At 36.5% G+C, this 63,312-nt stretch overlaps 1 protein-coding gene across 5 annotated transcripts; it reads right to left on the reverse strand.

Annotated features, from left to right (window-relative positions):
• Positions 1-25,775: 25,775 nt before the first annotated feature.
• ETV1 (ETS variant transcription factor 1) lies at positions 25,776-59,620 on the reverse strand. 5 transcript variants are annotated; one of them, XM_053466410.1, is made up of 13 exons: positions 59,485-59,620; positions 58,850-59,000; positions 58,345-58,432; positions 57,285-57,332; positions 51,172-51,225; positions 41,445-41,574; positions 39,820-40,008; positions 38,253-38,500; positions 30,396-30,464; positions 30,232-30,300; positions 28,650-28,819; positions 28,226-28,327; positions 25,776-27,915 (listed from the first exon to the last, which is right to left on the reverse strand). In XM_053466410.1, the coding sequence occupies exons 2-13, from the start codon at positions 58,892-58,894 to the stop codon at positions 27,694-27,696; spliced, it is 1,434 nt and encodes a 477-aa protein (XP_053322385.1). In that variant the 5' UTR covers positions 58,895-59,000; positions 59,485-59,620; the 3' UTR covers positions 25,776-27,693. The 5 variants fall into 5 exon arrangements, with proteins under 5 accessions (XP_053322385.1, XP_053322384.1, XP_053322386.1 ...); XM_053466409.1 differs by having other exon boundaries at positions 58,850-58,982; positions 59,485-59,614; XM_053466411.1 differs by lacking the exon at positions 59,485-59,620 and adding an exon at positions 59,179-59,248 and having other exon boundaries at positions 58,850-58,982.
• Between the last annotated feature and the right edge of the window lie 3,692 nt (positions 59,621-63,312).

Consider the following 63,312-nt stretch of genomic DNA (forward strand, 5'->3'; position numbering starts at 1 on the left):
TACACGTACAATTACACATACATACATGCATACATACACACTAACAGCCACTCTAACACCATAAATTTACATTTACACACAGACTACTCTAACATCAAAAAACCCATGCATACATGCCCAAATAACATGTGTACTAACTTTTAAGGGGCTATTGTGTCCATCTGGGGGAAGATTTAAAATGTTATTTAAAGTAGATTAAATAGAAAAACAAAAAGCACTACATAACCTTTTACCATTGTTAGGACATAGCTGTCATCCAGTGATGTGATGTAATGAAAATAAAATGATGAAACAAATCATATCCACGCACAATTGCAGTAAAGTGAAAAATGGCAGACCATCCAACTCATTGAAGGTGGTTTTGCTGGAGTATGAAGCACCTTTAATTATTGTACAACTGACTATATGGCTTTAATCCTTCTTTTATAATGGAAACATCAGAATAAGAAAAATCAGAAAGGCTAATACCATAAATACCTAGATAAATAAACATGCACGGTATAAAAATAGGTTGAGCTTAATTACCAATATATGTGTAAACACAGATACCATTTCTTAGCCTGATAACTTGGAAACAAGCAAACGAGTTTAATATGGAATGATCAGTGATTCAATCTGACCAGTCCTATATTTAGGTCATTCTGATGGCCATTGTTGGCTTCTTGGTGCCGAATATGCAGTGGCGGAACTACCGGGGTCGCAGGGGTCGCGACTGCGACCAGGCCCTGGAGTTCTGCCAATCAGGGGTGCCGAGCAGTTTGCTGAAAACGACCGCTTGGCAACTCTTGGGCCCCCTTGACTGAAATCCAGGATGCCTCTGCTCCCCGCCGCTGCTGCCGCCGTCGCCTCAGCGCTGCCCTTAACAGATTCTCGCACCGGGGCCCTGAGGTTTCTAGTTACGCCCCTGCTAATATGGTCTTTTTCTATACATTATCAACTACACCGCAGATCTATGACCTCACCATTTAGCATCTCCAGCTTATCCATCAAAGCTCAAGTTCATCAATAAAACAATTCTACTAATATAGATTATGCAGAATGTCTGGGGCTTTTTAGCAGTTAACGTGTTTTGTTTAAGATTATTGACTAAAGTCTTCTAAAATTAGAATCAAAGTATACATTTCAGATGTAAGTTTACATTGCATTGATTATAGTGATAGCACCGCAAACTTCTTTATATACATTTCTTATGCCAAATATTCAAAGCTACAGTAGTTTGGCATTGCTTTTGCTCAAACGTTTGAATCTCATTTTAACAAGTCTTATTCTCACTGTGATATATAACTTGGCTCATTGTTGTATCTGTGCTGCTACATGTTTGTTGTTATAACACCTACCCTTCTTGGAAGAAATATGTTGTATTGGTGTTTTTAGTGTTTTTCAACATTTGTGCTTTAAACGGGTAGTCAAAAATTAAAAGGGAACTCTCACCCTTCTGTCCCATATTTTTGAAAGCATTAAGTAAAAATAAATAGTCATTTATTACTTATCTTAATGTTACCCCATGATACTCATTAAGCTTCTCCTCTCAATATGGACACCTTTGGAGATTGGAACATTGTACAAATTATGTCACACATAATGTAGTATGCGATGTAGCTGTGTAAATATGGATGCAGAAAAAGGCATCCAATGTCTCATGCCTAAGAAATGTATTGCAGATAATGCTACAAAATGCATCTTTATTTTCTTTAATGCTTAGTTTTATATGTGGGGTGCTGTGTAGACTAGTTTTTTTTCTGTGCTCGTTTTCCAGCAATGAATTTTGTACTGTCCCGTTCGAAGTTTGTGTTACTTTTGATTCGAAAACGACATTCAGGAGGCGTTCCCAAAGAGGGAGTTGTCTGACTCCCCTTAACCTACAGCAGAGCCATCTCAAAGTTTAGAAAACGATCCAGGCTCAATTTTGCACCGCAGAGCCACCAGCAGTACTGCCCCTACTTACAAACTTTGCCACCAGGGAAAGGGAAAAAACCGTGGGAGATTAACTTTAAGAAACCTTCAATAATTAGAAACTGCAAATATAATTTCATATCAAGACATTCATTTCAATATCAACATTCACATGAATGGTACTCACTGCTCACAAACAGAAATTCATTTTAAGACATGTCCAGAATGATCTGATCAACATTTAGGGCCTGACTTCAGCTTGAGCCCAGGAGGACTGTCTGGAGGAAACCATACATACCAATTGTCCCTCTTTTGGAACAGATAGAAACCAAGTTTCTCTCGTTCTTTCTTCTCCCTCTTTCCTAGGTACCCCAAATGTTTGGTGGGTTAAAAAGTCACATACAAAGTATGGGTAAGGGCCCTCCTACAGCCATGCGCCTCGAACAACAACCCCTAAAACCAAGGTGTCTAAAGTGTGAAATGTTAGGGGGGATTGGAAACTGAACACAACATGTCGCAGGAATAGTGTGCTGGCATGGGAAGAGCTAGGATAGAGCAAAGCCCGAGGTTTTGCTCATTGAGCAAGCATGAGGCGAGATAGACTCGCTTGCCAGACACCATATGTTCTTGCACTTATCCATATGGACCCCAATAGCGAAGCAGAAGAGGTGTGTTACCCGGCTCAACTTAAGCGGACCTTAACTGGTTACAGCCAAACCCATACCCATGTCAGCTTGTTTAGCTATAATGCATCATATAATATCAGATCAAGAAGGAATCTATGAAAAACAATATTTACTAAATATGCTAAATTAATTTATTTAGACTTTTAAAAGTTGTGCTTTTCTTTGTCAAACAGTTCAACTGGTTTGAAGATATTTAGTTTCAAAGCATACATCAGTGTAGCTGAGATGGTGGGCACCATCACAAAGATTTCTTCTGCGTATAGATCTGAAAGTTTTCTTAAAATGATAGATTCTTTTGAAACATGTTAATATCCAACACTTCCATTTTCACCAAATATAAATGCTATGTTTTTATCACTAATAATATTTTTGTACTTTTGTTCTTTTAGAGCAGTAGCTCGACCTTTTGCAATTTTCTGTAAAATCTCTGTAAAGAAACGTCAGGTGACCCACTGCTGAAAAGATCGTTTGATGTTGTATAAATGTTTCTTTAATATATTACTCAAAAGTACACGTTTTCTTGAAAGTAATTTCATCATTGCCATTAAAGTAAAATAATTTCTAAATTCCAAAGAAATTTACTTTATTTTCATGTAGGCAAGTAAAAAAAAAAAACATTTTGTCAGCAGTTTAAGAGTGGAAATAATTTGAATTTCTCACATTGCAGAGCGTTTACATATGGTTGAAATATGATTAGCTTCATTAGACCATGCAGGTTAACTATCCATATGTTAATTAGCGTATTTGTGTTAATTGCTAATTTTAATTTCTCGCAACAAAAGTGTAAATTGTGGCATCATCTGACCTTCAGTGCACACATGATAATGCTACTAAGTTGTGCAATTGCTTAAATTAATTGCACCCCAGGGCTATCATATTATGCATGAACAGTTATCCAAATGAATAGTAATGTTTCAGACAGTATGAAAGAATAGGGATTCAAATGTGTTTCTTGTGAATGCTGGTAGTTACATGACAACTGACATGATACCCAATTACAAGATCACTAATTAAGGTTATCAAGCAAGTCAGAGTACTTTGCCTGTCAAACGATTACTAATTCTGGTTCAAAGAGTTCTTTCAACGTCTGGGGAAACATTCCCCAAGTGACCCTAGGGCTATATATATAATGGTGCGTAGATAGAACCAATGTCATTTTGAGAAACAATTGGTCTTAACCCCTATAATTCCAGAGGGGAATGATCGAATGTGTTATTAATATAATGAATTGAAAAATGCTTGTTTTAATAGTTTTTAACAAAGAATAGCATGTACAGTATACAAGGACGACAAAGTGTTTGTATTCTGTACTTAACATGCTTGATTTTATTTTATTGAGCGGAGAATATGTCAGGAGTGTTCTGATATGAATTTCTGAAGCTTATTTTTATAGTAGTCAGAATTTTGAATTGGGTGAGTTTACATAAACTTACAATGACCCAAGCATTTATAGGTTTACAAATACTTGGGTCTTCATTGTTAGGACCAAGTCAAGATTGGGATAAATCTCAGCAGGGGGCTCAAAGGCAATCATATCTGTGGGGGATAGGGATATCTGTGGGTAGCCGGTCATATTTTAATTTCTATAAAAGCCCATTTTTAACTTTTGAATTACAAAAAGTGTGAGCTCTGAATTTTAATAAACCTACAAATAACACTTGATTATCTTACATTGCCTTTTGTTATATTTTGTATATGTTTATGATGTCATTTGAAGAACAAGTTATCAGATAGACACAGCCAGGGCTTGTCCTAGACCAAGTGGCACCCCAGGCAAGAATATTCTTTACATTCAATGAAATGAGTCTGTCTTCGGATTCGGACGTAATTCATCCAATGTTTTTGTCTTCGGAAACCCCATTTGTTCGTCCGGTTGCCATGGAAACAAGAAATAAAAGTGTTGGAGAGGTTCAATAGGTAAGTAATAATGTAAAATTTAGAGAGTCTGACCTAGTCTAACACAAAGAATCTCACTCTGTAAAATGCTCAGATGCAGCTCAGCAGTGTCACATAAAGCAGTTACAGTGAAAGGAACGGATCCCCTGCATGCTCTGCTCTTATATAGGCTCTCATTAATAGTCTGCTTTTTGCATAGCCATTGGACAAGCCTTCATAATGTGGCAGGAGTAAGCTGATTGAACAAAAGAAGATCAGCTCACTCAGCGTGCCTTGTTCAGGCAAAATGGCAAGATTCTCCTCCCTTTAGTGTAGTTAAAATGGTGGTTGCAGCGACGGAACGAATGAGCGAATGAACAAAGTTTTTCGTACCGCACACATGTTTTTAGTTGGCTCCCTTTTACAAGGGTTTCTCTTACAACTATTGTTTGTACAACTCTATAGCTGTTTATACAGATTTATAGAGATATGTAATGGAAAAAATACAGTCTGATAGATGTGATGCCGTTCTTTAAAACACAGAAAAATTAAGCAGGAGACAGGAATGGAATTCCTTAAAATATAAATTGGGGCACACATATATCAGTTCATTTATATATGCATTTAAGCTACAGCTTGTTTCATAAGTGAATCTTGCCAAACAAAAAAGTGTACTACAAAAATAAGCTTTCTTAGTTATCTGAATCTTTGCCATTGTGTTAATATGAATATTCTGATGAAAATCATGTGGCTGTTTCGTTCTGTTACTCAGTGTTTCCCAATCCTGGTAACAGATGGTTCACCAACTGACTCTGAACAGTCTAATGTAAGATTCATTGTGCTTCACAGGATATCAAAGATCAAGCAACAATGTAGAAGGTGAAGCGCCATCTCATCAGCCAACAGCACAGTATGAGAGAGTAGTACACCAAAGAATAAAGACAACTCATAAGAAAGAAGAACAGAATGGCAAATAAAGAGGGATAGAAATAGTCAGTTACGCTATATCCATTCCACCATATACGTTAAAGCAAGATATATTGATAAATGGAAGCTACAGTCACTACGGGATTTAATTGATTAGCAACTTCATGAATTTTAATAGGCTTATAGGTTTATCTAAGAATCAGTGCTGAAACCACAATAGTGTTGATGAACCTTCTAATAATAATCACTCTTGCAACAAGTCTATACAATAAATGTTCTGTTCAACTTATACACAATATTATTATTTATTGTTTTATATAGCACTGTCATGTAGTATATAACATAACAATTTGATTTACAGGACAGCAGGTGAGGAGGGCCCTGCTCAAACGAGCTTGAAAATCTCCAATTAAACTTTATCAATTTTATCATTTTATTCTTTCGTCATTAAAGTTTAATCAGATGAAAAGAAAACAAGCTTTTTTCATTATCTATAGCAACAACTTTTCAGTGTCTGAGTTTTGTATCACATGGCAATAAACTGTTCCTGTCAAAAATTACAAATGAGGCAAACGTTTACATGATTGAAAAACTATTTCTAAGAGAGGATATTGAGAATTATGTTTTGTAAAATTGCATTTAGTTACAAAGTTGTTAAATTTGACAGAGTAAGTGGAACAGCACCTTTAAATACCGATATACGCAATGCCTCTAATACCCACGCCTCTACCCTTTGATATTCACTTTCATCAATTTCAGCTCTTCCACTAATTCCCATTTCAACCTTTTGTTTGTATCTCAAACATATATTTAATTATTGTTGAGAACTGTAGATATGTAAGCGCTCTATAGAGGAAGGGAGCAAAGAGTGTCATGCGTTTTCCCACTGCATTGTTTATGTATTAATAAATACCTTTTCATTGAATACCATGGAATTTACGTATAATTAGCTTTAAAAATGATGATTGTTTAACAATAACATGTCCTTAAAATGTACTTGGGGTCCTATTGGCTTTATCACACATTACAAAATAAAATCCAATGAAACAAGACAGATACAGGAATATTTATTTTACGTCAATATATATAGCTGCATGGATGTTTATCTTTCATCATAATCATTTTTTCTTTTTAACTTGTTTATAATTCTGTCTAACTCTCTGACTGCAACTGTTCTTTCCCAGTGCAGATATATGTATCATATCATACAAATATTATTATGATTTATGGATATCTCACAATCTTGACAAAAGGCATGGAACAACTTCTAGTTTGAAACTAACAACATACTGTAAATTAAAGGACAGCTAAATATCAACAATAGAAAACAGACCCATAAGATTGCTTAATAGATAGGAATATGTCTTTGCTTATTAATTCAATATCACAGATGCATGTTACGTGAGCGTACCTGGAAGTGCATATATATATCTATATGCATGTGTGTGAGCATGTTAGATTAAAATTGCCCACCAATCCACAATGTTATACTACCCTTTCTATACCACCCTACTATATATACTTCATATATATGTACACTCTAGCCATAATATGCATCCTGATAAAAGCTTTACCCCCACTCCAAATGCATGGCTGGATTCATCAGAATCACTATCCTATGCATTTACCCCTTTCCTCGTCTACCAGCACCTAGACTTGCAAGAGATGCGTTCAGCGAGTGAACACAGGTGCTCAAGCTAATAGGACCCCTTTTGCACATATCAGGGGTGAGCCTAGGGTTAATGATGCCTGTGTGCATCATCCCCCAAAATTAAAACACATGCTAGCATGCAAACTTGCTCTCGGAACTCACTCATAGATAACAATAACATGGAAACTCACTCTGACATCATATACTTACACATACATGCTCACTATCTAAATTGCACTATTAACTTTAGGCTCACCCCTGAAACTCTAGCACCATTTGCTGACATACATTCCCCTGCTAACAACATACACCCACACTCTAACCCCCTTATGCTGACACACACATTATTGCAAATGCCCATCTACACACATGCTAACACCAAATACCAACACACACACTCATGCTAATACACATACACTAACCTACAAGCGCACACACACAACACCTTATGATGACACACACTCTCATGCTAACACCATACACTAAAACACATGCATTCTGACACAATAGAGTAAGACACTCACACCATATACTAAGACACATGGTAACATCATACAATAACACATGCACACTCTACCGCCACATAGCAATAAACACTCATGCCAGCACCATATGCTCACCATGTGGAGTGTCCCTTTCAAGTTACTGTTTCAGAAAACTGTAGTTTAACTATTAATACCTTAGTGGTGAAGGAGTTAAAGAGCCATGCAGACGTAATAGCTATATTTAGTGTACAATGTTTAAATTAATTAATTTCTAGCATGTTGTCCAGAAAAATCCTCAAGGGACATTATTCTGACAGAGTTTTAAGATTTTGCTAATTAAAATGAAATTAACAAATTAATTTTGTGTACTACTAAACATTATGTCAATACATTAAGTGTTATTCTGAAAAATTGGTCTTTCTCTGCTCCACAAGGACGGGAATAATTACAATAATATTTCTGGTGTGTGTGTAAACCTGATATATGATAAATAATAAACCAAAATTCTGCATGCACACTTGGGAAAAAAATCCATATTCAAACAGTACTCAAGGGGAAAAAGAAGTAATCCATGATTTCCAAATGCCTTTGAGGTCTATAACTTCTCATGCTTTGAGCACCAGCTGTGTACCTGTTCGAAGTTGCTGGAGTTTTTTTTTTTTTGGGGGGGGTTGGTTTCCATTCTGATTTTTAGTTAACCCCTCCTTTACTTGGGATACTTTGTACCTGAATACCTGAGCCTTTTTCACGTGTTTAGAATATGTTTGTTCAGCCAATTTTTAGCGCATTCTTATTATACTCCATTTACATGTATAGTCCAACATTTAGTATGAATAATAGATTTTTTTTAAAAAACAGAAAAAAATATGTTTTGTATGATTTTTCTAGGCTAGTTGTCAGTAAAGTAGTTAGGTTGACCAAAATACCCCAAAAATATATTGTTATATGTATTGAACTTCCATATCTTTTTGGCGATTATAGGGCAAATATTAGAAGGCATACATTGCCCCATCAACAGATACAAGAGGCTGACGGAGCCACTTGGCTATTTCGGCTCTCATGTTGGTTATCATTTTTTGAGCAGGTTATGTGCAAGTGCACAGCAATTCCCAAAAACGTATTCCGCTGCATCGCCATAAATATAAATGCACTACTTGCATTTGGAGAACTTGGTTCTCCAAAAAAAAGAATCCACTTGTACATTTGCATTTTCACAATGTCAAATTCAAAAAAAAAAGTTGAAAAAACTTTTGGAAGTTATTTTTTTAGCTGCAGCCCTTATTTATATCTCTCTGTATGCTGATGACCTGTGAAACGAAACACTATACTTAATCCAAGCTATTCTGTTTTCCCTTTGCCAAGAAATTAAATTGCGCACAAAAAAAACCTTCAGTATAGCAGTACCACTTTAAAAATTGTTATTCAAATTACACATGAAAAACTACTTTGCAAATCATAATTTGGGAACTTGCAAGATGCTGGTCAATCACACGCTACCTGCTGCTCTAGGAGAGAACCAAAAAAAGAAAATTGTTAAAAAGCATCTTAGCTAGCATGGTGCAAATTGTTAGCGAACGCAGGAACATTGTACAGCTTCAAAATGCAATGATTGTTTTTAAAGCTCCGTTCTCATATATGCTGATTAACGTCATGGGAGGACAAATTGTTCACATGATGAAAGGTATCTATTCATAAAGAGCACAAAAATAAGCATTTTAGTATTCTGAAAAGAAATTTTCTTCAGTTAAATGACTTTGCTAACTACTGCAAGGTTTGGAATAATGTATCCATTTAGTGCATATTTTTAAGATTTTGTTCTTTTTTTTACCATTACTTAAATATGAACCATCAAGATCTGAGCAAGCAACATAATGAATTTCATAACAACTGCCTTAGATGTTGAAACTTTGTGCTATTCTTTAATCCTTCAAACTTGTTTCATACCCTTGTGTTAAACCATATTCAGCCGATATAAAATTTATAGGAAGGATCACTCGTGAGTTAAAATAAACATTTCTAGCAGCCAAATATGCAATGATCAACACTCTCAACATTGGTTTTGGTTCTAGTGACATATTTTCTTGTCTATTGCCGCTTTATTGTACAGATGCCCTACTAGGTGGTGATAGACATTTCTTTAGCCCTGAACGGGATGACCGGGATATTTTTTTCTCATGAATAACATTAAAATGTTGAGGTCTTAGAGCATGGATTTTCACAATAAACATAACCTATAAAAAAAACTTTAAAAAAAAATATTTATTTTAAAATGCATTTATAAACTTTATACTTAACCTTGTAACTTGTTGATCTTTTTGTTTTCTTCTTATTGTAATTACTGTTTAATCAACTTTGTGCATACCTAGGAAATTCCCAGGACAGGCTAGCTGGAGATCTCCCTCATCTGGGGTAGCGGCTTTGTGAAAGGAGGCTAGTTAGTCATATAAGCTGGGCTAGCCATGCAAGGGTAGGGCTAGTCCCAGAAAGTCTTACAGGGCTAGTCCCAGAAAGTCTTGAGAAGTTGCCCAGTGTCATGGGGAAGCAGTCCTTCATGTGAAGACTCCGGATTAAACCTGGAGAGCTCCCAGATATGCCTACACGTTAAAAAAAATGTCCATCATTTGACAATAGAGGAGTATTACTCACAAAAGACCCTCAACTGTTTTCGTCACCTAATATAAATTTATGGTGGAAGCAGAATTTGTACTTCTTAATTTAAGATCTATAATAACCATAGAACATACGGTATATCTAAATAAGTGAACTACAAAGAATTAGAAAAAGTCATTTTGGTATCTTATTGCTGATCGAAATTATGATTAACCAAATGTCACTTTTGCTACAACTTTATGTCTTCTGGCTGCAAATTTGGACCTGAAACACATACAGTCTGTGTTATTAAATTAGATATTTTATTAGTAAGTAGAACATACAGTAGTTTAACCATTGTTCCTTGTCTAAAATAAGAGTAACCTTGAATTCACTGTAGGTTTTTTTTTAAGAGGAGCTTAAAGTATTTTTCATTATTAATGTTACTTGATAAAATTACTTATTAGAGCATACTTTAATATATTATTATTATTATTATTATAGCATTATAACTTTTTTAACAAAATTATTTTTAAGCTCATTTTTGATAAAAAAACGGGAAGGCTGAGGCCCTATCTACTGGGGACCATCTAAATATGGAAAATGCCTGTCATTTTTCCCACACTCTACATTTTGCAGTTCTGTACACTAAATAAACACATGCAACTGTGTCTGCAGATTAAAATAGAAAATATACATGTATTAGAAACATACGTTATACCGTGGTAAAAGATATCTTAACAATATCCTTTATCTCTCACCTATTCTTAAGCTCCTGATTGTTGCAGATGTTACCCCGAAGCAGGTGCAATGCCAGTTCTTCACATTAACTCCTGCAGGTGCATAATTATATTTTTCCCATATCTATCTGGAAGTGGCCTCAAAATGTACATGAGTGCCTACATTGTTGATTTCCCAGTCTATTATTATTACACCAGAAGGAATGGTGAAATGCAAGTTGCCTCCCACCCCCCTGCCCCCAAATCAGCTATTTTATTTTTAAAATGAAATAATTAAAATGAGGGAACCCCGACCTCCTGTTAACTAAAAGAGGTGGGTAGTGAGTGCAGTGGAGTGAAGGGTCATAAATGAGTAAGCTTGTTGGAGTCAGTAAGCATTGTCAAACAATGCCCTTGACTCAGCAACTCTGATACAAGGGAAGGGGCTGCAAAAAAATAATAAATCAGTGGATTGTAAAATGGGCATTGGTTGTGTGAGTGTGTGTATATACTCCACCCATGTACACATCTGTGATCCAAAGAATGAGGTCAGTCGTAAAAAGCCTTAAATTGAAATTCAAATTCTAAGTAAGAAGATACCTACGGTACATTTGCAAACAAGTGCAGTACCAGAAAGTACATGGGCAGAGGATAATCGGCAGGAATCAGACCTTCTCCACCTCTATATTATCTTATGTATATATGCTGTGTCTTGTATCAATATTAAAATGAATGTGCAATACATAAGTCCATTTATGGGCTTGCATGTATTTTTTATAGAAATATAGCACTTCTGAAAAAGTCCCGTAGATGATACACATGGGTGTGGCGCCCAATGCAATCCTGCCCGTGACATTTTATTTTAAGTTTTCCTGTTATGAGATGATTGTAGGGCATATACTTCACAGCAGTGCTTATAACTTTTTTTTAGCTCTTACTAGGAAAGCCACTTCACATTTTACATTTATAGTGTAACACATTACATGTTACCTTATATATTAGTAACTGCACCATTTGACATTAGAGAAACGTACAACATTCAAATTAATTTATTTTAATGCAAATACAAAGGTAATTGATAAATTCAATTCAGAAGCATCAGCATACAAATGTTCTCCACATTACCTCCAAAAGATTATTTAGCAATTTTGTGTGACTACTGTGGATAACAAAATGTTTCAGGAACTGTTGCATGGGACACATAAGTGTTCTCACTCAAGCAGATGTTGTGTGGACTTACCTGCAGGATCTCAGATGATAACTGGGTATACACACTGGAAGGTCCATAGCAAGGCCTTCCTCAACCAACCGATATAGTGGTAATGGCACCCAGCACACACAGAAAAGGATCGGCTCGAGATGATGAGTAACCCGGGTCAGGCTACCAGAAGTCAGCGTTGTCAGGAGCAGGCCAGATCAGCAAAAAGATAATCAGCATACCTGGGAACTCTCCGGGTGATCCACCGCTTTTCTGGTTCTCTGTGTCAACACCTGAATCCTCCAGGTCCTGGAAGCCGGGTCTTGACACGTCCTGCTTCCCCCCATCAGCAGGAACACCCCCGGCTTCAGCAGGAACTCCCACTGACGTCAGCGGGACCGCCCATCAACATCACGGGACCACCCACCGACGTCAGCAGGACTGCTGACATCAGTGGGCAGTCCTGGCCGTGTCCCGCAAGGAAAGGCTCCGGGTAGCCGGAGTGAAGAAGTTCCCAGGTATAATAATCAGGAATAGACTCAGAATACTAACACCGCCAAAGGGCAGATTGGAAAGAGATCTCCCTTTCACTGGGAGGCTAGAATAATGCATAGTCTATTACAGCCGAAAAGGAGGGATCCACTACATATCAACGTCTATGTATTTAGAATGCAATGTCATAAAAGTCCCTGCTGGTGTAATGCTCAGGTGTCCCAATACTTTTGTCCATATAGTGTATATTGTCAGCAACAGTTTTTTGAGTTAGAATTAAAGTCACATACTTACAGAGGTACAGATGCAATGTGTATTTGTAACCATATTTTAAATCCATTTCAAACACTAAACTGACCAAAAATGATTATTTTTAGGATATGAAAGCTTAAAAGCTGTGTTGAAAATATCCATTGGATCACACCCTTTCATTTAGTTTATATTTAAAACCTAAACATACTAAAATGTCTTAGAGGTTTAAAGATGTATTTAAAACTCAGAAGAAACAATATTTTGAAACAATATATTTTCTTGTGAAACGATATAGGACTTGAACATTTTAGTCTGGACCAATCCAGGCTGAACATTGAAATAAAAAACTAATTAAATGTTTTTCTTGCAATTGAGATTATATTTGTTTGATGTCAAATTCAGTTTGCACATTTTGACTATTGAGTGCAAGACAGAGGCTTGGAGATTTCATATGCCTCATAGTGCACTATCCACAAAACCAGCACTGAAGAAATCCAGCCACAATGCTGCCTAAAACCCTTGTTAACCTAGTCATCTTAGTAGTGATACTTGGACGTGCAGGTAAAGCAAAGAGTATAACAGTAGGAAAGAAATTTCAATTAGATATGTGGAAACGTTTCGGACAAATTTTTTGGTTTCAATTTTGGCTCATAATTTGACGAAACACGCTCCTTGCCCGTTAGATTCACACGAAAATCAGGGGCATTTTTAATTCGTTGCCAGGTGCCCACATTCACTCTCATTCACTCACTCTCTAACACTCTCATTCTCGTTTACTGTTTCGCTCTTGTTTTCCTACCTTCTCTGCTGACCACTTCCGCTGTTGCTGACCACTTTCGCTTCTGCCGACCACGTCCGCCTCCACATCTTCTTGCTCTTCATCTTCTATCTTGTATCTTCGATCTTTGTCTTCATCTCTGCGGACATAACCCGGCACGAACTTCTGCCAAAATGGCAACGCTTCTGGTGAGTTCTTCTCGCCTGATCCTCCAATCCTCCAATCCAAAAGTGCCGTAATTTTGTCAGACGTCCATTTTAGGGCAAAATTGAGGCGCTTTTGGTGACATTCTTTCACCCGGCTGCATGAGCGGACATAACATTGGGCAAACTTCCGCCAAAATGATGGCGCCTTATGGTGAATTTTTGCCAAAATTGCGGTACTTTTGGTTATATCCTCTCATCCAATTAGAGGATCGAGCGAGAGGAAGTCACTGGAAGTGCCTCCATTTTGCAGAAGTTTGCACCTGATTATGTCCAATCCTCGTGTGAGAGGATGTCACCGAAAGTGCCACTATTTTGTCCTAAGGTGAACTTATGCCACAATGGCGGTGCTTTCGGTGACCTCCTCCTCCCTCAATTGGAGGATTGGGAGAGAGGACATCACTGGATAGCTTGCCGATTTGCCCCAGGTTATGTCCGCTGAGATGCGGACGAAGATAGAAGATAAAAGAGAGAAGATAGAACATAGAAGATATAGAGCAAAAAGAAGTGGAGCACATGGGGCAGGCGGAAGTGGTTGGCAGATAAGTGAGAGTGTGAGAGAGTGTAAATGAAAGGGCCTGTAAATTTTGGATGAAGAATTCTGAGCTTTTTGCTTCGTTTTTTGTTCACTTTGTGGGGGGTCTGGCCTTGTTTTAGTGGCTTTGAACAAAATTCAATAAAACAAAATTAGCCAAAATTCAGTATATTTACAATACGTATGAATGTGAATGCACAAGGCCACTTTCAATAATGGCTCAAAATCTTAAAGTCTGGAGTAACTGCCCTCTTGGCCCCTCTGTAAGCTCTTAAGAATAAAAGATTCTGAATTTGCTAATAAGTATAACGTGTGCTAGTTCCCTGCAGTTGATGTCAAACTGCAATATAGTGTCAATCAGAAAAGTGAGCGTTTTTTTAAGTATGTTGAGGGCACCAATATTTAATCTATAATCAGCAACTTTTTAAAAGTAATTTAAATTACTTTATTTTACTCAAAACCATCAGAAATCAAGAACGTCAACAACCCCAAGCATCAGTTCTCTTCAATATCTAATTTCACAGTTTTCTTAACACATACCACACACTATTTATCATGGACTCTGTCACCGCAACACCTTTATCCATTTTGTGCTACTTTTTTAATAGTTTACTTCACTAACTATCAATCATAAATCAAGAAACATATTTATAACATCACTTGAGAGAAAAACCTATGCATGCATTGCCTAATTGGCTCTTTTACACACATCAATATCTTGTTATTGCCTTTTTTTAAAATGAAAGCAGTTCTCATTCTTTATGTTTGTTGTGTGACACGGAGAGAATTAATGTGGTTAGTGTTTATGCCATTACTCATATTATGCAAGGCTATGCCAAGCCACAGGATTGTTCTAATTGCAGAAATCTCTCAAAAATGAATCAGTTTAAAGCAGTCTAGATTGTTTAGATTGTTATGGTTGCGTTTTAAACACTCTTACAATTAACTACTGTATTTGCTCGATTATAAGACGACCCCCCCAAAATTTAAATATTAATTTAGGAAAAAAGAAAAAGCCTGATATTCCTTTTAACCCCCTATATGCCACTCTGCCTCCCTGATTTTCCTTTAAACCACCTATATGCCCTCTGCCTCCAGAAAACCCTTATGACCTCCCCCCATATGCCACTCTTACCCTCCCCAACTAGACTTCTCCCCGTGCTTTAGATTCCTTGGTGTGTAGTGGGGGCAGCCGGTGGAGGTCTGCGCGATGCGCCTCTGCTGCTGCCGGCACTTCCACCGGGGCTTCTATGAATGAGCACCGGAAGGTCATACGATGCATGAGCACAAGTGATTGCTGGAGGGCGACTGGGGTACTGCCAGGGCTTAGGCCACCTGGTAGAAAATTTCAAGGAGACAGCTTAACCAACAAAAATGCAAAACCTATGTGAAACCGAGCAGGAAAGTCATTTTATTCATCTAGAACACAAATGTATAATAATACATCTGGGTGATCTCTGGGAGTTATCACAACACACACCTTAGTAGGTTCGGCCTTAAGTAAAATCATTGGTTCGGATTATACTGTATAATAATGTAAAATGTAATAGATCAAAGATTCTATAAATTAAAACATTGATTATTCAGCAATAATTAACAAAATTAAAACCTTATTTCTAGCATTTTCTTAATTAGATCCAATTTCAAATTCGAACGGTAGTTGGTACGTATAAGTATATGAATTAATTCTAAGCTACAACAGGTAATAAAACATTTCCTAAATGTAATTATAATATAAGGAAAATTGGCATGCCTTAATATCGTTTGATGTGAATTGTACTAGCAAATTGCAAGGCTATGTTCATTTCAATTTAAAGCTAATTTATTGTGTCTACAGCACAGCTTCAAAGACAGCCCATACAAATAATTCATCCTAAATAAACACCATTTGCTACTAATGACAGAGCAAAGCAAACTTCAGGAGCAGTTCTGAAAAGCAACGTCTCTTTTGCTTAGCACACGTTTACGATTTTCAGAATTGCTAACCAGACTTGGTTGTTTGCAGATGAATTAATTGTGGCATGAGAAATCATTGAAGCCATCTGTTAAACATTTTGAAAAAGAATAAATGCGTTCAAGTAACAGACACAAAGGCCCATAATGGCTGCTTTTCCTCTACGGCCTGTAATCATGGCTTTAATAATCATTTTAACTAAGGCAGCATGCACTTTATATTGTTTTAAATCTTGTTCGGGATATGGGCAGCCTCATTCTTGAGCTATGAGAAGTCCCAGAAATGGCAATATCCTATCACAGGCGGCACATGTGTATATTATTTATTGTTTAATATAGTGTTTTCACATTCCATAGCCCTGTACAGTGGATATTATAGCAATTAGTGTTACCCCTTTTGCTGAGCCCTTTACTGGACACTCTTTGAGGGGTTTAATTTGAGGGTGTGGTCAGGGTGTGGCTATGGGTGTGGTTTTACAAGCAACATCTAACATGTTTGGTTTAGTAGAACAAAAAAGAGAGGAGTGAGAGAAAAGAGAGGGGATATGAAAGATTAGGAAAAGGGTAAAGGAGTGGGAGGATAAAAAAGAGAAAAGAGCAGAGAGAGAGAGAGAGAGGAGAGAAAACAAGGATAATCCAGTAAAGAGAAAGGGCAGGGGGCAAAGGAAAGAGGGAGGAGAAAGAGGGATATAAAATAGAGAAAGGAGAAGAGACAAAAGAAAGCAAAAATAGAGAAAGAAGAGAAAACTGAGAAAAGAGAGAGAAGAGACAGAGGATAGAGGAGAGAGATGAGAAAAAAGAGAGAGAGGGAGCGAGAGGTAGGAGCCCCAGCTTGGTGCAGAAATCAGCAACTTTAATTTGTCCAAAGGTTGCTCAGGCCCCCACCCCTGCAGAATGAAGACTAATGTGGTCACCCTCCCAGCCGTTCCCAGGAACTTAAAGATGTAAATCCAGGACTTCACTTTTAGTCATAGGGCTGTCCAGGCCAAATCTTGACAAGTGGTAACCATAGGAGCAACCAAATCAGGACTGTGACAACATAGCCGAGGCTGCATTAACGACAATGAATAACAGAATAAAAAGACTTACAACGTGCGACAGACAGCTTATACATGAGAACAAACAATGGAGCTATTCTGGGTGGAAAACAACCAATGTACCTGAAGGAGGATAAGACATGACATCTAGCTATACTAACATCCAGTAATTAATAATTAAACACAAAATCTAACACTATTACTGTGACAAATGCTTAATTCTGCCTAGTCACCCCAGTGCATACCATGTCATAATTGTGGGAAGGTTGTAAAAGTTTTTAACCCCTACTTCTGGCAGACCTTGGTTGGCACACAAACCCTCCTGTACTGGTCTGCTAGCGTATCTGTTGTGCCAGTTCTTGGTAACTAGGTTTACTCAGCACTTTACTGGTGTCAAAGTTAAATTATAATTATATTTATTTTGTATAACAACCAACCTCCAATATCTAGCTTTTATCTGTTAATGTTTGCTGATAGGAGGTCACTTCCCTTAGAGTCTGGCAAATAACCTTGTACGTTGTGTCAAAGTGTCATCTTCGTTTTGTTGACCCTTAGAATGAACTGTAAGATAACCGTTTATTGCAGCCACAGTTCTTGGCAGAGTAGCGCGCCCTTTGATATTGTTCCTAATCTCCTGTTAATGACGTTTGAATATTTTTTTATTACTAAGCATGCTTAAGCTATATCCAAGGAAAACTGTGTTTAGGGGGCCTGGGATTTTGTGTTATACCACTAGTGGTACCTACTGGAGAATTCAGTCAAATATCTTCCCCAAAGCCAGTCTTTGCCAAGTCCTGGATGGTAGATGGGGAGTAAGTAGTGACTGGGCAAATATTCAGTCTTATCTATTATACTCTCTTGTTATGTATTACACATGCGCAGTATTCCATGAGGGCTGTCATTTGTCTACAGACAGTAACATTATCAAGTTGTCCTCTCTTGGTGAGAGAGCTAGTGACAACATATTGTCAGCCTTTTATATATGAAGATAACCACCATCTAGTGGTGAAAACGTGTGCATGCACTTGACATACATCATATTCCAGATATATACATTTATGCGTATACATATGTAAAATTACATTGTTTTTCACTCAACTTCTGGCATACTTAGAGCAAGGGTGTACCCTCCAAGTTAACAGCTGTTAATTATTGAAATGCTCATTTAAGGATAAGTCATCAGTATTGTTCCTCATCCTGATACTACTTCTGGGGGTTAGATAGAAATATTTGTATGCGTTATTGTTGGCACAACGGACTAAAACTAATAATTTGGCTATTGTAGGAATAAAAGTAGTACATCAAGTGTAGACGTACAGGGATGGTCATGATACTTCAAAAAGCCAACAACGTTATGTTAATGGAACATGAAAAGGGTGTTTGAATTATTTTAAACCTGGTTCAGTAGTTTGGTGTGATAGTTACATAAGCGTAAGGCGAGTGTACTGATATGTACGTTTATACGACTTACTATTGGGTAATACACTGAACAGAAAAAATGTTCTTCAGTAGTATATTTTTTGGCTGAAGGAAAACAGCACACCCTTTAACATGTAACTGTCAGAAGCCATCAGTTAAAAAACACAAGTAATACAACAGGAATTAAAAGAAACTAAAATTATTACAACAAACATAAGGTAAATCTTAAGTCTTTAGGTATATAAAAAGATTTAAAAAATGAATACTGGTCCACTAGACTTTAAGAGGGACATAATGGTTCCAGCAGAAAGCTGAAAATCTGATTTTTATGTTATAAATCCATGGAGGATCCAATGACTAAAATTCCCCTGTGGAAAAAGACCTTAGCCAGGACTTCAGAGCTCCCTTGGGTATATGAAGATTCGGTCCCTTTTTTGCCATTGTTTAAAGGCTCTTCAAGAATGCACAAGATGACCATCTAAGTTTCTCTGCAGAAGGATTTGGACTGGGAAGTTGAATGGAAGAAGTTAAATGTAAAATATGTAAAGTTCAGCATTCAGAGAAGAAAATATGTATGAAGTGACACATTGCATAGTTGTTTATCAGAAAAGTTATCTATGGAGAAAAGACTTTGCAGCTGTGGACATCATCTGGTAGTGGCTGCAAAGGCACGTTTTAATAGGGTGTCCTTTAACAGTAAACGACCAAGTGCTCAGCAGAATGCATTGGGGCAAATGTGTCAACTCAACTGATTTTATTTATCAAACAGAGTTGTCAGAAGAGTTTGCAGGAAGTGGTTTTAACTCCCTCGCTTAACTATTCATTATGATGGGCTGCCATTGCTGTCAAGTTTGTAGATTAAATGGGTGAGGAAGTGTCACTGATTTAACTAAACATTATGCAGGACCAGACAAACTGAAAGTTACAAGCCCTTCCATGGAGAAGGGTTAAATGTGTGCCCAAATGCTCCACATCAGCTTGGTACTAAACACATCATGTATCGCATTTATACCCTTCATCAATTAACTTTTTACCTTTTTTTTTTTAAATTTTGCTGTGGATCTACTTTAAGAAGGCACATAACAGATCATTTCTTCAAATGGTGATCAAGAAGATCTTTGAGTGTATTTGCTGGCTGCCTTGGCCAACATTAACACTATTGTGCATATCTTTGTTAAACGCACCAATGTTGTGCCTGTATAGTTAACTTGTAACTGATGTGAAGTGTCTCATAATTGTAAGAATTAAACATTTTAGCCGTGTGAGGGATAAATAACGTAAAACACAAGTACCATACATATTGTGAACGGGCCTCATCTTCAGGTGCTAAAATCGAACTTACTGTTAATAACAAGTAGGGTTGTGGGTAGATGCTACCTATTAGAAGCAACTGGTGAGTGTCAAATGTCTACCCCAAAAAGTAGAAAAAACTTAATACCAAACACTTAATACCAAACTTAATGGGAAGCCAGCAGAGGGAAGCAAAGACTGATTTAGGAAATAGTCATATTGTTTCGGCTTTTACATTATGAATACAATGTAAGACAGCAAGCGGCAACGTCGCACGGATGGAGGTAAATTATATATTCTAAACAGGATAATGGCATGTAAGTGCATGATGACTTGTTTATAAAGTATATAGTTTAATAAAAAAAATGGAAAGTTTGTGAATTTTTGTGTAGTAGAGGGGAAAACACAATGCAAATCTATGAGATATTTCCTTTATTTGGTTAGGGTTAAAAAACGCAGTATTATTTACAGAAAATGTTAGCAATGCAGTTTACACTGTAGGGATAGGGGGTGGAATCACTAGAACGACAATACAAAAAGTATTTATGGTGCTTAAAGTGACAATTCAACGTCCCCGACAGCCTCACTAAAAAAGAATACAGAAGTACAACTCCTTCATGGAAAATAGCGGGGGAGGGGGCAATGGGGCAAAGGCTTATGGAAGGATTCTGCTGAAAAACATCATGTCCCCAGCATCTTCATCCAAAATCTAAGGAATTCACTTTACCCTTTCTATCACGCTTACCAAGAGGGCGAATGGGTCTCTCTTTTCTTTTTTATAAGGTTCATTATGATGTGACATCTAGGAGAACAGTTGCCTCAAGTTAATTGGAAGTGGAAGGGTTAACCCTTTCGTGTAGTATTTCAATATGAAGGGGAGAACTAGCACAAGACTTCCACTGCTTCACAAACATCCACGTGTGCAAATAAACCCGATTGATCCTCTCACTAATGTGAAATGCTGGTGGTGATATGGACAAGAATGGACTAAAGTGCACCACGTGATGTAATATATCTGTCCACGTGACATCAATCATGATGTAAATCAAGTCCTCAATTTAATGATTATTAACAGTTCTTGCACCTGTATAGATATACAGTCATACGGCATCTCTTGGTGAAGTTAGGAAAGGGTTGTAACTCTAGGGCTAAATATCATAAAAGAAGTCTCTGACAACATTATTTGGTGAGATTTAACTTAACATCCAATGCACATATTTATAGGCTAAAGAATCATATATCTGTAAATGTATTATCAATTGAGCATTTGCTTCGTTTTTTTTTTTACTTTGTTTAACTTAAATCTCAGATAGACGATTAGATAAATAGATTGATAGCTGCTGAATCCCAATTTATATTGTTATAACAGCTTTACAAAACAACCGCAGAAGAGTGCCAGACATTTAAAACAATGTGAATAAAGACCAGGTGATGTAATACATTTCCGGCTTGGGCTTCCTACAAGACTCTGATGCAATGCTCATGTAATGATTGTAAGAAATTAAGCAATGATTTATTAGCATTAGTCCTGATTTTGCAAATGCTTCATACGTCTTGGATATGTATCGATATTTGGCATTTACAGGTGTGTATCATCTATCAACATTTCATACTCTAGTCCAATAACCTCAGTGGTCCCAGGGACCTTGGCGATACAAGAGGATTTAAGTTTTTTTTATTTATTGTAACAATTAATAATCTTACAATTAGCAGGAATACTCATACAATCTTTTTTTACAACTTTTTTTTACAGCCCCCTACAAAACACTTAGCGGAGCTTCTTTGTTTCAGTGGATGCTGCATGGCCTGCAAGGAAGGCCATTGCAAGAACATGAATATAGCAGTTTTTCGTCTCTTTTATTGATTGTGTTATCTCATATACTCAGTGTTTGGATAAAGTCTGTTCTTTTAACACATGCTCTCATTATTTTCTGTTCTGCGCCTTTCTTTGTGAGAACATTTATATCACCTGTCATGTTTCAATTTGTCCCGGGATAAGCTACCCACAAACGGCAAACATACTTTAGAGGTGTATGAACACATTCCTTGCTCACTTTCACAATGTAAATAGACCTTATAATACATTATACACCCGGGGTGTCAAAGTCATTCCTTGAAGGCAGTAATCTGAATATAAAAAGATGTTTACTGTTGCCCATGGATGTTTTTTCTCTTTCTGTTGGAATGTTATAAAATAATGGCTAGTCTTTAATAGAGTACTGGGAAACCATGATTGTTCATTAACTTTGTTTACTTTATTCTACTTGACCCTTACTATATCATGGAAGAGTCTCTTGGATGGCACCCAACAAACACATTCCCTAATTTTCTGTTGAATTTAAACAAATGGCATGAAGACTTGTCATGGTCAGATCCAAGGGGTCAACGGGCAATTGCCTCCCGCCAGGAAAATTAGGTGCTGTCAAAAAACATCTCACCAGTTATCAACGTAGCAGCATGCCAAAGTGTTGCCCATATGAGAACCGTATAGGTGCTGACATTGCCAGCGTAGGTAGGATACTCACTGTCAGAATTGAGGATCTGCGAGCACCTATGGATGCTGCCAGCATCTATACTGATGGGTATGGGCTTTGTCCAAATTAAAGACGAGGCATACTATGGGAAGTGAGTAGCAGAGGTAAATTTCTGTAAGACATTATGACTCTAAGCATCATCCATGTTAATGTTAAGAATTGTTATTTAAAAAAAGCAACTTTTCAAAATGTTTTTTTTTTTTTTTTATTTATTTTTTAAATTGTGCAAGCACATGAAACTTGTATTTGGCTTTTGCCAGTTATATTTTCAGTAATACCGGTACTTCCATTCTACTTTATAGTAAAAATGGTCATCGAGGGTAAAAACAGATGCAAATATATTTATACACAAGATGATTTAAAAGATTTCCTTGTTTCTTCACATTTTTAAAATATGTTGAGTCCTAACTGTAATTTGTGCCAGTTCTCCAGACGTTAATTGCACAAGATGATACAAGCTTTACAATACAATCGTTTTAGGTTTTTGTTTCTTTCACAAGTTGGTTTAATGGTTCACCTATTTTATTATATTTATACAACATACTGTATATTAATATGGTTTTAAAATAATGTCCTTTCAAATTTTAGGAATGGAAACCATATTTAAAGAAACGTATGGCAAAAATAGCAAAAAGCTCACATTTTGAAAATGTATATTGCATCAATTTTATGTAAGCTATAAATGATCAACATTCAGATAATTAATTTGTTTCTGGTGGCACTAAAAACGTATCTGAAAGCTACTTTATTTCTTCCTCAATGTACTTATTAAAGTTTTCTTTCGTTTTATCTTTTTCTACCATTTCAGCCGGCATTAAAACACTGAATTATCTGTGACCAAGTGCCTTGTTTATGAAAACCACAAACTCCAAATGTTCCGGAAAAATGGTTCTAGGCTTTTCAGAGAAGCAGCTGCCAACTTTATTTATCGGTCTGAATGAAACAAAACCAGCAACAAAAATATGTATACCCAATCACCCATGTACCTTTTCGAGAATTTACACCTTCTCTTTTTATGGCTACTGATTTTGTTGTATCAGCAATAATAAACTGTTCTTTTTATCCTGAAATTCTATGACATCCTCTGTGCCGCCATTAATGGTGCTTGAATGTTTAATACAGTCATTCAAAGAATACATTGTCATTTAAAACAGGACATTCCGTTAACAGTTCATATCATACGACCTGGATACTAAATAAAACGTTTTTTGATGACCAAAAAAAGATTTTTTTCACAAATGTTTTATGATACAGCCTGGTTAGTAAGTAACCCACTGTATGTGGCATTCATTCAGTCTATTAGGCGTTGCAATGTCATCCAAAAAAAAAAAAATAAGATAAAAAAAATAAAAAAATTTATAAAATAATTTATTTGTTTCTGCTCACTTTGGTGGTGCTGGAAAAAAAATGTATGTATACCAATGAACAGACACCAACGCGTATGCAGGTGCTAAATTCAAAATGAGGCGTGAGACCGAAGTCGCTCGAAAAAGATCTCACCTCCCCTGGAGATGCGAATTCCTTGATCTACAGGAGCCCAAAAGGCCCTCTTATTTAATTCAAAGGTCACATGTGAGCTAAGCATTTGGCTTTATTGTTCATAAGAAAATTCACGGACCTTGAGCAATCACTGTAATTGGCATATTTGGTTAACAAGATGTAATTTCAGCAGACCATTTACACGCTATTACTTGCGAATGTACGTATATACACATGGCCTTTACTATTGAGATTTGCATAAACTCTATAGTGATAAGCAAGTATAACCAATTGTTCAAACCGTGACAAATCAATCCCATTTCCGTTCCAGGGCCACATTTTTCAAGGCAGAACAAGGAGATCTGGGGCAAAGCACTAGGTTTGATGAAGTCCATTGGTTTCCATTGTGATTGCAGCATATTTAATTGTTTTTTTTTAAATTATTTATTGTTTTACATTTGCATTGGTGAATATGGCCATGGCAGTTTAATCTATTGATTACAATTTAAAATATTATTCTCTGTTTTGACTGTCATGTAATGATTCATTAAGTTAACCAAGTGGCTTGAGTTTGACAGGCCTTCTTTACCATCCCATAAAAAAATGAGCAGATAATGTTTAACCGTGGAATTACTAGTATTGAAAAAACGTAGACGGTATTAAAGACAGTAGTAAGGCAGAGCTTTGACCTAAGAAAACAGATGGGAAGAGTGGAAATTATATTGGTACAACATGATCTTATACAATCGATTTCTAACTTTAAAACACATATAATTTAATTTTGAAACTCCTTACTGTGCAATGCACTTAAAGTGTGCCTGTCGCACAGAACCGAGTAAATAATGCTGTATAACTAAAACAACAAAAAAAGGGTATATATATATTCTGCATGACAGCAGATGTATAGATCTGGCAAAATGGCTTTAATATCAGTTGATCTGTACCTTCCACGGCTCCAATGATAATCTCATAAATAACTATTGCCATACAAGACACTGCCAATTATCTCACAAAGGCTAACAACTGGTAAAAGGGTAAGGACATCATTGTCCACGACTGTGCTGGGTTATATAGCTTGGAGGCACTAGAAGCAAGAATATAAATTGTTCCAGACCTAATCTAGAAAATAGATTTTAGAGAAAATATTCTCTAAAGTACTGGGAAGCCTTTAAGTTAATAGAGCATAGATATTCTAGAAGATCCAAACTGTATATAGTTTATAGGATAACAGTATGAAAAATGCTCTACAGAACTTTACAAAATAGGAACAAGGAAATGTGACAGTGTGTCCAAGAGTGAAGTATATTTATAAGAAGAAATATTGACAAAGTATTTTTTCAGGGGGAGGGTAGTTCATAAGTAGAACAGTTCCACACAAAAGTGTGGAAATTTAATTATGCATTGGACAAGGTAGTCTGAAAATAAACCATGACCAACAACCAAATAATGTTTGATGTTTGTCTAGATAAACAAGCAGACTAGATGGCAAAAATGGTTTTTATTGCCTGTTCTATTACTTTCTGTAGGGCATTTTTTTTAAATGTCCATCATGAAGCCTATGGATGCCTACCCCTTATTGTTTAAGCTCTTACCCTCAAATTTATTTAGGTACACAAACCCGGATGTATTCTACAAACCCACCCTACACAGCTTATAGAAAAATATGGCAATATTTTCGTGATACGATTCCCTTTAGATTTGCATCCATGAAGCAGGTGTTCCATAGAGTGCTTAGCGGTTGCAGTCATTGCATATTTAAATAGTATGGATATACATAAAGCAGTGTAAACAATATTTTTTTTAATTGAAGAAGTTTACAGTAAATTTTGTACCAAACCTGCACCATACTTAACATGCTGGCTCTAAGCCCCAGTACAGCGGGTCAATGTATATATATATTCTTTTTAATCAGTCTTTCTATACACTGTTGTCTTTTTTTTCTATGGTATCTATTAAAGAATGCAACCTTAAAAGGATTATAAATCAAAGTTTCTTTAAGTCATCTGTTAACATGTCTCAACAAAAAAATAAAAAGGATTAAAGAAAAATGGTTCCCATAAATTTTCAATACATACTCTTTCTGTACATGTCTCTTACTTAAAAACAAAACAAAAAAAACAAAAAAAAAACAAATGGAATTTCAAGAAATACAGTCATGGAATATTCTTGCAGGCATATTTGCTCCCATTTACATGTCGAGTCAAAAATAATAAAAATAGTTGGTCGATAACATCAGTGCCAGCACTACCAGCTAATACAGCATCTTCATTGTATTCTCTGACAGTTTGTGCATAAGCGGGTCCCCAATCCACCACAAGTTACAAAAGACCCCCCCTGGGCTTCCCTTAGAAAGCTGAAGCTTACTAGTCATTTGTGGGTGCAAGTTGATTGCTGAAGCTGATTGCAGAGCAGTTAAGCTAAATTCTAAGCAATAAATGATTCAAGTCATCTATTTTGTCCTGAAATGCTACCTGTAGTTACACAGCTATGCGTATTAGGACTGTAGTAAATTTAGCATCAAAGAGAATAATACAGAAAAGACAGCAGCAGAAGCATTATCTAGTATTTATATATGTTATCAACATAACACAGCAGTAAAAGGCATAAATGCATATTAATGGTACCATGTCTAAAAATTACTGAAGTACCTATTTAGTGTATTGGATATTCTTTCCATGGAGTGCTTGCTGTATCTACAACAGCTTAGTAACATGTGAGTGAGTACAGTTAATTTCTATTGATTAAATAACTTATTTATGTACTATGTAAAATCAATGGAAATACTTTAATACATTTTCAGAAGATTTTCAATGCATGCTTTCATTGTGCCAAAGATACCTTGAAGAACATACACAGCTCATGATTTTTTTTTTTTTTTTTTTTAGGTAGAAAGATGACACCAGATATAACGGCCTAGATGTACTAAGTTGTGAAGTCTCTCCGGTGAATTAAACTCCTATAATTCATGTTATTCCATGAAGCCTTTTTTTGGTTGGAGACATCTTAGTGCATTAAAGGGTTCAAAGCATAACATAAGAATTGGACAGCTTTCTCTCTAAAGAGACTGTTTAATCCTAGGAAATCTAGGCCGATGTGCATCATCTTCCTCTATAGAGAAAGCGTGTTCTCCATTTATTTCAGAAATATAAAGCTTTCAATGTCGGGGGGTAATCTTTGACATTTAAAATAGTCCAGAAATAAATAAATAGAAGCATAAAGCATTCAAATCTAGATGTACAAAGACAACGATGGAATTCTTATATATTGTATCGCATAAAAAAAAAAAAAAAAAAAAAAAAAAAAAAGATTGTGAAGGAAACATATTGCTTATTTTTAAGCAGCTATTTACACAATAAAAATTAACTGTACCCTGTAGATCCAGAAAAAAATGATGTACAACATAGTATAAGCTCTTATAAAAAGACAGACATGACTTAGTAACGAAGTATCTTAATTTTTTTTTAAGTACCCTCCCCAAGCATAAATGAATAGTATAGCCGTCTTTCTCAACCTGTTACATACAATGTTTACATATTCATCCCCTTCCCACAAATAAAGTGCTCTGTCCATGGCAGACCATAGGAGATATGCAACAGGAAAAGCCCATTTATGAACTACTATATATAAAAATTTATATTTTGCTTTTCTTGGGTCTTGCAGAGAAGGAAAGTGAAATGACCTTGATCATTTTCTGTCTCTTAATACACATATCCTTCATTGTATGGGTGAGAGTTGCAATAACCGCCATCCTGCATGTAGGGCATGTTTTCATCGAAGTGGGACAGTGGCACAGTGTCCTCTTCATTGATGTGCCGTTCCATATCTGTCTTCAGTAATGGTCGTTGATTATCTGGAAAGGCCATTGAGAAAAGAGCTTCTGGGTCGCAGACAAATTTGTACACGTATCTCTCTCCAGCAACCTTGGAAATAGGGGGGGGAGAAAAACAAATATCTATTTTTACTAAAAGCTATAAGCAAAAAAAAGTACAGAATAATTTTGTGGTCATGTACAGAATTTGTCCTTTTCATAACATCTAATAGCATAGGAAAAAAATGACAATGACATTTATAATATACATATTTAAAACAATGCCTAGAAATGGTTAACTAAAATGGAAAATTGAATTAAACTCATATTGGAAAAATGGCTTATTAAATAAGCATTTACATCTATTCAATAATTCCATTAGGCTGGGGAAAAAAAAACCATCTATAATCCCCTGGTCTTACCTTCTGCATTATTCCCTTCTCATAATAATATCGCAGCGAACGGCTAAGTTTATCATAGTTCATGGCAGGTCTGTTTTTCTGAATGCCCCAGCGACGTGCCACCTGCCACGGAATGAAACCACAATTTAATATATTTCATATACATGTGCTCAAGCATAAGCAAAAAAACACTGCAGAAAAGAAAGCATTTGATAAAATTGGAGCTCCCATCTCCCAGCGGCACATAGAAAGAAAAAAAGCGGCTCTGTAAAGAGTTAATTTCTTTTTCTTTTTTTTAAGATAAATTAACGTTCACATGTATGTGTCAGTGTTACAAATAATATTTTAAGCATTTTTAATATATATTGTGTAAGACACACATTTTTAGAGGGGTCTCATTCATGTCCTTGCTGATTAAAATAATCAATACAAAATAAATCCGCACCTCCTCTGGCTCAATGAGTTTAAACTCCATTCCCCTGCCTGTCCATGCAATGAAGTGAGAGTTCGCTGGGTCATCAAGGAGTGCCACCAAGAACTGCCACAACTGAAGTGAACCTCTCCTCTGATATGTAGGCCCCTCGCGGTACAAGCCTGGCTCCTGCTTAATGTCACCTGTAAAAGAAAAAAAAAAAAGAATTTTATTTAAAATGGTTATTAAATGGAATAAACATTTTTTGTTTCTATTGGCACAGAACTTTATTACACGTCAGTCGGTAAACTTCTCATGCTACAACCATCAACCAAACTACAGAGATATAACGGCAAAGTAAAGCCTATGTTGTTGGGTTTCAGAAACTTTAACAAGCAACTAATCAAAAGCGATGCTGCAAAGGATCCTGACTAATTCTCCAGACCAGCACTCCCAATTAGCTGCTCATTCTGTACTCCAGTTGACCCGCTAACTGTTGATGCCTGTCACAATCACATGGCAAGATTGATTAACCCTTAAGTGCCGCAGTAAAAAAAAAAAGGTCTCCTTGTGAAGCACAGCATCTCTGGATGTTCCAGTAAGTCGGTAGGTATGACACAGGTGCTGACTAGTCATTTTCCAATTGCTGATCACCCATACATAAAAATATATTTATTAGTTTATAGTTATAATTTATAGTTATTTTTTGTATTATATGTATAAGTTTAGATTTGTATAGTAAGGCTCATGTTCAGGACATAAAGCTACATACTTTCTATGTTTATCCCCTAACCTGGTTTGTATGACAAAATATGCAAACATCCAACATGTAGCACAGTACGTTACAGCTTTTTCAAGGCTGGGAAGTATTCATATGGATTGGCACATTTGGGGGTGGGGGGTGCACTATTTTAGGGAGGGGTGCGTTGTTTCATGAGGATGAGAACCACCCAAAAATATAGCTCCTTTGCCCAATTAATTTCCAAAGATAAAACCATTTTAGTACTTAACGCACATTACAGCTGAGTGGTCCCTTAATTTTTGTGACGCCCCCTTGCAAATGCATTTGCCCCTTTTTAAGTTCCTAGGATTTTGCCATTCAGGAGATGTGTCCACCCGCAATCATCTCCTGTGCTTTCACCGTCCCTCAACTCCAGAGCTGGCTCGGCAAGCATGGGGGGGGGACATTAAGAAGAGCGGTCCCATAAATAATGTTTCAAACAAATGCTTGCTTCACCCAATGGAGTTTGCAGAAGAACGCTTCATACCTACTCCAAAGTGTTTCAAAGCCAAAAATCTGATTTTAGGGATTACATTTAACCTATAGGCTTCAAAATTCCTCAAATCATATCAAAACCCAACAAAACTGGTATTCAGATGCGTTCCATAAGGTTGCGACCAAGCAAAGGGATGCATATAAACCTCTTAGAATACATTACACAAGCAAAAATATTTACGTTAAAGGCTACCATTTTTATTCACATTGTGTTTTTTTTTTTAAATAGAGAAAAATAGAGAATTGATGGGAGGTTTTAGAGCTCCTGGCAGAATCAGGACATTGAAAGACTTATCAGTATCAAACTGCACCACATTTGCTGTATGAAAACATACATACCATCAAACTTCTCAGGAACAACACACGTGTCGTCAAAGAACTGACGCGGCCCCTTCTCAAACATGCAACCTACGATTGAAGCAGAGACACGGAACATCACATATAAACTCAAAATACATAGATCACTTGGTGAAGCATGTAAGAAACAGATTACATAGACATACCTTCTACTCCATTGGGATGAGGAAGGTAAGCTTCTTGCCTCATGTAAATGGAATGGCAGCTAGGCACTTCTGTAAAAAGAATATAATCACGTTAATCAAAGGAGTGCCTGGGATTGAAAGCGTGCGGGTTATCAATGAGACAAGCTGCAGACAGAAGAGTAACAGAAAGGGACATAAGTTCCAGCAAAAGGCAACCTGTCAACACATTGTTAACGCTTTCGCAGACACACGCACATGGCTCTGCAGACTGAAGCTAGAACATAAGGAACATTGATTTCATCTAACACAGTCACTTGAACTCAAACTTTCAGCATAATCAACCTTGCTAAAGGTCAACTCCTTTGGCAATCACATTTTAGTTAAATGGCATTTTTTTTTCTTCTTTTAATAATCAACGCTATCTATTTTTTTTATAGTTCCATAACCTATCCTTTTCAATGTTAATTAAGTTCCACTAATTCCACACAACTATTAAAATATAATTATTGTTGGAGTTGCCACATAGTGGCATGCACGGTTACATTGATCACGAGGCTATCATACACAGGTTCTATATATCATATATATAAAACATTTTAAAATTGTAAAGGCACTGCACTCCTAATAAGTTCAAATCCCATATTCTTCATATTTCATGGAAACGCAACATGCTATAAAAGTGGCCCGTGTATACAGCGAAACCCCTTTCACCTCGGATGACCTCTTCCAAAATGGATGATACATTCCAGAATATTTTGCCACAAAATGTATACATTGGCACAATCACAGTTTTGCATAAAAAATATTGGAGCTGCAACACATTTAGAAATCACCCCTGTTAAGCTTAGTCTAACTCATAGTTAATGCTGAACAGATTGCTCTTACTGGTGTTACCACGGAACCTTCCCAATGTCACCGCTCCTGCCGTAACTCCTAAGAGAGCACCGACAAGTGACAACAGCCACAAAGTAAACACCAACAGCCACGGAAACATGAACATTTTCACCTAACTCCACTCCTCACCCATCCTTATAATGGCTTCCTCAGCCAATCAACATATTAGGAACAGGGCAGAGACCCGTTAGTGGGGAGGAGTAATTATGCGGACCCTGAGAACATGAAATCAAATACGTTTCCACATGGTATTCATTAGTTGGAATGTTAAATAATAGTTCATATATGATGCGTGTATTAGCACTATTACATATGTCCATTAGGTATGAAACTATAAAAAGGATAATTTGGGGAAGTGTCAGATCCGCAATACGACCCCCCCTTTCAGCTTTCTTCTTGTGTCAATGTATTAATTCCCCAATAGAGGCCGCACAGAAGTGTAGCTGGGGGGTTCTCAGATGCCCACCACCATTTCCACGTCCTGGCAGGTGCTTCTGTTTCAGGTCCACCTACGCCTGCAGTAGCTCGTTTATAAATCTTGAGACTTTTTACAGGCACTTCGCTAGAGGCCGATAACCTATGCAACTCAGATGATGCCTTTATGAAGATCCAACTCCCTGTAGATTACCCAGAGTCCTGTTACTCAAAAGGTCTAACCGTTAATTTATGGCTATCAGAGTGGGTCAGGGCCTAATCAAATTGCAGAAACATTTCCAAAGTGATTATTCAATCAAATGACTAACATGGTTAATTAGGAGCCATAAACATTGCTCTGAAGTTCATCAAAGTAATGACTTGCCCAGAAAAATTGCAGCTAATTAAATTGCCCGCTGCTTTGATTTTTACCTTATCTAATAACAAGTCACATCAATGAAATTTAGCATTTACAGTTTCAAACTGTACTAAATGTTGATGCAAAAACACAGAACTATTTGCACCGGTTAAACGGGGTTACTTCAAAGCAAACAATTAGTGGACGCTGAAGACTAATTGTCTCTCTCCTTATGATTAAGACATGGCTTAAGCAAAGCAAATGTAATTCTGACTATCTTCAATCCACTTCTACATCTGTGATAAAGTAGATTACCGTGAATTGGCATTATCACTAATTCAACAGACTAAATACCATACGTACATCGTGTAAGAATATAGAAACAGAATTCATCGCTGGTTCACCCCTTATAAACATTTCTGACAGCATTCTCAACAAAAACTATATATTAATTCAAGGGGAAAAAAAGGATATTTATATTTTTAAAATTTAAAAAAATATATATTATTTGTACTGGTCAAAGTAATATTAAGTCAAATTAAAAAATACTATTAGACACTTCTCTAACACAAGAGATTAAGCAGGAAAACCTTGCAGATGTGGGTAATTTGAAGACAGCTTGATTAATACCAGCTTAGACAGGTCATATGAGTTCTCTTACTTTTTTTATACCACCAGGTTTGTTTTTTTTTTTTTTTTTTTTTTTTGACTTTTTTTTATTTATTTTATTTTTTTTTACAGAACTGGGTTTTCCTTCTAGTAAATCCCTTAGGCTAAGATTTATTTTTTGTGAGAAGACATTCAGGCCGATTACAGAACATGCAATAGTTTTTTTTTTTAAATCTGGTATAACTATGCATCCGCATACATAAATTTTTTATATTTACGCCCAAAATAACTTGATAATCTGTAACGTGATAGAGACAGGGCCTTCGGCATCTCTGCACCTCCTTTGTGAAAATATACAAACCTAGAACAGCCCTAAATAATGCTAGTACCTCAATTTTACAGGGGCTTATTTTCAGCAATGAATAAAAGCCCCCTTTTGCCCCTTGCTCGCAGCTGCACGTCTGCTACTGAACACTGTAGTCCACCTGTGCGGCTACTACACTTTCCAGTCTGTAAGCTGCACAAACAGATCGTGAATTGAATGACATTTGAATGGAATTCAGACCAACCGGTTCCTGTTTATCTTTCGGCGTTTAGAATGCAGTCTTGTCGCTCACTATACATTAGCAGCACAGCGAGACTATAAAATGGAGTCATATAACATATTGGCAGAGCCGATGAATATGAATCATTGCTTAAGTTATCTGGCAGCAGAGGAGATGATGGAACTCTACACCCTCCAGCTAGCTCTCTGTTATTGAACAGGTTTTTTTTTTTCCACCTCCTCGGTTTTATGAATGAAACTTCAAGCTATGCTAAGTCCATTCATGCAGAGACATTGCATACAAGGCCCAGCCCTTGGGGATCAATCAGTCATAGGTAAGACTCACGTGACCGCTTTAAGGCAGTCTTCAGACATCCATTATGGATTTAAAATGTAGCATGTGTTCATTTGACCTTTGTTAATGCACAAGGAGTAAATCCAGGCTGTGCTCTCAATTCTCAAATCAAATAACCAGACAATAGCACTTACAGTAACTGTTGATCTCCACAATATTTATGTACTGCCTTGCAAATCTACTCTAACCCAACGCAGTTTTGCTGGTAAACGTTAATGCCAAAATATATCCAAAAGATCGCTAAATCTTGTTATAATATATATGTCCTGAGACAATGTATGGTTAAGGGGGTAAACGATCAGCTAAGAAAGCATATATTCAAACCTACCATCTATTTAGGCTTAACTTATTGTACTTATTGTGTTCTTACTGATATGTTTACTCTTGTTCGATGACATATCACAGTACTTATTCTTAATCTAGAAAATACTGGTATTTGCTTATAGAGATGCCACACTGATCCTCTATAACCTGGCAGCTTGTAGGCTGTGGACCCTCATCCCATGCTAAACCACACTGTGACCGGTCTCTTGGGTCCTGGAACTGGAAGCTCCAGTGTGTCTGTGGGTGCAGCTTCTGCTCAACCCAAGTGAAAAGTTTCTGCTGGAGATGTTCAGAGGTAGAGAGAGATCCTGACACAATTATGACACGGGCAAAAAAAAAGCTGCGCCGCTCCGAGGTGTGCAGACACCCAAGCAGTCAGTTGTGATATCCTTTGGGTGTCCCAACGATCAATGTTAATGATCTGGACCTTGCACAAAGCGGAACTACCCACCACTTTATTTGGAAGAGTGGCATATATTTAATGGGATTTTAAAAATATGCTGTTACTATCACAACTGCTGCTTTGGTGCATTCTAAACTTAACTCTTTCTCACAAGGACAATCTCTTAGAGGTCAGCAGGTGGCGCTCCAGTAGAGCAACAGAAAATGTAAAATAATTAAAAAAAAACTTTTTTTAATACACATAATCATGTATTTTTACAAAGATTTCTATAAACATTACAGATATTTCTTTCCCAAACCTGAGAAAAGTCATTACATTGTTTCATTTATAAAGCAAAGGTTTTGGACTTGGCATAACAATCAACATCCTAAGACCTAAACTGACAGTACAGAGGGTTTGAAAAATGTGTTTTATCTAGGAGCACGTTTTTCCTCTCAATACTAACACACACTAACATACTCACACACACGGTAACATATTCACACACTCATTCACCTCTACTTTTGTTGGCTTAGAACAGCCCTTCGGCTGCCTGCTCCCTGCTGGTCCTTACATGCTGCTCGAGTCTGAGCACCAGGAAACAACGCCATCTCCTCATGCTCAAACTCAGCATGCTGGGGCTAAAGGGAACACGGGCCAGTGGTATGTGCAGCATGTCAGGTTGGTGTTGGCGGTACCGGGGAGGATGCCCCTACAGCAATGCAGAAGAAGAGTGCTCCCCCGCAAAGCCCTAGTTACAGGAAGCAATTGCTTGTTGACCTGGCGCCTGGGGTTTGTCGCGCCTTGCTGAACAGAACACAGTGTCATGGTATTTACACACCTACTTTATGTGCATACCATTGGGAACAACAACTTAACTTCCTGTTTGCACTGGTTACCCATCGCCACTGGCACACTTTGAATGGGGAATGAGGAAGATGCACTCTAGTTACTACTCATATATCCCTCAATTACCAATAACAACTATTTTTAATAGTTTCACTACACAACAACACATAGTTAGGAATAAATACAGTCCTGAATAAAAATAGCCCTAGAAGCCTAGATGACAAACAAAAAGCTATGAAACAATATTCAACAATTTCCTTTAAATGTATTCATAAATAAGCCAAGAAAAAAAATGTCTAAAATATACTAGAGGCCCTTCTTGACATTTTGAAAATGCCTTGCAAGACTAGCTACCAAGAACAAAGCAATCACATGATCCACGTTTACCAAGTCAATTATATACATAATTCAATTGACTAGGTTTCTACCCGGCTCTAATCCGTACGTAGGGTTATATGAGGTTTTTTCCTAGCACTTGTGTTACAAAAATGTATATATCTAATGGTGACTTTTTTTTTTTTTTAATTATAGGAGCAAAAACAAGATTTAGAACACATGAATATGTAATCTACCCAAGCACAAAAGTTTTTGCTTTCCTGAACAAAACCATTTGTGTCTTGCATATACAAAAGGGGAATTTAACACTATTTAAAGGACAGTGTCTTCCAAAACAAAGATAGTCTTTGTACCTACAATCCTTTGTTGGTTGTTTCTTTGTAAATTTACACTTTGTGCAATTTCCTTGAATTAATCTCTGTGCCCCACCTTAAATTGTTGCATAGCCACCCAAGAGGGAGGAAAATACAAAATAAGATAAGGGCTAGTTAAAAAGAAAAGGATCATTTTATTTTTGATTTAAGTTTCAGCTCCCGGTTAATTTAAGGTTATGTTTTATTTGCAATAATAAGGAAGCATGGTCTTAACAGTTCAATGCATTAAAATAAGCATGGCGACAATTGAAAAGCTTTGTGACCCATGATTAAGTAGAAAGCAACCATGCAGGTTCAGTGGAGCATTCAGAGTCGAAATCAAACAAATCAGAATAGGTGCTTGCAATCATTCTTACCGCACAAAACACTAAAATATATTATTTTAATAACCAGGTATTTACAAAAATACAGCTATGAGTATCATTTAAAGACTTATCTAAATATTTAATAACGTGCATACAAATCACTGATTGGGTGGCTCAATTTCTAGCTAACACATTGAATTTTCCACATATTTTGGTATTAATCACAAATAAGGTGACCACGGAAGTTCCATAACTTATTTTTAAAGAATGGCTCAATGTACATATCGCACAGGTTTACTTTTCTAATTTTTTTTTGTTTTTTATCACAAGTACTACAGTGATAATTCAGAGGTCCATCACGCTTTCCCTAAAAGGTTATTTTTTTTCTTAAACAAAACAACTTATGTTGTCATGCTTTTTAGTTAAAATGTTCTTGACTTCCTAAAGTCAGGAAGATGGTCAAGATGTGTTGTATGGACTTCCAACTATCTACTGCATTTTATTTATTTTTACTCTCTTTCTCGCGTTCTCACCATTTATCATGAAAAAGTATTTAATTATATCAGTTCACTTGAAAGCATTCACCTTTACTAGTGTCACACACCCTGACACTGGAAATCTAAGACAGATCTTATCCAACAGCTTCATATACTGGAGTGAGAATAAACAGGTTAAACAAATGGCTATTCTACAATAAGCAGAGACAAAATAACCCCTATTAAGCCTTCTGAAAAATGGAACGTATAAAGAATATATTTAGCTGGTGAAGCTATTCTTTATGACAGAGAACTCTCCAAGGTGTCAGATACAGTTTAATAGTATAGAGTTTGGAAAATCTGTCATGTTAGGTTCAAACCGACATCCCAAAACCAACGCACGGCAGCGGAAAGGTCATTCTGACTCTCTGATCTCCAAGTTTCCCTTTGAGACAAGGCTTCAAGGTCAACTTCTAGCACCAACACTTCCGTGTAATATTCTACTGTAAAGTGTAGACTGTCATTTTTTTTTGTTATAGAAGTAGGAAAATTAGAACTTTAGAAAGGAATAAACAGCAAGATGCCGTACCAAATTAACTGCTATACAGACTAGAAAATGTGAAGCCAACAGAAGGCTTAAGTAACTTTCATTCCATAAACAAAATGCATGTACTATGACCCCTGGAGAACTAATAATTTTGAAGGACAGATGGCAAGAGCACAAGAAAAAAAAGCAACCCACAGATATTGACAGAGTTTTTGGGACATAAGATTACAGCCTCTTAAATGCAGGGAATTTGTGGCCAAGAAAAACACTCTCCAAAGCCCACACATTAAAATTGCATGAGTTTTGGTTTTGATGGCCGGTACAAAATTAAACACTCATTATTATTATTATTTAGTCTGTAAAAAAAAGACACAATTTTGATTTTGCCTTACTCCTTCAAAATAGCATAATCCTACACATACAACAATTGACATAGAAAACTAAATGTTTTGTTTTTCACCCAGCGTTTGGCATGGAGCCAAAATTATTCTATACAGCTAACAATACGTCGGTCTCTGAATACACGAACAATATCAACATAAGTGGGAAAATCTTCACATTAATTAGCAAAGTAATCTCAATACTAATAAGATGTTTTACACAAGAACACAAGCTATAAATACAGTAAGCAATGCCGATGGTCTACTCCATCACCATAACTATTCGAACAGTCATACAGAACTCTTTAGAAGTTCTATGTTCCTCAAATGCATCGGATGTAGTTCTAAATACATTATAATGAATGTTCTGAGAAAACTATTTAGGAACGTAAAGGATCATTTTAACTAAGGTGTCACAACACAGTAATATATTAGTATGTGTTTTCTCTAATCTGAATTAATTAGTTAAGCCATTAGAATATATGGTGACGTTCCTAAAGAGGCATATTGCTCAGTACTACGGGTCTCATGCCAGGCTCTGTATCTGTGCTAAATGAAATCATGTAAATTATTACTACATCACCGCCCGTTTTCCCTGAGAACCTTTTTGAAGTCCGTTTTACCATCTACTAATCTAACAACTGCGGATTTCAGAATACCCAATGTAAATGTTTCGGTGAGTTTTCAGAGTAGCATTTCACGTGGCACATCGCGTAAAAACATTAATTTACCTGAGTCATAAGCGAAATCTCTAGGTTCTTGCTTTATCATGATAGGCGGCGGGTAGGTTTGGTTGGGTGTATTTCCAACCATGGGGTTGTGTTCATACACTGGATCGTGATATTCTTGTTTAAATCCTTGCGGAGGAAACTGAATGCTTGGCTCGGACATCTGTCTCTGGTACAACGGACGTCCTTCCCTTGGCATGGCAGGCAGGGGTGGGAAAGAATTGCATGGCTCAGAAAGTTGCCGGCGAAATCTATTTAAAAAACAAACAAACAAAAAAAAACAGGATAAGTTTAGGAGATTCTTTTGCACATGGAAAAACATAACTTTTTTTTTAATTATTATTTGAGCCCAGTGTCAGTCTATGCAGCACAACTATCTCAAAACTAAATGAAAGAATACACTCTATACCTTTTAGCTCAGGAAGTTAATACACCTTATGGACCACTATTGCTTCCTGCGAACATGAAACAGGTGATCTACATTCGCTACAATTAAGAAAGACAATATACCCTATGGGTCCATGTTGAACATAATAAAATATATTGGCCTAGCCATGTTAGTAAGTAAATACATGATGATACGACATTTTACCAAGACAATAGGCTTTTCGTGGGTCAGGTCTCGGGAATTACCAGCTCCCTTGATACGGTGAACTTATTTCTCGAAGAAGATCGTCTTAAATTCATATGCATAAACATTTCATATAAATGCTATTCCATTTTTCTGCTTGATTTGATGTTCTTTATATACTGCAGTACCTTTTTTAGTTGCACTTAGCAGAGCAAGGTCTGAATGTTCTATCTGCCTGATTTTTCAAGTGAACTGATATAATTAAGTCATTTGTTTTTCTCAAAAAAAATTGACATCATCAAACTGTCATGATATCTTCACTAATTGACCCTTTCCTGGCCGACTGCTGCAGATTTGTACACTAACGATTAAATGCATATTCCCTAAGAAAAGCGAATAGAAATAAGTCTATTTCCACAAAGTCAATAGTTGGGCAACTTTCAAGATGGACCAGGCTTAATCAAAGTCATATTCCATCGCACATCAGGAACGTGTATTAGGATCTAAAATCTGCAACAAGCTTTTGCATCCAAAGCATTCGATTTAAAAACATTTGCCAATATAGTAGCATTTCAGGCAGTGTTACAAGGATTTGCAATGCAAACGATATACAAAATAAGAATTTCCATACTTCTATGTGGATTAAACATATACAAACGATTATCAGTGTGCCCTACCTTTGCATTCTAGTTCTCTTTCCAAGTTAAGACTTTTTTTATTCATGTTACCATATCTAAAGAGACGATTTTTACATATGAAACATTTCTACCTATTCCTTCCATAGATTTTACCTAAACCTACTACACATGTACTGAAAAAAGAAAAGAAAAAACAAACTTTGTATAGGGCAAAGAGTTAAAATCTACATTAAAGGCAATTTCTAAGCGTTCCGTTGCTATACAAAATTGTGTATGTTTAAACATATAAATATTAAAATGTGTACTTGTTGTTCAGATCACGCTGCATTAATTTTTGTGAATTTAGAAGTCTTTTTTTTACCTATGGTCCATGGAATAGCTGTTGTCGGGGATGGGCTGTGATGGAGGAAGAGGAGTCGGGAAAATTCTGTCTGGTTTTGGGGTCTGAGCTGCAGTGGGCGACGCATGATGCAGAGGGGACACAGGAGTGCTTGAGGGCGTTGGTGGGTTTGAGGGCCTCATTCCAACTTGTGGTTTCTGATCATAGGCACTGCAAAATAAAACCGACGATTAAAAAAAACGAAGACCGCCGCAATCACGGTAAGTAACACAGGTCAAAATGATTAAAGCCGGAGGCATTTACATATCAAAGTAAACAGCAGAAAGGTAACCTGATCTCATACCTAATATACCTACAAGTCACAATCCATTCTTCCCTGGATGAACGGCATAATGTAAATCACTTTAAAAGCCTGTCTGGGCTATGCTAAACAAAAATGCATTACAGTAAAGAAAGCAAAGGTTAAAAAGCTTTTTCAAAACACTCTGCTGAAAAGCATTATTTTTCATGTAAAGGAACGAAAAGCCAAGGGCCCCAAAAGAGCGTCATAAATTATATTTAAAAAAAAAAAATGGCAACTTCAAGATGAGTAAATTAGAAAGGTGTCTTAATCTCTTTAGATGGAGATTGTGAACTCATCTGCTGAGTTTGCATAGAAGGCACCAGTAGATTCAAAAGCCTCGGCTGCTGCGTTATAGATAATTCTTCAATTGCGGTAGCAGGCATCCTAAACTCTTTCTTACCACAAATACATTTCTTTGGGCATAATGACAGCATTTGCTTTACAACACGTACGATTGCGCACATTTATTTAGATGCTCTTTCTTTTGGATATCTGTATATTAAAAATTCAAGTAGTAAAATATGGAGCCAAAACGGAGCACTTAAAGCCGTACGCAAAAAGCAATGCTTTCAAGGACCAAAAAACGCAGATACTTTTTAATTCCAATCGGCAGTAAGTAGGCAGAGTTACTTTGTAGGCAATACAATAACATCGGCTTGTTTGGTCAAGTGGGACGCTTTATTATTTGAGTCTTAAAAAGCTCGTACCGTCAGTCAGTACATTAAGAAACAATCCTTCATGTGTCAATAGTTTGCCCATCCGACCATTAAAAAGTAAACAAGCCACCGTAAAGAGACTACATCTTGTAAAAAAGTAAAAAAAAAGTATTATAAACAAACATATTCGTGAATATAAAATACTCCAATACAATACTACATATTACATTTATTTTTATGAATATTTTCTAAATTTATCGCTACGCAAAGCAGAAATACAAAGTTGGTAGCTTAGTGAATGAATCCTATTTCCTTAAAAATTACTTCATAGCCACATAAAATATTATAGTGTTTTGGGACCCTTGGGGGAGATAGTTACAGGTGCTTTATGGGAGGGTTGTGGCCCAAAGAAACATTTGATATATAGGTGGTCCTTGCACATAGCAATTCAGCAAATTTGTAGAGTTTTTGGATTAGTTCCATAAATCTCCCGAACCAAAAGTAATTATTCATGGGGAATAACCCCCGAGAACAGAAATTATTGACACATTGCAAATTTACTAAAATCAATCAAAGACACCAATAATACCCCAAAAATAAAACCAAAACACAACAAAAGAGATGCCAAAACACAGAATTCCTTTTACCTGACATTGTACAGGCACTTCTCCCCATAGCTGAACTTGAATGGCTGTTCTTGGCTGCAAGCAGGGTTTTGTTCAGAGCAGGGACTGTGGGGTTCTTTCTTGATTTTTAATGGTACACCATGGAAAGCCACTATGGAGAGAGAAAGAAAAAAAAAGTATAAAAGATTATTAATGATGCATTTATGCTCAAAAACTACAAACATAGCAAGCATCACTGCACTCTCACCAAGAACCGAGATTTCAACAGAACAATCCTGCAGTAAAAACACATTATGATGCCGTAAATAGATAAGGACAGTCCCATTACGAATGCTACTCATAAATAATCAAAATAATAACCTGTGTTTCTTCAAAATTTAGAGCAAATGTAGTTTCAACTTTTGTATAGCTGTATTTCCGCTATGTCCTCGGTCCTATATGATGCCATTTATGCTAATATTAAATATGAGCGTCTTGACAGCGGTCCCTTGTAGCTAATTTGTGAAGGGAAAATTTCAGTGCTGGAAAGGAGTAGAAGACCTCATCCTCTTTTGTTAGGATCTATTTTTTTAGACTATAGCCTTCAACATCTGAATTATTAGGACAGATATGTGTAGAGTGAGTACAATACCATTTACTTACAATGTCAGTGTTTTCTATATGTAACCCATACAATGTACTTATTTAAGAGTCATTTTCAGTTTTGGGTATTACAAGTGTTCCTGTATTGATCTTTTAGATACTTGGGGGTAAATGTCTGTATCCCTTCACATTTGAGCCCAACATCGTATTAGATGATTTTAATGAACTATTTTGACCAGAGTTGCTCTATTTCATGCTTTTTCAAGTGTTTCATATGGAAAAATGATCATGTTGTGAACGGAAATGTATCTCAATTCAACCTGAACGGGTTGCAAGTGGAGATGATTTTCCACTTAAAATGTATGTACTCAGATTATTAATTGTTTTATCACATTTCACGACGCTGTACAATGGATACAAGAGGCAGCACTTAACTTGGCTTAAAACTCAAGCTGTTGCATTTCTGGACCCCAATAAAATCCAATCCAGTGCCAGTGAATGTTCTTCTCCATCAGACCCTGTGGAGCAGGGCTTATAAGGCTACATAGGGTCCTGACCTCTCTCTTCCCCATCCAGTGCATGGAGTGTTTGGGAATAACTGGTAATAAAGCCCAGTCCCTCTTAACTCGCCCATTGGGCTGTGGAATGGGGAGATATATATACCGTATATTTTTTTACAAAGGTCTTGAAATTCAGAGCCTGTACAAACTGTTCCAGATTGAGCCACATGGACACAGTGGTAATCTGTGCATGCCGAAGCTTACCATCTTGTGTGCAAACGATAAACATGTATTTGAATGTCACATGCTGGATCACAAATTCAAGATGCAAAACAAAAGACAACATTCACAGAGACACAGAAGGAAAGCCGAAATTATTTTGCTCATACTGAAACCTTATCACATTATGAATGTTCTGCAACTCTCTATGAAGGTCTCATAAATCATCGCAGCACACATTATAGGCATCAACATAGACTTCATATGCTACTGCTCTCCTCATACACTAAAAAGACAAAAAAAACTAACTAAATAGCAGCAGTTCTATCCTGGCCCTCCAGATGGGCAAACACTGCAAGGCCAAATAGATTTTCTAAAAGCCTGCAGTGTCCGATCGGTTCATGCTAAAGGAAGTCTGAAGAGAATTAACATTAAATGACATAGTTCTTTTAGCATGTACGCAATTCAATATCAATTAAGATTATACATCATTCATATGCTTTAGTCAATTTCACCAGACTGGCTAGTGGACGGCAAGAAAAACTATTAGATAATTTAATTTCCTGTGGTCAGTATTCCCATATGGATCATATGTTACAAGAGAATAAAAGCACCAAATTGTGCTTCTTAAAGAGGCAAAGATTTTTTTTTCACATGATGAACTCTTCTTCTCTTTCCTTTCAAATTAAAAGACATCAAAAAAAAAAAATCAACACCTCAATTTTGATGGCACTTTACTAATATTATATATATATATATATATATATATATATATATATATATATATATATATAAAAAGTGTGTGTGTGTATGTGTACCGGTAATATATATATATATATTGTGTGTGTATGTGTGTAGAGTGTTTTTTTGGCATTTCAAACTAGCATATGTATTATGCATGTTACTATGTAGGATGTTTGGATTATTCTTCAACACAACATCTTGCTTTTAGTTTCCCAAAGCGTTAGAAAATAAACAATATTTGGTGTACTTTAAGAATTTCTATGAGTAGCAACAGTGCCATATAATAGAAGGAGTCTTTACTGGCCCAAATATAAGGCACAAGGAACCATAGGAGGTGGCTACTTCTATGCAGAACCTTATTTTGACATTTATCATTTGTAGATTTTTATAAAAACATGAGATGGCTTAATGAACGCAGCTAGGACATGCAGCACCCCTCGGCTAACATACTTTATTTTAACAGAGGGATGTCCTTAAAAAAAAAAATCACTGTATTTCACGCAACCAAAAGACTGTGCATCTGCTAAAAGGCACTCTTCCAGCTTACTGGCATTTGCACAAAAAAGCAGCACATTCATTTTGGGCAATTTGCTTTACCTTCCCACATGGAGTTGGTGCATGTAAAAGCCTGTTAAGTACTAAATTATTCCTTATCAAATCACCATCATCTGGAGTCATGATCAACACTAATTAGATTAAATTCACTGAGCAGGGCTCCAGCCTGCTGCCTGCTATATACGTTTTGCTTGCATACTGTAAAAATCTTTAACGTGAATGGACTACGCAGCATCGCCAGAGGCTTAGTGTATTGCTCAGCAAAGAAAACCGACATGGAAACTGTCCTAAATGCACACAATTTATGCAAGACGTGTTCCTGCTACCCAAAAGATTTTACTTAACTCGGTTCTCTCGGTAGTTTCATAACTCCCTACAGGTTGAACAATTAAAAACAGGTTACATTATCTTCTTTAAATGTGTGGATGTGTTTTGCCTTAAAGGTTTATTTCTATCAATAACGTCCAGCCTGCCCATGTCCTTGGATATCATTAGTTTTGCGGCATATGTTACTTTGGTGTGTGTCGCATCCGTACTTGGTCCCATTGGTATAAGCATGAACCTGTATTCTCCATGAGTCCACTTTTCCAAGAAACAGCCCTTGTTAGCTTCTATATCCATAACTTAGATACTTTGAGGGACATGCGAGATAGAGGACATGCAAAAGGTGTTGGATGGGAACTTTCAATAATTCTATATATCAATACCAAAGGGATAAAGCACATTTAATCAGTATGTGGAGGCTCAAAGTAAGCAGTACAAGATGAATGATAGCCTTCATCAATACATATGGATTACATTTTCAAGTTTCAAGTCTATTTTTTTTCGACAATGTATTTTTGAAAAAGAAAATATATAAAAACTTTACCCAAGTTCCAAATATAGAATTTTTAACATGTTAAAAATATGTATTTGACGTTATATATATATATATAACATATGAAGATCATAAACCTGTAATAACAGACGCCCCTCAATGACCACCTGGTTACATTCCAGAAGAATAAAAAACCGAGCAGAAGACAGCTGGCCTGTATGTATATCTAAGACAATAGTGTCATAAGATCTTTCAATTTGTCTTCCTGTACACACAACAAAGCTGAAAGCACTTGACATATATCAGTGCCTCTCAAATATTCTCTTCCAGTACATTTCCCTCTGCCAAGCCAAAGCCCTTCCCCCACACCAAAATCCATTACTGAAAGGCCTAATCTCAGCTATCAGCATAGAGTGCCTTTTATGGAACCATTAAACCATTTCTCTTGTTTACTGTGCCCGAAGAAAGATGTGAATTATGTCTGTGACAAATCTAGCGATAACATTTCTAAACTGCCATTAAAAACTGGAGAAAAAAAAAAAATACAAAAGGACTATAAAAGTTTCTCCGTCAAGAAGCTTTTGTTTGTTTTACCTTGTACAGGTTTGTTATACAATTGATTAGTAACATTTCTTAGCCCCAAACAATAAACTATTCCAAATTCACATGGATTTCTGGTCCGAGACAATATTACACAGCTGCCAATGACAAGTTTGTTACACATTATATAATCCATGTTATCACATGACTGGCGAAACATATTACATGTGCTCTACAGACAACCTTTTTTCTAATGATCTTCTTCATTTGGCCAGAGACTTCTTTATCTTCTCTTCTGCCCTGGCTTAAGCCACCTTGCTGGGAATTGAGATATGGAGGCATTGCCGACACAGTGGTCCAAAGCGTTAATAAGACAGTTGGGGAGAACAGTCATCGCCCTTTTAACCGGTTCATTAAATAGTGGCATTACAGGGAGCTTCATCGCCCAGGAGGGGCAAGAGGTCAGGAGAGGGGCTTCCACCTCCCTGGACCTGCCATACTAGGCCTAGGCCCAAACATGTATCTGTTTTTTTTTATCCTCTTTCTTATGAAACCTCATGGAGAAACAACACCCATCCAACTAAAATAAAAGACACATCCCCGGATGCAGATGGTGCACATTATTGTTACAATCATACAACATTTACAACAATTAGTTAAGGCCAAAAGGGACCTCATAATGAATGCATTATGCTATTAAGCCTATGTAATTGATTTTCACTAATATGGGCAGTTGTTTTGTTACCCAAAATGTCTTAACTTCCTGTGTCCAAAGTACTTGTGTTTTTTTTATGTTTAACCATAAAACAGGTTGGAAATTAACGAAATTCAAGGAGCTCAGTAATGTAATCAATTCTAGGAGATAACCCCGCTTGTGTTATCTTGGATACAGAGACATGAATTGTAAAGAGATGACATTTTAAACAATTCAGATTTAAAGTGGCAATTTGGCTATGGAATAACAGTTTTAGCTACAGATGTAACAAGGCCTCACATGTAAAACAGATACTAGTGAAGGGTTTTTCCATATATAACTATTTTTGTAGGTATCTGTGTAACATTATTAAATATATTAAACCTTTATTAGGTAACAGATGACATTTGAGGTTGTAATAAAGGGAAAGCATACACTAAATGACTGGAAAATTAGACAATAAGAACATTTCAACAAACCAACATCATATGTATTATAAACAAAATGGTGTCTGGTTTCAGATTAAGTAGTTCTTTACAAATGACCTATAAATAGATTTTATTAGCTCCTTATAAGGCTGTTTTTGGATAGGTATACAATTAAAAGTACTTTAAAAACATTAGAAAAGGGTCAAACCAGTTAACTTTTCTTGACATCAGGAATCCTTAAAGAAAAACGTCACTTATTTTTTTTTACACAATGTTTTGTCATTATATATTGACAGCGTTAATTGTTGGTAAGCATTGGCAGCTATAGATTTCATGGTGGTTAATTCAGAAAAAAGATTAAATAGTTATTTTCAATAATAATCTTACTGCATATGTAATTCCAGTTGGGTTCATTGGGCTACTTAAGAAGATTTATAGTGGGTACACACTAAAGAAACATTTGATATTAGGATCCTTGGCTGGAGAAAGGAAATGCAAGAGCTACATGGGTGGAAAACAATGCAAGGAGAAACTATATGTAATAGGGTATTGCTGAATGCAACAAATCTTTCCTTAAAGGGCTTTGAATATACCGACATCCGTTAACATGGTGCCTGATATATAATCTACAGCCTTAGTAGCAACACCCCAGTTTACTGAAGTCAGAATTCCCTGGTGGGAAGGGACAATACAGAGCCCTAAAGGTTTCTTTTTTATTCTATGAAGATTACAATGGAAGAAATAAATAGAGATGGCTGCCTTTGCGTAAGCAAACAGAACATAATCTGTTTATAAATTCTTGTGCCTGAGTAGTGTGATGGAAGTATAGGTTTCATATTTCTGTTTTTATATTCAATTTACCACTATGTCTTAAAAAAAAAAAAACAATTAGATAAATATTTTTTTTGCAAAGCAGATGTCTTAAATCCTACTATTCATCTGAAATTATCAAAAGATTTTATTTGAAATTAATATTCAGATTATACAGTTTACTACTTGAATAAAGTAGTAGAGCAATGAAAGCGTTAATCAGGGATTCCAATAAATTAATCCTTTATGAGGAAAGCAATAATAGTCGAGGCTAAAATATATAATATGTAAAATGTAATGTATTATATAAATATGGACTGGTAGATATAAGACTACCATATGAATGTGAAATAAATTAAAAATCAAAAAAGGTGCCAAGTGTGTATGTATGCATGCGGTTAATGGGTTAACGGGTATGTGGTAAGTAAATCTGTCAAAACACTAAAATTACTGTTAAAGATGTTCAAGGAATGTTTGCAAACTAAACGTCTAGTCTTTGTCACCTTATGAAAGTGCATTTGTGTGGGTAACTAATGAATGTCCGTTGTAATCATTTACACAAAAAGAACACACACACAGAGCATGGCTGTCTCTCCAAATATTAGCTGTCTACAATGTAAAGAAAGAAGAGTAACCAATATTTGAAACATATAAAGCAAACCGATGTTGGGTGTCTTTACGCATGGCTACAAACAGCGATGAGCACAGAGGAAATGTTAGGCATTGACAGACATGGTCGGCAGAAAACCAAAAACGAAAACATAAAGAGACTAAATCACTTAGATAAAACTGCAGATAGCAGCACAAAAATGTGTTTGTGTGTTTATTTAGCAGTTTATGAATTGAGGCCAAAAAGAAATTATCTTAATGTACTGGCTAAAACATTACGATGGGGCAGTGCTGTCAAGTTCCTCTCGCTAGAATAACGCAATCGGGGCCTCACGTTACATGGTCAAATCAAGGAAATTGAAAACTAAAATGATACCTGAACTACGACTCACTGTTAAATGAATACAACGCAAGATGTAGAACACAATATAAAGGTTAATCTAGCCTCACAAATCAAATCCTCCATCCAGTGAAGCGATTTGTTATGATACATATGGTAACCCTACACACTATTACCCAGAAACAGAAAGGTACACTAAAGTCCTCGACTGGTACAATATTGCACTCAGACGCAGAAATTAAATATATTTAATAATGCAAGTGCAATAACTACGTCCCGCAACCATAAAGATGGGACTGAGGCATCTATAATTTATAGGCATCATGTTTTACATTGATGATCTGGTTACTCTAACTAGCATCTTAGCTTTAGAAGCCTTTAAAGCACGTATAGAAAGAAAAAGGCTTCCATGACAAGATACCATGTTGTTATAGGGAGTCATTTTATCTCTAATATACCCAGACAGGTCTGCTTGGCCCAACATCTGGTTCCACAAGTATGGAGGTTTTCGATCAAACTCCTATTCCATTGTAATTTTTGGTCCTCACGTAAAGACTTAACAGAAGGCAAGTCTGGCTAGGCTCATAGAAAGGAGGTTGATCTTACTTTATCTTCGCTATTCACAAAAAGTCCTCAAAATATCATTAATATCTCTGATGTGTTCAAACAAACATTTTAATAGCTATGAATACCATTTAGAACTGCACATGTACACCTACTGCACACATCCAATACAGCTAACAATGCTCTCAAACGCATCCAATCTAGATTTCAGCACTGAAGCCCTACCAAATGAAATAGGGTATGGCAGTGTTTACTGCCCCCCCCACACACCTCAAGTCTTCAGGGTCCAAGGACAACTACGAAAATGAACGAGTTGTAACTTTTCTGCAAAATATACAGTCATGACTAGCTTCACTGGCACTATGGTAATTTATAACTGGCCCGTTGGTTAAATGATAGGAGGTAGAAGCTATACGTCCAACTCTATCGGTCAGAAGAGACAAGCAACTAGACTTTTTCAGTTGCATAAGAGACATAATAAGACAATTATACGCAAGTCTGGGTATGGCTAACCATTAGAAATGTAGTGAATGATTAACTGTAGACTATTTTAATTTAAGGCAAAGGGTATATTTGAGCTGTGCTTACAGCTACGGGTCGGCTACACGCAGCAGACATCATTAATACCCCGAAATTCTCAGGAAGGCACTTAAGAATACCTTTCCTCTTTAGCTCTATTCTTAGACCGTGTATCGCATCCACTCAGGAGTTACATCATAAACTGCTCTGCTTATCTACAGCTGCTCCTTCGGGTTAAAGGTCACAGGGTCCGCTCAGTATGATCTCTCGAGATGAACCTTGTGTCACTACACTGATATAGAGTTTGATGACGAACACACAAGACAAGGCTGCCCAGTCATTTCTTGCTGCTGGACTTGATGAGAACCAACTAAAAAATGAAGATGCACCCCTGTTTGGACACATAGTGTTTTACTGAATTAAATAAGTTGGGTGTTAAGAATTGAAGTAGAACAGTATTATTACAGTTAAATTGTCTATTTGACAAACATTAAGTAAAATTATTCTAAATTTATATTTATTATAAATTTCTAGAACACTCTGAATCGGATCTCGTACGGTTTGCGAATATCATGTCATGTGTATTGACCATAATAAAGCCAAGCCAACCTAAGCAGCCACAAAGTTCACTTCCGCAATGAGTTTCAATACTTTTTGGCCAAAAATATAAATAAAAAAATAAACCAAAACCTAAATGCAATGTTTAAATGTATTAAAAAAATCATTAAAATTCATGACAATTGAGAAGTACTGAAACGCGACAGCTAACTTAGCGGCTCTACGCCCTGCCTCATCAAAATAAATAATCTCTATATCGACTTTCAAAACTTTTTTTTAATCTGGCTGGGATTTGCCGACCAAGTCTATTAAACAAGCTTTGCTGGTTATCATAAAGCAATAAAAATTCCTGTAACAAAGTCACTAAGGCTGAAGAGACTATATCCATTCCATTACTGCACAATGATTAAAATAAATTAGAAGAATGACCAATAAAGCTTTAAGACAAACTTTAAAAGTTTTGGTGTTTTAAACCTGAACAAGTGGAGGGGTTTTGTTTGGTAAAATGCATAAAAGTAAGGATTACTTCCCAAGACTATTAAGCCTTTTCATGGTGAAACCTGATGGATTTCCTAAAATAAATATGTGCATACCCATTGATTTCAGTAGTTTGACTTATATTTAATATCACGTATACACACACGCACATTTACTTTTTTGGAAACTGTATATACATTTCAGAAGTTTGCCACACAATTTAGCATCTCATAGAAACCAAATATTTTTACGATCACAAGGTAGTAATTATTATAATTTAGCCACCAATTAAGTTGCACGTTGTTTTGCAGCACAAAAATGCAACACAGAAAGACAAGAATGCGTTAAATATGAAAGCAATATAAATGGAGCCATATAAATATTTTCTCAAAGTCATAAAATATAATTAATAATACTAAATATTAAAAATATTTTTGCAAACAAAAATCTAGACCCATGTTTCCTTTTAAGATTATGCATGTTGTTCATTGAGGCTATACTTATACGATAAATTGTATGTTAATTTCTATTTCCTAAAGATAAAACAGGTAGTTTGAAACCAACTGAACAATGCACACCTTCCCCATAGAACTATCCCCAACCAGTTATTATAGAACTACTTACTTTCTATGGACTGCATTTAAATTGAAAAAAATAAAAATAAACATTATTTAGAGATTTGCAGTGGAAAAATCAGCAAAATCATCACAAGTGAATATGATCAACAAAAACACTTTTGTTAGAAGTAGTTCAAAATGAGAGATTTACAAAAAAAAGTGACATTGTACTTACAGTTTTCAGCCTGATAATCTGGAACAAACTGCTCATCATTGTCAGGCACCTGAGCTGAAAAAGTGATAGAAAAGGGAAACGTCCACATTAGAATTTTTTTTTTTTTTTTTAAATTTAGGTTAGCGGGACATACTTTTCGCATAGCATCTAATAACAAATACCATTCCCAGATAAAATATTCCCCATTCTGGATTTTTTTAAATTAAGGGAGAGGGAGCACAAGGGATGTAACCAACACTGAATAAAACTATCAAGCTTATTCATAAGTGTTCTACTTCAATGAATGCCATGTGTATTGTGTCATATCTTGTTTTGTAGAAAGCAAAAAAAAAAAAAAAAAAAAAAAAAAAAGGATCCATAAAGATTTACATACATTTAAGCCAATGAAATGACTATGGAAAAATGTTATATAAAATACAGCTTTGTAATACTGTACAACATCTCACATTTCAGAGTAAGGATTAAGTAGCCAGATCACAGATTTTTTTTTTTTTTTTTTTTTTTTTAGTATGACATAAAAAAAACTGTCCTTAATTATTACTTGTATTTTAGGTTATAGACCATAGGTGTTGCCTTCCATAAATAGAAATAAAATAGGAACAGTATCATTTTTTAAATTAATTGTCATAAAGTTTAATTTAAAGAAGTAGGACAACGGAGCTCTCTTCTAGCAAAGGTTCCAAAATACAAGACCGAGGGCAATTAACGTTGCACAATCTTATCGTTACAGGGTTTTGGTCACTCTTGTATTGGATTTCCTTGCATTATCAGTGGTAACTATTAAACGCAATGTTTTTTTACACTCTGAAATACATTGGTATTCTCATCGAGAAATACCTAAAGCATGCTACTATTAGAAGAAAAAAAAAAGACAATTCTCAAGCCAATATATCCACTCATGTTCACAAAAATATATGTATTGAGTATTAACTACAAAGTTTCATATAGCACGTTTTGTACATAGAAATAAAATCCAAGGTGCTTGATGACTTAAAAATCACCCATTTCTCCTTTGGGAACCAACAACAGAATCCTCATTAGTCTAGGCAACCATTACAAACAAACAGAAGGTCTATCTAGAACCAAAGTACAGTTGGAAAAAAATCAGTAGTTAACAGTTTCTGCACAAGGTAATAAATACATTCAGTCCTGATCATAAGATTACTCAGCTCTGTAACGTTTATGCTGGATCAAGAGGGCCCTCTGAATACCAACATAAATCAGATTCATTACCAAAAGTGTAGAGTCTAAACATGTCCGTTCGACAGCATAAATGTCAAAAGGTCCCATAAATGTACTCCAGCGCTCTGCGTGCTAGAAGCTGTGGCTTAAAAAGAGTTAATACTACCAAATGGCATATGCAATCTCATGCTCAAGTTACATCAATCACAGCAATGTGAACCGGAAACCAGATGGACTCGATTTATTAACTCATTCATAAGGGAAGCCACTAGCACAGCAACTCAAAGTCTTAAAGCCTTCAGGCTTTCGGAACAACTTAGGGGGGAAAAGGGATATAGGAAGCAAGATGTAAAAGAGAGAGAACACTATTACGTTTCTGTATATCAGTATGTATAACCCTACGATTCCCAAATAAGTAAAGTCAGAATACACGTTGTTAAAGTAGAGCATTTTAAAGTAAGGTTTTAATGAATATTCATACACGTGTATGACATGCGAGTCCAAAAACACCCAAGAGGCAAAATATCGCAGAGCCACTCACGGAATTGTGAAATAAAAAAAACATACGATAAAAACAAATAGCTAAAATGTTTTACATGACACAAGGATGAGCATTGAAGTTGCAAGGCATAGAAGAGGTAAACGGCATGAGTGCTGGGATGAAGTCAGAAGAAAGAACACTGGGCTTATTATTACAGATACTGTATACTCACAATAATCTACACAGCTAGTAGCATAGAAACAATCATTGGATGGCATATAAGAGCCTCCTACTCTGATTATATATATATATATATATAATGTTAATAAAGCTATAGTAGCAATAAAGGTCACAAATCGTTTTTGGGGTAGACGGGGTCATTCGCTTGAATGACCACAGCATGCATTTAATTTAACTTTACTTCTAAGTTGCTCTTGCGCTGCGCCACACTCCATAAAGTATTTCTGTATTCTTTTTAAGAAATTGCTTAGATAAAACCAGTCGTTATTAAACCCTCCACATGCAGTAGTAGTTTTCACTCCTTTGTATCAGTAAGATAAACAGAGAAACAACTCTGAAACAAAGCATGATAAAGCTTCTTTTTCTTTGTATCTAATGAGTTATGCTAGAATGTCAAGCTAATAGCTATTTGGAGATCGAATCGGAAGCATGTTTTTTTCTTATTATTAGCGGCTGCGGAGGTGGAGATGGGAGCCGTATTAACATTATCTACATGCCAGTTCCAACCCACCCCCAATATGTTGCATTTTTACAAAATCATCTGCAAGGAAAATCACTGGTATTTAAAACGAATCATTATAGCCTTTTCTATGCGGTTGCTATACAGACACACACACAAAAAAAAAACACTGCTTAAAGAATACAATACATTGTTTAAAAAAAGTTTCCTTTAAGGAACCAGGCTGTTGTTCAAGCAAGCGTGAAAAAGACTTCGGCATGCAAAGGGTTAGTATTTTAATTAAAACAAGGTCTATCCACTGTAACAATGACCCGAAGCCAAACAAGGCAGAAGATGTATGAGTCATTCTTTCTGCCAGTGAATGAGACAGCTGATCTCCTAAGCAATTTCTCAAGACAAGCAGTCAGAACTGGAGTTCTGCCTTCATTCACAAAAACAGTCCACATTGAACCATGTGGTCCAACCACAGGCTTTTCGTGTCACACCCTTCCAGAAACCTGCAGCAAAACGAAGGCTGAATTTTCTATGTAAACACGGCGAGATGTTTGCTCTGTTACAGACAAGAAATAAAGATGAATGTCTTAACCGGATGATTCGCCTGAAAGCATTTTCACGTTCATTCTAAATAACAAAACTTAAAGAGTTGTTTTTCCGAGCAGCTCTGCACCGGCCTACAAAAATTCAGCTCAACTTCTCTAGGTGTTTTTGTTTCGGTAATAAAGACACCAAGCAGTATCTTCCCTAAGTCCGTACTGAAGCGTAAGCCACTGGACTACAAGTAGACTCAGAACATGCACGATATACGTAATATTGTGTATTTTTGGTGTCTAATTTTAAAATCAAATAAGTAAATTATTTCACAATATGACTTTACCCCCACACTCCGATTTTGGTTAAAAAAAAAAAAAAGATTTAAAAAAGTTTAACTACATGTTAGCCAAAACATATTGCATTGAACTAAATGCAAATAACTGGCACATTATTCAAGCACCGTAACAGATGGAAAACATAAAATAGGAAAAATACTTACCTAAAACTTCATATTTTCACACAAGGCCATATTCTAATTAAAATAAGACTGGGCTCATTGTTCTTTACCATTAGGGGTATCACTAATACCTTGCCGTTTAGGAGAGCTTATTCATACACCCTTGGGTGCCCATCTGGCAGGAAGGGGTGAATTCAAAGCAAAACTCCTCCCCTCATAAAGGCATACATACGAACACCGTGTTCTTTACACGTATGTTTCCGTAATGGCGAGACTGCTCACCCAACAGAGTACTAAACATATGGACATCTTAAACTTTGATGATTAGAGAAGCGGGGCAGCTTCTGTAAATGTTTTAGAAAAACATAGAAAGCTTATTACACCCATGGACAGTTTACGAATGCAGTAGCATTTTTATTCTGTAAGACTTCAGCAAATGAACACAATTTCCTCACCAGTGTTTTGATTATAAAGAAAAAAAATCCGACCTTCATTGTTAGTAAGTGATTCCATAAGAAAGTATCACAGTTCATGCACTTACAGTAGAGTTCATTCTAGGTTGCTAAAGGGAATATCATCTCGAAATGACCCCTGGCCATTTTGAACAGACGACTAACATTTATTAAATCATCATAAAAACCTTTGAGATCCCCTGATAAATGATAATTACTGTGAAATATCTATGAAATGGGTCTTTTACTTTAAAAAGTACCAGTAGGACCCCCCCCCCCCGTCTGCCAAAACCGGAATAACAAACTTATTCATCTATAAAAGCTACCCGGTAACTTTAGCCAGCACAAACACAAACACATGCCACAAAGTTTTACCAAAAGAGCAACAACAAAAAAGACAATATCTTCTGTGAAGGCCTGAAGATATTAAGGAAAAAAAAGTACAAGGCTGATTTCACTATTTATATTTTTAAAGAGTCACTCACTGACCTGGTGACCAACACACAATGCCACTAAAAATAAGAGATAGATAGATAGATAGATAGATAGATAGATAGATAGATAGATAGATAGATAGATAGATAGATATTATGAAAGTAGTATTTCACATGGAGGTCTGGAGACATTGTCTGGTCAATACTGAAAACATTTTTACAATCACAAGCCCATTCAGACAACAAAACCTGTTCAGGCAGGTCTATTACACCTGGCTTATTAACCAGAACGCTGAATCATCAACTTCCTGGCTATTCAACCAAAAATATTCCACATAACCACATGATAAAACACCAGCACAATAACAAAATATTCATGAGACATTTTCAAAAAGTAGAAGTAGAAATTAACATATACATTATATATTCTATAGAGTTTATGCACAAGATCCTCTTCCCTCGGCAGTGTCTATTTTTACTATTAGCGGTAGGTTATTTCATTTTAAAAGTATGGGGGGGGGATATTTTGTTATCGGCATACAATTTATTCCAAATTAACAAAGAGAGAGGCTCTACATATAGAACCGATGACATGATGAGTGGGAAAAAGCATGAATGTAACATCCTGTTATTGCATTAGTGTTTGCTGCTCATTTGCAGAATATTACTTTTATGATGGCATCTAAATAAATACAGATATTCATAAAAAATAAATACGAATTATAAAAGTGGATATTAGCACATACAAAAAAACTACCCTGGGTTATCAGGTTAATAGATGTCTACAATAAAAATAAATTACCCTTTCTTTGACATTTGTTAGTTAAAATATTAAAATTGCCAAGTCATCTGTGAAGCTTATATCAACTAGTTTAGATTGTGCCAACACGCGTTATCCTGTGTACTTTAGTTTCATATTCAGTGTAAATTAAAAATCAAAATGTAAATTAAAAATTAGGTTTTAAAGAACATTACAAAAAACAACCAAAAATAGCCATCACTAATATTAAAAAAATACAAGTTTAACAAGCCAGCTGTAATTAGGAATGAGAACTGGTCTAGAGTACAATAGTAGTCTTTGTTTAAAGCCTTTCTACTATCACTGTATAAAAAAAAATATAAAATAAAAAAAGAAGATAATAGACCTAAATCCAACTGTAACAATTCACCACAAATGGCAAACAAAATAACAATATTAAAACTGATTATTAAAAGTATCAAAACTTAAGATACAATATCTTGAAATGCTTCAAAACTCAACTAAAACTTGGGTTTCATTAACTTGTATAAAAAAAGAAAAATAAAAAAAAAATAAAGAAACGAAGCCTTGCTTGTGAAGATGAAAAATACACACCTAGACTCCTATGCTGTGAGCAAGATGGAAAGAAGACACTTGCATTTAATTCTTGAAGCATCCCGTCTTGATGAACTCAGAGAAACCAATTTCTGCCATCAGAAAGCTACTCTTCCAGAACACCAAGGAATCATGTGTGCTGCTCAAAAGAAAACAGCAAGCCCTGTTCTGGCTGTATGCAGTCTCTTGAGGTACACTGATATAAACCTGATCAATTGCAATTAAAAACCGAACAGAGGCTTAGAACTTGAAGTCTTGGAGCATTAGTTCTTGCCAAAAGCAGATGTGATTGTGAGCTGGAAGCAATTTCTCCTGGTAATTTGTGATGACACTGGGTAGCGCAGCCCCAGAGTCTCCAAAGACAAACTCATCAGAGGCTCTAATGTATGCATGACACATGAGGTGGCTCTTTTAGAGCTCAATTAATTGGGCTGAACATTAAGACAGCAAGTTCAGGACTTTTTTTCCCTCCCCCCTCCTGTTTTTCATCTTTAATGGGCATTTTTTTTTCTTGGTTCTTACCTTCAGCAAGCCATGTTTCTTGCAGCTGGCTCAGATCTTGGAACAGTTCTGTAGATATCAAGTTTGAAAAACATGCTTCAAAAAGGAGCATTTGCACAGATCTGCTTAAAACTTTAATTTTTAGATGACTTGCTCCAACACAACACCCAACCACCTAATTGCTAGGTATCTACAGAAAACAAACTTCACTCCCAAAAAAACAAAAAGGTGCTCTTAGTTTGTACCAAACCACAGGGAACAAACACCATTGTAAACATACAATATATACCAAAGGCATAGGAAGATACTTCACAAGCCTATTTCACACCACTCTGGCACTCAAGGGGTTTCAGTGCAATAAAAGTTACCCTTTTCGAATAAAGCAGTCCCGTCCCGCATTAAATAGGTAAACACGTGTACACAATACAAACAAAAAGTAGTAGGAAATGGGGTGTGAACCCCTCACACCCCATTTCCTACTACTTTTTGTTTGATGTTCTTGATTAGGGCACAATTGTATGCGAACAAAAGGTAGGACGAGAAGTGGTAGTTGGGTGTATGATGTCACACCAGAGTATATGGAGGAAGATGGAAAATGTGAGAGGGCTCTCAACCGGACAGCGTATCATGTAAACAGAACCATAAAAAAAAAACTACTTGCATTCCAAAAGCACGCAACTTGCGACAAGGGTTAAAAGAAAAAAAAAAAGAGAAAGAAGGCAATTTAAGTCAGGTTTAGTTGTGGTACATCAACATTAGCCAGGGGTTAAAAAAAGAGAAACGTTAGATTTAGAACGGGAAATTTGGGACAGGGACAGCGAGAAATAAAGTTCGGTTAGATTTAGGTTCACCACACCATGATAAGCAAGGGGTTAAAATGAGAAATAAAGTTCAACTAGATTTAGTTCAAATAAGCAAAAGAGGGTGAATAACGCCAGGCTTAGTTGTGTAGTACAGCGAGATCAGCCCGTGTGTGCTCTTTACAAACAGGTTTTGCTCATAACAGTTTTTTGTGAATGAACGGAGGGGTTAGGCACTGAAGTCAAAACAATACAAAAGCATGGGGTATGCGAATCCTCACCTTCTGAATCATGAGCCAGGTCTCTATTTAAAAACTTTCTTTTCCTGAGGCTTGTTGTTCTTTCATTGCAGGTTCTCCCACTCTGATTCTAAAAACAGCAAGAATGACTTGTCTGAGACAAACTCAAGAGAACAGGCAAAAAAAGGGCTTTAAACCTGTACTTTATCCCGAGGATTAAAGATCCTTCAAATCTACCGAATCCGAAGGCTACGAGAACTTATAAAAAAAAAATATAGCCTAAGTGCAAGTTATATAACTCGGTCTGTCTCATCACTACTTCTATTGCATAAGATGCATTCAAATATTCCACTGCCAGAAAGTTATGACGCTGATTAATAAAGTGTGTAATCAAGATTTCTTTCACAACACAGGCGAAAAAAAGGGGTTAACACTCCGAAAACTGATTCAAAGTATCAGAAAATAGATATACGAAAACAAACAAAAGATCTCTAAGAACAAACAACTCTTGTGTTTACAAACACAACGTTCTAGATGGAAGACTCACATTGGGGACCATGTAAGGCACTTGCTGGTCATAAAATCCATCCATCCTGCAGCTCTTAAGGAAATCTTAAGTCAGAAATTGGTGTTGTGGGCATTTATCTGGTGGTTTCCTCGGGATCTGGGCTGCAAGCAACCTACAGAGAACAAGATGGCTTTAGAAAAAAAAAATCATGAATGAGAGGCTTGAATTTGCATAGCTAATTAACCTTCAACAGTCCCCATTCATAAAAAGCTCTGCGAAGCACTAAAGCGAATTTGCATGAAAGGATGGCTGAGAAAAAAAAATAAAAAAAAAACTTGCAAATAACCACTTTAAACGGAAGTAACGACCTTCTATTTGGATATTTACACCCCGGTTACATGAGATCGGTGCAAGTGAAGTCTCTGATTTGCAAACGTGTGCAAAACTAGTAATGGCGATCAGAATGATTTGCTTTGCACCTAACGGGAGTTAGAGGCGGAGATACCTTCCCGAGGATCTCTTTAACCATAGAAGTGCTGGATTTGGAAGGGGGGGGTAAAGTCCGAACACTAGAACCCGCAGAACCCAAACGCGCGTGGACAGAACACATCCCTCCCCTCCGGGATTCTATCAAACCGAATTACACACACACAAAAAAAAGTTGTTCGACCCACCTGGTTGCGATCGGCAGCACCAAAATCCCTCCAAATTTAATACAAAATCTCTATGTGTATGTTAATTATTCCCCTGCACTTCCCCCCGTGGAAGCAGAAAGCGCCACTGACAGAGCTGGATTGTGTGGGTTTTTTTTCCTCCGCTTCTCCTCCAGGGGCCTCCTATCCAAACTGATAGATCTCTGCCTCCCATTGGCTCTCTGTCTCTTTCACAGGATCAGATTTCTGGCTGTCAATCAGGCTTCTCCCTCTCCCTCTGATAAGAAAAACAATGGCTCCTGATCCCCCCCGGGGGAGCTGTCATTGTGACCTTTCTATTGCCCTTTCCTCACCCTCTCGCTGAAATTCGGAAATGCTTTGTTCACCTCCAGCTCCATTAACTTCCCCAAACAACACAGTCAAGATAGACATTTCCTATTTAGCCACCATCACACCCCACCCCCTCCCAAAAAAGCACCTTCTTCCGCGCTAATAACGTTTCACAGACCCTATTCTGCATTTATGACTGCGTGGAAAAAAAACTTTCCAACAACCCACTCCCGTGTATTTCGATTTAAATGCATAAATAAATATATATGACACATGAGTGACTTGCGAGCTGTGATGTGAGAGGAAATGGCTTGTACATAACAACAGCGCTGAAGGAAGCAAATGACCAGCATCGGCCCTCGAAGGGTTAACTGCATATATTTATTTACACGCTCATTGAACGGACATTCGATTTAAGGTTCCGGTAGGACGCGTGAGAGCCGGGAGGAGCATGTAAACAAACGCGCTCCGTTTGCACCGTTCGGCTAAGCGTTGGCTCGGTTGTTTCTTTTCAGATGGATATCGAGTATCCCGGTTCCCTCCTCTTGTAACGCGAGCAACAGTTTGCAGAGACCGTCTGGAGCGGCCTGAGCAGGATTGGTTGCCCGGGTAACCCAGGCGGGGTTTGGCTTCTGTCCATTCAGCCTCCGCCGGCCAACCAATCAGAGCGCTTGTTTTTCTAATCTGATTGATGTGTTTATTCATAGACTCGCGGCCCAGATTTGCCTCCAGGCCCTTTGAGCTATAGAGCTTCATTCACAAAAATTCCAGAAAGGGTCACATGGAACTAAGGGGTGGAAAACAAGCCAAAGTTACCAGAGCTAGAAAAAAAAATAACTACTGTGAAGAAAATGAAGGCAAAAGAAATTTCAAAAGCACAGCAAATGTTTGCAAAAAGCAGTATTTATGCTGCGACAAAAACATGAAATCTAAGAAATCCTGAGTTAAAAAAACATGAAAAAAAATGTAATAGCTGCCTTAGTACTTTAAAACTCAATAGGGGCTCACAGAGAAGGGTAACAGTAGCTACATAGAGACAAAGAATTTGATGGTAGTTAAGACCCATCGGGTTTGCCTGTTTTCCTGCTTTAAAGACTCAAACCTTAGATCCAGAAGCCACGTGCCTATCCCATGTGTGTTCAAATCCCCTCTACCACTTCTGCTGGGAAGCTGTTCCACATATCTACCACCCTCTTGGTATAGGAAAACTCCCTTTAAGCCTCTGACCCTCTAGCTTTAGACTATGACCTCCTGCTGGAACATTTCTCCTCCTTTGAAATAAACTTCCCTTCTGTACTTTGTTAAATCCCTTTATGTATTTAGCTTGCACATTAATCTTGAGTATGGGTGTGCCTTGCAGCGCATTGCATAACCCTTCTGTCCTCCAGGGGTTAAAAAAGGAAACGAAGGTGAAACATAAACAATAAAGATAAGACTGTAACAGCATTGTGCAAGAAAAATAAAGAATTTACCTCCAGTTCACCAGGAGTAACTAAATAAACGCGCTGTCTGTGAATACACAGACCAAAACCACATGCTTTAATTATAAATGTGTTTCCAACATGACTGTTATTAGAACGGATGGGATTTCCGAGTCCTGCTTGGAAATCTGACAAAAATATTAAATAATGTTAAGGCTTAAAGTATAAAAATGTGTGTGTTGGGGGGGGGAGTCCGCGTAGAAACTTTTGAAAACTCCTCGAAGTTATGATAACCGAAAACTATATAAACATAAAATATTACAAATTACATTAATCTGCTTGAATTATTACTATTTTATTTATTATCTATTTGTATTATTATATTTTTAAGCCTCGTAAAATCTAATGCGCACGTATATGTATACGCATACCCATGTAAATATATTATTAATATATTATATATTATATTATTCATATTTTATTAATATTGTCCTGGATTTTATCATAGGATATAGTGATCAGGTTTAGTACACGCAATTTATTATAGATCAGACAAGCTTTATAGGAACAGAACCATGGAAGAATATAAGGATCTAAAGAATATTAGAATAAGAGATAAAATAAGAGAGTGAAAGGGTGTCTTTTTGATGCTGCAATCACATGGCGAAGAAACTTGTTTTGTCTGTGTAGTAGCTGTATGTATCTGCATGTGCAAGTCTCAGTGACGTATGGAATAAAACACTAATTGACAGAATCCCACTGAGGACTGTCTAGTTGTTCTTGCAAAACACAGTCTTGAGACTAAACAGGAAGAAAAAATAGGGGATGAAACAAAATAAGCAAATGCCTATTATAGTATAGAAAAAATAATAATGTATAACATAATAAAGAAGGGAAATGTATGGGATGGAAAAAATAATCAAAAAGTAAAGAACAAAGAGTCATATTGACTTTGTTACATGCAAACGATTATTATTCCTATTTTGTTTAATGTTTTAATGGACTAGGTTATTTCTTTTAGATTTTTTTTATTTTCTGAGCTTTTTATTATTTTTAGATTGAGAGCAAAGTGGAACTATCACATTCCACATGTCCCCTATCCTGATTCCTATATATATATATATATATATATATATATATATATATGAGTGATTTGTGTTGCATATGTTTGTGACATCTGCCATTTTGCTGCCACATCACAGTTTCAGTTCTTCGTTTTCGGGCTAGACGTGGGAAGAAAAGCCGCCCTGGTACTTTGAGACCAGCAGCTCAGTATCTGTGGGTGGCACGGAGCATGAGGGAGATGCCAATAATGGTTTTTCCTGATGCCCCTTTGTTATAGACTGATTAGATTCCAACCAGCTTTGCCATGACCCGCGCTATCTAGTGGCACATGGCCCACCCTTGACTTTGGCTGCAGACTTCTGGCCCCAGGCTCCATCGCCCTAAGCCTAGTGTGCCTTGACCAAAATAAGCCATTGCATAGATCTATCCACGAAAGGTTAGACATTAATGTGTGCTCTGTTTAATATTTACCTCTTGGCCCATTCATAAATTGTCTCATGGAAAGTTTTTGCACGTGATGGTGTATTTTGATCACGAGGAGTAGAAAATAGATCTTTCCTGGCTATTTACTATTTTATTTTAACAGATACAGACATACATGCGATGTAAATGTTTCTTAGAGTTGTGAACTAGGTAAGCAGCATTAGGGGTATATTTTGGAGAATTATTTCATCATACATGTTAACACGTTCTTGTATATCTTCAGCAGTTCAGACAATTTGACGAAATTGTGTATATGGTTACAGAAATCTAAGCCAAGGTAAACATTTGGAACATTTTCGCCGTGTGACGTCTTAGGAAGCTTAAATATAATAGCTTCCATTGATAATTCATTCTCAGGGTAAATTGAGCAATTACATTTAACCTCTTACAGCGTTTTATATGATGTGCTCCAGGGGTATTCAATATCTGTCTTTTTGCACAAAAACTAGACTTTCTCAAGGTATTTGTGCCCCATTCTCTTATTGTCAAGGATCAAATGAGAGCCAAACAATATTAGTGAAACAGTGCTCAGTTCCTTTTTTGATGGCTG

Source organism: Spea bombifrons, chromosome 5, assembly GCF_027358695.1.
Source record: "Spea bombifrons isolate aSpeBom1 chromosome 5, aSpeBom1.2.pri, whole genome shotgun sequence".
Classification (NCBI taxonomy): domain Eukaryota; kingdom Metazoa; phylum Chordata; class Amphibia; order Anura; family Pelobatidae; genus Spea; species Spea bombifrons.

Coding starts and splice junctions, on each gene's coding strand:
- ETV1 (XM_053466410.1), bottom strand. CDS start 58,894: ATGGATGGATTTTATGACCAGCAAGTGCCTTACATGGTCCCCAAT. Junction 57,333..58,344: donor CCTGGCTCATGATTCAGAAG/GTGAGGATTCGC, acceptor TGATATCTACAG/AACTGTTCCAAGATCTGAGC. Junction 28,820..30,231: donor TGTTCCTGAGAAGTTTGATG/GTATGTATGTTT, acceptor TTTCTTTTACAG/GTGACATTAAGCAGGAGCCA.